This window comes from Lactuca serriola, chromosome 1, assembly GCF_051521515.1.
Source record: "Lactuca serriola cultivar US96UC23 chromosome 1, Lser_US96UC23_V15, whole genome shotgun sequence".
Classification (NCBI taxonomy): domain Eukaryota; kingdom Viridiplantae; phylum Streptophyta; class Magnoliopsida; order Asterales; family Asteraceae; genus Lactuca; species Lactuca serriola.
Window position 1 is genome coordinate 158,568,564 of NC_136408.1, and position 72,089 is coordinate 158,640,652.

General features: G+C 35.4%; 3 protein-coding genes across 3 annotated transcripts; 1 reads left to right on the forward strand and 2 right to left on the reverse strand.

Annotated features, from left to right (window-relative positions):
* Positions 1-24,796: 24,796 nt before the first annotated feature.
* On the reverse strand, positions 24,797-25,494 carry LOC145063487 (uncharacterized). Its single transcript, XM_079011082.1, has 2 exons — positions 25,384-25,494; positions 24,797-25,315 (listed from the first exon to the last, which is right to left on the reverse strand). The coding sequence occupies exons 1-2, from the start codon at positions 25,492-25,494 to the stop codon at positions 24,797-24,799; spliced, it is 630 nt and encodes a 209-aa protein (XP_078867208.1).
* A 14-nt stretch (positions 25,495-25,508) lies between these two features.
* Positions 25,509-27,011, reverse strand: LOC145063498 (uncharacterized). Its single transcript, XM_079011094.1, has one exon. It carries the CDS (start codon positions 27,009-27,011, stop codon positions 25,509-25,511), a length of 1,503 nt encoding a protein of 500 aa, XP_078867220.1.
* A 4,572-nt stretch (positions 27,012-31,583) lies between these two features.
* LOC145100819 (S-adenosyl-L-methionine-dependent methyltransferases superfamily protein) lies at positions 31,584-36,948 on the forward strand. The gene is made up of 8 exons (XM_079037952.1): positions 31,584-31,988; positions 32,920-33,033; positions 33,122-33,190; positions 34,389-34,408; positions 34,495-34,547; positions 34,628-34,658; positions 35,170-35,251; positions 36,570-36,948. The coding sequence occupies exons 1-8, from the start codon at positions 31,799-31,801 to the stop codon at positions 36,758-36,760; spliced, it is 750 nt and encodes a 249-aa protein (XP_078894078.1). The 5' UTR covers positions 31,584-31,798; the 3' UTR covers positions 36,761-36,948.
* The last annotated feature ends 35,141 nt before the right edge of the window (positions 36,949-72,089 follow it).

Below are 72,089 nucleotides of genomic sequence, written 5' to 3' on the forward strand. Positions count from 1 at the left end.
CTAAATATGCGTCAGAGGAGGTGGTTAGATGTGGTCAAGGATTATGATTGTGAGATCCTGTACCACCCGGGCAAGGCCAACGTGGTGGCCGATGCGTTGAGCCGCAGGGCGGAGAGCACTCCATTGCGAGATGTATGTTTGAGATTGACCATGATAGCTCCGGTATTGGATGCCATTCGTGGGGCACAGGCCGAGGCTGTGCAGCCGGAGATGCAGAAGAGGGAACGGGTCGTTGGTTTGGTTTCAGAATTCGTTACGGATGGGCGAGGGCTTATGACTTTTCAGGGTCGGATTTGGGTACCGTTTGTGGGTGGTACGCGCACTTCTTTGATGGAGGAGGCTCATCGGTCGAAATTTTCGATCCATCCGGGGGCCACGAAGATTTATTTGGATTTGAGGAAAGAGTATTGGTGGCCCTGTATGAAGAGAGACGTCGCATGGTTCGTTGAGAGGTGCTTGACCTGCCGTAGGGTTAAGGCCGAGCACCAGAGGCTGCATGGCAAGTTGCAGCCATTGGAGGTTCCCGAATGGAAGTGGGAACAGATCACTATGGATTTCATCACCAAATTGCCGAGGACGGCCAGAGGAGTTGATGCGATTTGGGTGATTGTGGATAGGTTGACGAAGAGCGCTCACTTTCTTGCCATCAGTGAGAGTTCTTCAGCGGAGAAGTTGGCGGAGCTATATGTGAGGGAAGTGGTATCTCGGCATGGGGTGCCGATCTCGATTGTTTCAGACCGTGATGTGCGCTTCACTTCCAGATTCTGGAAGAAATTTCATGAGGAGTTGGGTACTAGATTGCATTTTAGTACCGCATATCATCCCCAGACAGACGGTCAGAGTGAGCGGACGATTCAGACGCTTGAGGACATGCTTCGGGCATGTGTGTTGGATTTCGGGGGTAGCTGGGATGCGTATTTACCCTTGGCAGAGTTTTCCTACAACAACAGCCATCATTCGAGCATTGGTATGCCACCCTTTGAGCTGTTGTATGGTAGGAGGTGTCGGACCCCCATTTGCTGGGGAGAGGTTGGGCAGAGAGTGATGGGCAGTACAGAGATCGTGCTTCAGACGACAGAGCAGATTCAGCAGGTCAGACAGAGGTTATTGACCGCCCAGAGCCGACATAAGAGTTACGCAGACAGACGTCGATCCGAGCTTGAGTTTCAAGTCGGCGACTTCGTTCTCCTGAAGGTCTCTCCTTGGAAAGGAGTGATTCGATTCAGGAAGAGGGGCAAATTGGGGCCCCGGTATATTGGGCCATTTCGTGTGATTGCGAGGGTAGGCCGGGTAGCCTATCGTTTGGAATTGCCAGCAGAGTTGGGGCAAATCCACGACACTTTTCATGTGTCGCAATTGAGGAAATGCATTGCCGATGAGTCGGCAGTAGTTCCATTAGAGGATATTCAGGTGGATGCAAGCCTGAATTATGCTGAGAGACCAGTAGCCATCAGAGATCGGAAGATCAAAGTACTGAGGAACAAGGAGGTACCTCTGGTGTTGGTTCAGTGGCAACACCGGAAGGGATCAGAGATGACCTGGGAGCCGGAGCGCGAGATGCGGGAGCAGCATCCGGAGTTATTTTCAGAGCGAGACTTCGAGGGCGAAGTCTAGTTCTAGTGGGGCAGAGTTGTAACAGCCCGGATTTCCAGGTATCTTATTGTTTTGTTTTTTTGGTGTTTTGAGAGGGGACTCGGCGAGTTGGAGCTCAGACTCGCCGAGTAGGGTCGCGATTCTGGACGCGGGATTCGTCTGGACTCGGCGAGTCCAGGATATGGACTCGGCGAGTCCACGCTGTTTAATGAAACCCTAATTTCTCGGGTTTGGGACCTATTTAAGGGGCCTTATGGCCGTCATTTGCACCCAACAGTCCATAGAGAGAAACCCTAGAGTGCATTAGCGATTTGAGAGAGAAAGGAAGCAATTCTTGACATTTGTGTGTTGTTTAGCAAAGAAGAGGGAGGCTCTAGCCAAGAGGAGGCAAAGGGGACTGCTATTCGGTGGATTTGAAGCTTAGCCCTTCAATCTAAAGGTATGATTTCGGCTCATCTCCTGTTTTGTGAAGTATAATTGATTTTAGGGTTTCTTGTGACCTTGTTGAGTTGATTGGACGGCCAAATAGTCCTTTGCTAGTGATGAGACTTCGGATCTGGACCCATAGAGGTCCAGAGAGCGTCGTTCATCAAGCTTTATATAGAGCAATGGAGGTTATGACCTTGAGTAGTGAGATTTGTTGATGATTCTTCATATATGGTCACATAGAGGTTGTTTATGCACAAAGTCTGGAGCTTTACGTGGTGAATCATTCTAGGAAGGCCTGATCTATGAATTGTTGGAATAGATCTGACCTTAGAAGCAAGTTTGAGTGATTGCATGGCATGGACTCGCCGAGTCCGATGAGCAGACTCGGCGAGTAGCTTGAAGATTGCCTTGGAACAACCAGTGAGTGGTCCAGTCGAGTCATGGATTGACCCAGTGAGTCAGGGCGAGTTAGAGAGGGTTGTCAAGTGGTCTGAGTCGAGCTGGGACTCGCCGAGTCGTTCTTGAGACTCGGCGAGTTTGAGTCGGGGTGGCCCCACGATTCTTCCAGGTGGAACTCGTCGAGTCAGGGGGGAGTACTCGACGTGTAAGAAGGGAATCCTAGAGAGTGGTGAAAACGTCTAGACTCGCCGAGTTGCCCTCGTGTACTCGCCGAGTCCGGTCAAAGTTGACCGTTGACCGTTGACCAGAGTTGACCTGTGTTGACTTCTTAAGGGATAGTCAACCTTAGAGATAAAGAGTGTTAATTAGAGGCATATAATGTTATAGGAGGAGTATAGCTCGGAGGATCGGGCACGAGGGATTCAGGATTTGTGAGACATCGAGATCCGCGAGGTGAGTCTTCTCACTATACTTTACCTTGAGTAGGTAATCAGAGTTATGTGTTAGTGTATGTATGTTATGTATGCTATGTGTTGTACTGCATTATTTCTATGTGATTTATGCTATGCATGATATCAGAGTTGGAACCGGAGGGTTCCTAGAGTTAGAACCTGAGGGTTCACAAAGTTGGGTGCACGGACCCATAGAGTTATAGCCTCGAGTGGCTAATATGTGTTTATGTGGTATTTTGGGGAACTCACTAAGCTTTGTGCTTACAGTGTTAGTGTTGTTGTTTCAGGTACTAGCGATGACCGTGGGAAGGCGCCGGCTTGATCCGTACACACGAAGGGGACTTTGATATATTTACATTGATCTTGGGATTTTGTGTAATGTGAATTGAGATTTAAATCTGATGTTTTTATGAAAATTTATGAGAAATGTTTTTATAAATGGTGGAAAAATTATTTTAAAATTTTCGGTGTTTCAATGAAGGCCCAAAATGAGGCCTATTTGTGAAAGTTTACACTTAAGGACCTTACAAAATCATAAATACCATAAAGATTCATGGTTATTCAAATAAATCTTTTCAAAACCATGAGTTATACATACTAACTTCACTTTTTATTATCTTGTCATTTTTGGTCGTCTTATGTAATTTTCTTAGTTTTAAACAACCTTGGGATGTTTTAAAACCTTTTCATTGCATAATATGTGGTATCAAGTGTTATGTGCACAAATATCATCATTTTTATGTATATTTTTGATTTCCTGAAGTTTATAACACCTAATCACACTTATATCATGAGGAACACACAAAATCATGCATATACACATAGATCTACACAAAACAACTTTTATTCTCCCCTAAAACATAATAAAACCGAAAAATAGGGAGTATGAACTCACATTGGGGTGTTAGATTTGGTTTTGGTGAAGAATAAGAGTGATTTCGGCTCTAACAAGCTTCCTTGAAGAGATTTTCGAGTTCTAAGAAGTTCTAAGAGCATGGATCATGAAATAGAGTGTTAAGGAGTGAAGATTGTCATAAAATGAAGTTAATAATCATACTTAGAGAGTAGCTTACCCAAGAGTGATGATCTTTGGTGAAGAGTTCTTGATCTTACACAAGGCGCACACGAATTTAAGAGTTAGGATATGATAGATTTCTTGAGAGTTATGAGTGAAGTTTAGATGTGAGAGTGAGGTTTGGATGGGATGAAGGTGGCTGAGAATACGAAGGGAGAAGGAGAGAATAGAGAAGAGAGATGAGACAAGATGTTGCATTGAAACATGAGATTAACCTAGATACATGTTATGTTTAGTGCATAGATACACATCATGTAATTTTGAGGTGTCACTAGGCCAAAAATCCATATTTCTTTTTTTTTAAGCGAGAATGAGAGAGGAAAGAAAAGAGAAATAAGAGTTTGGGCCATTTTTTATTATATTCGAAACTGTGTGGCCCAATATGAAAGTTTTCGGCCCATTGGGCCCATATGAGGGTTTACGACCCAATAATGATAAAGAAAGGGGGTTTACAGCCCATTAATGTTCAAGAGAGTTGTTCACGGCCAATAAAGGCCCATGAGAATGAAGTAGGTCATTTGAGGTCCAATAAGGCCCATAAAGTGAAATGAGATATTTTAGGCCCAACATGGTCCAAAAGGTTATAGTTTCATGAAAGTGGGTCCAATTAGAGCCCAAATAATCAATTTGTGAGTTTACTGGCCCATTAGGCCCAATAAATGATTTCTAGCCCAATTGAGATTTAAACTGTGAAATTAGGGCTTCAAATCCACAGTTGAGAATATGAGATGTATTGAATTAGGTTTTGAACTTCAAGAGTGAGTTTAGGTTCAAATAGTTGTTTTTGGAATGATCGTTTGCACAAAACTTCAACTTAGGTTACAAGTTACACTGGAGTTGATTACATGAATACATAATTTACTAGCCAAAAATGCTAGTCGTGACATCATCCCCCGTTAGAGGGAATTTTGTCCCAAACTTTTTTTGAAAGATAGAACTATGAACGAGAGAATAAGTGAGGGTACTTCTGCTTCTTCTGATCTTCGTGTTCCCATGTGAATTATGGTCCACGCTTAGCGTTCCATCGAACCTTCACAATCGGAATGCGACTCTATTTTGTACACTTCAGTTTCCTAACCATTATCTCAACAAGCTCTTCAACAAATAAAAGATTCTCATTTACTTCGATCTCATTCAGGGGAATGACTAGGGTTTCATCAGATAAACACTTTTTTAGATTCGAGACATGGAATACGGGGTGTATGTTGCTGAGCTCCATAGGTAGCTGCAACTTATATCCCATCGGACCAATTCGGGCAAGAATCTTAAATGACCCGATGTATCGCAGATTTAGTTTTCCCCGTTTCCCAAAACGGATCATCCCTTTCCTGGGAGAGACCTTTAATAGTATCCGATCTCCGACTTAGAATTACAGTGGCTTTCTTCGTTTATCAGCATAACTCTTTTGTCGGTATCGTAATTCTTGGAGTCGTGCCTTGATTTGGATTATCTTCTCTCTCGTTTCCCGAATGATCTCGGGTCCTATAAAAGTGCTACTTGGTGATTGTCCTTTTGCTAGCTGGGTATGACCTACCTCAGCCCAGCAGAGAGGCAATCTGCATTTGCGACCATACAAAGCCTCAAAAGGAGCAACCTGTATGCTCGTGTGATAATTGTTTTTATACGAGAACTCAATCAAGGGCAAGTGGGTATCCCATGATTTTACAAAATCGATCACACTGGCTCGGAGCATGTCTTCAAGTGTTTGGATAGTTCGTTCACTCTGGCCATCGATTTGAGCGTGGTAAGCAGTGCTCATGTCTAGTTGTGTTCCCATTGCCTTCTAGAGAGACTGCCAAAATCGTGAAGTAAATCTACTATCCCGATCCAAGATAATAGATACTGGCACCCCATGAAGTCTCACTATCTCTTTTATATAGATTCATGTTAATCTTTTCATCTTGGACGATTCCTTTATTGGCAGGAAGTGGGCGGATTTGGTTAATCTATTGACAATCACCCAGATAGCATCCAATCTGTCTGTTGTCTTAGGTAATTTGGTTATGAAGTCCATGGTAATCCTTTCCCATTTCCACTCGGGTATCAGCGGCTATTGTAATAAACCCGAGGGCTTCTGATACCCCACTTTCACTTTAGCACAAATGAGACACATGCCCAAGTAAGTGGCGATCTCCTCCTTCATATTTGGCCACTAATAATGTTGTTTGATGTCCAGGTACATTTTATCCGAACCTGGATGAACGGAATATCGCATTTTATGAGCCTCGTTCATGACTATCTCTCTAAATCCCCCAAATTTTGGGACCCCGATTCTATTCATGATGTAGTAAGCTCCATCATCTTTGGCTTTAAGGTTTTTATCCATCCCACGCAACGTTTTATTTGTGGCATTCTCTGGCTTTAATGCCTCTGATTGGGCTTCCTTGATCTATGAGGTTAGGTGGGAGTGGATGGTTATCGATAATGTTTTCACCCGGCGACCTGAGTATTCTTTCTTGCTCAAGGCATCGACTACCATGTTAGCCTTGTCTGGGTGGTACTTGATCTCGCATTCATAATCATTTAACAGCTCAACCCACCTTCGATGTGTCATGTTCAACTCCTTTTGGTTTAGAATGTGTTGAAGGCTTTTGTGATTCGTGAATATGGCGCACTTTGTACCGTAGAGGTAGTGCCTCAAAATCTTTAGGGCGAAGACCACGACTCTCAGTTCAAGATCATGGGTGGTGTAATTCACTTCATGCGTCTTTAATTTCCTAGACGCGTAGGATATCACCTTTCCACGTTGCATAAGGACACAGGCTAACCCTTGGTTCGAAGCATCACAATATACTATGAAGTCTTTGGTTCCCTCTGGTAAGGATAGCACTAGAGCACTACAGAGGGCCTGCTTCAAGGTTTGGAAGGCAGCTTCTTGCTTGTCCGTCCAGTTGAAGGGTATGCCTTTTGTGTCAGAGTGGTGAGGGGCTTGGCTATCTTAGATAAGTTCTGAATAAACCTTCGATAGTAGCCTACAAGACCCAAGAATTGTCGGATTTATGTTGGCGTCTTCGGTATCGCCCAACTTTCAATGGCATTGATCTTGGAAGGATCCATATGAATTCCTTCCTCACTGACTACATGGCCCAAGAAGTTTACACTGCGAATCTAGAACTCGTATTTGGAGAGTTTCACATATAGCCTTTCAGCTCTTAGATTTTCCAAGATTTGACGAAGATGTTGACCGTGCTCCTCCTTGCTTTGGGAGTATACGAGAATATCATCAATGAAGACGATAACAAAATTATCGAGGAATGTGCGGCAAACTCAATTCATGAGGTCCATAAATGTTGTCGGGGTATTTGTTAGACCGAAGGGCATCACAACGAATTCGTAATGGTCATATCGAGTTTGGAAAGAAGTTTTTGGAATGTCATCTTCTCGGACTCGGAGCTGATGATAACCGGATCTTAGATCTATTTTGGAGAAGTAGCTAGCCCCTTGAAGCTTGTCAAATAGATCGTCAATCCGAGGGAGTAGGTTTCGATTTTTGACAGTGAGCTTATTTAATTCCCTATAATCAATTCACATTTTGAAGGATCCATCTTTCTTCTTGACGAACAAGACCGGAGCTCCCCAGGGTGAGAAGGTTGATCTAATGAATCCTTTGTCAACAGCTCGCTTAATTGACTGGATAACTCCTATATTTCAGCAAGAGCTAACCTATAGGGTGATTTGGCAATTGATGTGGCTCCCGGTATGAGGTCGATTCAAAATTCAACCTGTCTTTATGGGGTTATTCCTGGAAGGTCTTCAGTAAATACATTTGGGAAGTCGCATGCCACTGGGATGCCTTTAATGTTTACTTCTTCTTTGGCTTTATCCACAACATGAGCGAGGAAGGCATGGTTTTTCTTGTGCAGTCACTTCTGTGCCTTGATGCATGAGATAAGACGAAGATTGGCACCAGGTTTATCACCATAGATTATTAGGGTTTCGTGATTGGGGAGGTGAAGGCAAACGGCCTTCTCGTAGCACATAATATCAGCACGGTGGGAGCTTAACCAATCCATGCCGATTATTACATCAAAACTCCTAATATTCACTGGTATCAAATCTATTTGAAATGAATGGTTGTTTAGTGTTAATGTGCACCCTACGTAAACATATTTGGTTGTTTCGGTTTTCCCATTAGCCATCTCCACCGTGAAGGCTTTGTTTAGCTTTCGAGGTTGTTGTTTTAGTGAGTGTTTGAATTTGTTACTAAAGAAACTCCGCTTAGCTCCACTATCGAATAAGATCATGCATAAGTGTTGTTAAGTGGAAACGTACCAGTAATAACCGTCGGGTCTTGAATTGCCTCACCTTGACCCAAAGTCAGGACCCTTCCTAATCCTCCTACCCCTTGGTTGTTGGCTTTGGGGAAATTGTGTCTGAAATGACCGGTTCCTCCACATCCATAACATGTTTGACTAGCCTCAGCATTGTTGTTGTTGTTGTTATTGTTGTGGTTGTTGTTGTTGTTGTTGTTTGGTTGTGGGTTCTATTGGGGTTGAGATCTACAGTATCGAGCGGTATGGACCTTATGGTTAAAATTAATGCACTGTATATCTCTGCACTCTCCATGGTGGTGAAAGCCACATTTTTTACACTTGGGTAAGGTTCCTGAGTATTGCCTGGTAGTGGTTTGCATAGTTGAGGCTGTAGCATGTGGTGTTGAAGCAACCTAAGTAGTAGCAGCTTGGACTGCTACAGTTTGTTGCTTTTTCGATGACTCTTGGTTTTTTCGCCCTTTCCGTTTGTTGCCCTTGTTTTTCTTGTTATCTTTTCCCTCCTTCTTGACTTCAGATTCCCCAGCTTTGTCACCCTTCTTCTTGCCATGGTCGTATAACTTCTTGGCTAGCCTTTTAGCACTGTAATACGTTTCAGGGTTTGATGCTTTTACATTTCCTTGAATTGCAGAGGTTAGTCCCCAAATGAATCTTGCAATCTTCTTTACTTCATAAGTGATCATGCCTGGACATAGGAGTTACAATTCACTAAACCTCGAGATGTAAGCATCGATGTTTGAGTTATGAACTATGAGATTCCAAAGTTCTTGCTCCATTTACTGGATCTCCTTTCTTGGATAGTACTCCGTCATTAGCATCTCCTTAAGCTCCTCCCATGGCATATCATTCTCCACTGGGAGTGTCATGGCCTCCACATGACCATTCCACCAGGAAAGCGCTTGATCGACAAATGTGCAAGCTGCAAAGTTCACCTTGCACTCTTCGGGGCATCCGCAGGTCTCGAATACTGATTCAACTTTTTCTATCCACCGCTTTAGGGTTATCATGCCTCCCGTTCCGTTGAAGGTTTGAGGATTGGCATTCGTGAAATATTTGTAGGTACAAACCATTGTAGGCCCTTGGTTCATCCCCTGTTTTGAGCTTCCAGCTCCTTGGCCGTTACATCCACAGTTATTCCCATTGTGAATCTGTGCTAGCGTTGCGGTGACCGCAGTTGACACTGCTATTTGGAACGCAACCGAATTTACCTCCGGTGGATGCGGTGGTGTTGGTGCCGTGTTGTTTCCACGATTCGGTCTTTGAGGCATCTTCTGTCATAGAACAGAAAGTTGATGAGTATTTAGTGTATTCTGGTTTCGAGATTCCTCGCATATAGAGCAGTCTTGGTGATTCGGTTGTGCGTGTAAATGAATGCATACGGTCACGTGAAATAAAAATAATAGAACACATAGAAGATAAAAACATCACAATAATATATATATATATATATATATATATATATATATATATAATTGCTTTCATTAGTAATAATCTTTTTGATACATGAAAATTTGCCTTTATAAGGCATACAATACATGAAAGGAATAAAATCCGATAGCGTAACGACTCCATTAGTAGTGTAATCACTTAATCATGAAGTCAGTAGTACAAAGAGTAGTACATAAAAGGAAATCATAACAGTAGTGGTAGTAGATTAAACCGATCCTAGTAGCAGTGAGGAGGGTCTGGTGGGGTAATCAAATGCCAAAATGTCGCGCCACAAGATCAGTCATCTCACTCATTTCCCTAGTGACCTCATATCTCTCATGCTCTGCTCCACTGCTTGGGCTTCTGCTGCTAAAAGTTGTTCCGGGGCATAGGACGTCATGTTCAGTATCATAACAATGCACAATAGTAAAACAAACAACAACATCATTCATTGCAATAATAGTGTAATTTAAACATGTGTGTTTTAAATGTATTTGTAAGACACCAAAAATATATATCAAAATAAAAGACAAGTCTGATAGGGCTCCATCTTCTCAAAATCTGGCCATCTGTACATATATACTAGTGACCTGAGAATACAAGTTATTTTGAAAGAGAGGATCAATATTTAAGCTGGTGAGTTCATAAGTATTTTAGTGTCCAAAAGTTTGCATTAGTTTCATGAAAATGTTTGCATGTAAATTTTTGTAAGTGTTTGATGTAAATGTTTGTATACTTCCTAGAAAATCCTATATTTTCTACTAAAATGGAATGTAGTCTTCTACCAAGACCCTACTGTTTTGTATGTTTGCTTTTTTTTGTAAAAGTGAGTGTTTTTCCGAAGTATATGACTATCATTACCAGAAAATAGTTTACATTACCTTTTATGTGAAACGATCACTATATGAATGTAATGGGAAAATAAAGATGTGCAACAGTATTGTATATAGTAACTACTGAAGTACTAACTACCTTAAACCAATTGTTTAATTAAGGTAAAATGTGATAAGATTATAACCATGCTTGATTGACTAGTATAAAACACGACGTTCCAAAGACATCGAAATGGTATGACATTTGTCACCCGTAGACCTGCAGGTCCCACTATAGCTAGCAACAAGGTGTAGGATGGTCAATCCTGTATAGATCTATACACAAACTCACACTCCCCCTCCAAGAGACTCTGGTTACAAAACGTGACAAAGCAATATAATGACATGCCATGAAGTAGTGACTCACATTAATGTTATCTTTGTTATTGTATTTGTATAGTATGTTCCTTTTGTTCTAATGTATAGTATGTTCCTTCCTGTTCTAGTATATAGTATGTTTGAACTGACTCATGTATGAACCGACTCTTGTAAGTTTCATTTTTCCATAAATAGTAAGTAGTAATCCTCTAAACTATATCTATTATAGTTTACTAGTATTGTTGTTTGAATGCCTGATCATGTTTATTCACCTTTGCTACCCAAAGGCATTGAACTGGTTGGAAGAACTTTTATATCGACATACATATACATAATATATAACTATGATTTAAATGACACTCAGACAAACAACCGATACCCTAAGTCCACAACCAAACAAGGAACAGGAAATAAAGTGAGTTATCAGTCCTAAGCCCTTTTAACCTTATTTATATAATTATATCTATATAGACATGATATTGACAATTATAACTTTAAAAGAGCTTTGTAAAACGATAAAGATTTTATCATATAAAAAGAGTTTTAACCATTTGAATGGTTATTGATGACTTGATGTCAATTTATAAAATGATTTGAAATAGTTTGTTTGATAACACAGTTTTGAAGTATAAGAAATCTTCTTGTTTGATAGTTATAAATCGCATGCAATTGATTATACAGCTATATGGTTTTCTAGTTGTATTCCCCCCTCCCCCCCCATAAAAGCATTTAAAATCATTTAAAAGATAAGTTAGGGGTATGAACTCACCTGTAGTGAGTGATTCTAATGTAAGATCAATTAGGATGCTAAGTATGCCAAAGAAAGTCTCAAGCACAAACGGATCCTATTAAGCATATAATGAAACATATATGTATATCATTAGTGTATATAACAACTAATCTAGTAAGGGAACAACCTTAGGGACTAGGAAACACTTAGAATGAAGTGTTACAATCACATATGATTGTATAAAGGGTGTTCATGGCCACACAAGGGTGTGTTTACGGCCAAAGGGTGTTTACGGCCCAAGACTGCTCACGGCCAAGGAGTTTATGGCCAACACAAGAACTTGAAGGGTTTTCGGCCATGGCTTGAAGGGTTCACGACCATTTCATGAACTAAGAAGGGTTTACGGCCATATGAAGGGTTTGCAGCCGTAAACTCTTGATGTTCATGTATAAAATGGTTGATTCTTGGTTGTAATTCAAGAGCTTCAAATGGATAACTATTATATGGAAAGAATACTTACGTTTTGGAAGCTTAAAGGGGTGATTAAAGCCCAAAGAACTAGTTTGTGTTCTTGGTGTTCTTGATGCTTTGAAGATCTAACCCAAAAGAGATGAATTCACTGATGAAATCATAGAGTTTTACTAGATCAAGAAGGATATCAACTAATAGTGAAAGAATCACTTATAACTTTGAAGAGAAATGGAAGTGTTCTTGATGATACTTGAGAGAGAATGAGTTTCTTGACTTGAAGATGTGAGCAACAAGGGAATAATGAAGGAAATTCATACTTAAGGAGAGGGGTTCACGGCTGCCAAGAGTTTACGGCCGTAAACTCTAGTTTGTGGCCGTAAACTCCTTGTGATGGAGTTTCCGGCTCGATTGCAACTCGATGAACTTTAGTTAACACATCCTAACACACAATCCTTGAATGTACTAGGCTTAGAACACTCAAACAGACCCTTAACAATGCTAATAGATAGCAGAAACAAGTCTGACTTTTGATTGAATTGAATGGCTTTACAAGATAGAAATTTCGGGTTGTCACAGTAACCTCCTCCTCTGAGGAGTGCGTCCTATCGGTGGAATCCTCTGGTGCTGCGGGGTGACCCTGTATCATCTCTGAAGAGTGAGGCTCGCTGGGGATTTCTTCAATGTCCCCTACTTCCTCCATCCCTTCATCGGATTTATCGTACTCATAGTCTGTCTCCACATATTCCTCAGGTCCTAATCCTAGATCTGCCCCTTGAACCATATCAGGTTCTCCTTCGATCAACCCATTGGTCACCAGGGCCTAATAGTAAAGAACACCCTGTTGGAACTCTTCCATGATGACTGCATGAGAAACGGAAGGGTGAGAAGTATGTAAGGAGAGTGTATGTAAATAGCATTCCTAATACTCCTATAGTATTTTTAATTGTTTATGTTTGAATTCCTTAAAATATTTTTGTATACAAGGTTGGTAAGTTTCTATATTCATTGCCCACCATTATCACTCCCAAACACATATTGGCCGTATTTTGAATAAATACAGTTGATAAGGCTTTATTTATCCCCAATACGACTACATAACTGTCCAGGTTTAACCATAGTGTTTGGTTTCCTCCAGAGCCTTTTAGGCCGTGTTTGATATTGGTCTGATTGAGTCTAGTCAGACCTTTTTGGCTGACTCGGTCAGCTAATGTTGTTTGATAAACACATATTACATGTCGGACTCGAAAATAAACATTTGATTGGGAAATATCTTGGAAGCTAACTGACTGAGAAAGGGAAAAATAATTCCAATCGTACCCATTGCCCTAACGTATCTTCGAGTGTCTCCTTTATTCTTCTCTTTCAGCGGCTGTTTTATTTCTCCCGTAACCAACAACCATCGTCGACCCATCCTTTATCTTCCAGCAACCGATTGAAGCTCCTCCATCTAATCAGGTACGTTCTGCAGTTAAGTTCCAATTTTATGTCTAAAGTTCCAATTTTATCTTTAAAATTTCCGATTTTGCCATTCTTTCTCTAAAAGTTTTGATTTTTTGCTCTTGAATGTTTGATGTTCAATTAATTTTGCTCTTAAATTCATACATACCTAAATTTTATACCTTTGTGAAATGTGATCATTCCATTCGACAATTGATTTTGCACTTAAATCAATGTTTAATGTTCAATTGATTTTGCTCTTAAGATGATATGAAAATTCTTCTATTCCAAAGTAGCAGAATTTTTGTTAATTGTTGATACTTTTGAAATTCGAATGCTTATAATGATGTCAATTGTTTCTTTTTTATTGTGTAATTAAAAATTGATCTTGTGTTAAGTCTTCTTCTTAAGCCATAACATGCATGTAACGTTGAATGATGAAATACAGAAGCGTATCACTTCTGTTTAGATATTTGATCGACTAGAATGATCACATTTCAGGACTAGGTAATCTTTTAATTGATGTCCCATGGGAGGTTTTGTTGTGTTTTGTCACACCCCCGAACCAAGGATGGCGGAAACGTCCGGGGGTGGAGAACTTCATGTATAGTATCACAACAATGAGTATAATAGTGCTCAAAGTAAAAACAACCAACATAAGTATAATTGAAAAAGTTACACCATAGTATGAGTTTACATGTTTCTAAATCAATTACATTATGTTGACAAAAATGAAATCTTTGATGCCTTAGCGTCCCATCCTCAAAAGCCACTGATTTCCTGTTTTACTGATTTCCTGAGAATACAAGTAGTTTTGAAAGAGTGTCAACAATTAAGTTGGTGAGTTCATAAGAGTTTTAATTGATAAAGACGTCATTTTCCTTGTAAAAGCGATAGTGTATGACTCCAGAAAATCCAATATTTTCTTTACAAAATGTGTAATGAAAGCTCCTATGTTATGCAATAATGTACCCTAGAACGACCCATAGATTCCCTCTATAACCATCCAGTGTATATAAGTTATATAAAATTTAAGTTAAATAAATCATCGAATATAATGGGTCTACCCTAGGTCTACAACCAAACAAAGAACAGGAAGTAAGGCGGGCCCACCAGTTTTAAGTTGATCGCAACTAAATTTTTATATAACTCTAACATATACACTTAGCAATTATAGCCGAAAACTAACAAATTCTAGATGAATTTTAGTTTTAATATCATAAAAACAATCTTGTGTAAACCCGGTACTTTGTATTCGTACCTCGTTTATATGAAAACCCGGTACTTTGTAATGTACCCCTTTTTTATAAACCCGGTACTTTGTATTTGTACCCTATTTATATGAAATGAAAACCCGGTACTTTGTAATGTACCCCTTTTGTATAACCCGGTACTTTGTAATGTACCCCTTTTGTATAAACCCGGTAATTTGTATCTGTACCACATAAATGAAAATCCCGGTACTTTGTAATGTACCTCTTTTGTATAAACCTGGTACTTTGTATTTGTACCCCGTTAATGAAAATCCTAGTACTTTGTAATGTACCCCTTGTTGTATAAACACGGTACTTAGTATTCATACCACGTTTATATGAAATGAAAATCTTTTGTAACGAGTTTGAAATGTAAATGTAACATAAAGTATACCTATTATAGTTTATCAAAATGTCCGTATTGTATATGCAACCTAATATACCTATTATAGTTTAGCTTAATTGTTTGTGGTGTATAATAGACTCAGCCATACTTATTATAATTTATTATAATTATTTGTAATGGTAGTACTCCTTTATATATGATTCATACTTTTAAACTAAGGTAAATAATAAGTACAATCAGCAACATGTATTCAAATAATAATACACACCTTGCTCAACAAGTTACAAGGTGTAAATATGATTGTTCTTTGAGGATGAACTTGACTCTCCTGTCTTCTTTCCTGACTTCCTGGAAAATGCTGACTTTAATTCTTGTAGTGGCATCTTCTTATCAGTCTTTTTGTGAAGTGCAGCTTCTGGATCTTCAATCGGTGGCACCAAAGGTGTGGTAGAGCCTCTGGTCATGAACTCCTGTAACTCGATAAAATAAAAACGTAAAACTGAACTAAAATAAGAAAATACTAAAAAGTAAAATTTACAGCTCTCACGTCGTGAGTTTATAAAGCTCACGTCGTGAATTCTGTGACAGAAACAAAAATCAAAATTTTTGCTAAAATAATATGCTAATAAACTAAGCTAATTAACAAAAATAAATAACTAATTAACTTTTTGCAGATTTTATCCCACAAAAAGGGTTGATTAATCAAATGCAACTAAATAAACTAATAAACTGGCCGTTCCCTGGCAACGGCGCCAAAAACTTGATGTGCATGGAAGTACCCACTAATTTTAATATTTATAACCTAACAAACTTAAACTAACTATGCACTTATAGGCAGTGTACCTAGTCAGATTACAATATAGCTTAGGTAAGTCGGGTGTCGATCACAGGGAACGGTGCTATTAATTTATATATTCGCTATCAAATTAACCTAATTATTAACAAGTTTAGAAAGGGTTTTATCTGATTTTACAAGATCAGACGAACTTAACTCAATTTCAATCAATAAGTAAAAACACTCTTGTCTAGTTCGAATCCACTTTGTCCTTATGGATAGCTAATAATTATGGATTATCAAGTTGGTTTTAATTATATTAGTAATTTAAGTCTAACTTTACTAATAATTAATTAATTCATGTAAAACTATGTATGGTCACACACAATTAAACACAGAACCAATTATGAATATGAATATGCTATGTAAGATTTATTATGTAAACGCAATTATAGTCATAATCTACGTTCTCTAGAACATCTAAGTTTATTTACTTTAATTACTAACTAATATTGGTCAATCCTAGCTCTAACAATTTAATGTTCACTAAATCATTAGGTAAACAAGTTCATGCAGTTAATGGTCACTAAGCTACACAGAACATGAAATTAAGCAACTAAAGAAACAAACACAAGCATGCTAGGTAACTATAAATCAAACACAAGCAATTTACCAACTAAATAAATCCATATAAAATTAAGCTATTCATAAGTTGGAAGCTTCATCTAGCTAAACAATAGTAGCTAGATTCAGCTGCTCATAATAGCAACTAACACACTAACACAAATCAAAGTATAATGAAACATGTTCCTAGGTAACAAATAAGTAAACTAAATTATGGACCTTCACTCTTTTGGTGCTGAAACCCTTTTTCCAGGTCCTTTCTCTGCTAAAAATCGCCTTCTAGAACCTCTTTCTCTAGCCAAAAGTCTCCTCAATTCGTAATGGTATTGGATATATATAGTTTTCTAAATTTAATAATTCACGTTGTGAACAATAAAATATTCACGTCGTGAATACAAGATAACCGTGCCCGGCAAGGATTCCTTCACCCGCGTAAATATCTTCTAGAACTTATGCTCAAGTCGTGAATCGTCCAGTTCTCACGACGTGAAGACGCTTTTTCCTGATTTTCTTGTCATTTAATCTTTTGACTCCCAAAGTTTCTTCCTTTAACGTTTTTAGTCCCTTTTCTTCAAAATGTCTTCTTTTTGGCTGCAAATAACATTTAAACTTATAAGTACCATTATTCTAAACAAATTACCAAAATATATATAAAAATGTACTTAAATATTGCCTAAAAATAGGTATAAATATGGCAATATCAATGTTCAAAACAGTCCGTGAATGGAACTCAACTTTTCTGTGGAAAGCTTATGTTTGAGTTTTGTTATGTTTTTGGTAATTTAACTTGTATTCTCCCCTCTAAAACTTGAAGAAAACATGAAAATGTGGGTTATGAACTCACCTTGACTGATTTCAGTAGATGGATGATGAAGAAGAAGGATTTTTCAAGTCAAGAACACTTGGGAGATGCTTGAAGATTCGAAGTTTCTATGAACAAATATGATGATATTTCTATAAGGAATCCATTATATGAGTGAAAGGATGCAAGATAATCAAGTGTAGGTTGAAGTTAATTACCAAAATTGGAGGGTAATGCTCAAGAATAGCCTTCAAATTCGAGTTTAGAGAGAGAAAGTGAGAAAGAGAATGGGTTTGCTTCTTGGTGAAAGTGTGAGGAAATGTGGGAGGGGAGGTAAAGATTTCTAGACCTTGATCACCCTCATATGCTGGAGAAAGAGAGTGAAAGGACAAATAGTTGACTAGGTAGTGATGAATAGTGACTGAGTATGGTCTTGGAGTGGGTGTGGAGGATTGCTTGTGTCATAACTTAAAGGTAAAGTCAACACTCCACCTCAATATCTTATCCACTAGATTTTATTCTTAGATAAAGATTTCCATTAAAATGTGTTTAAATTATGAATATATATAGGGTCTTATATGTCAAAATATGAGTTTGGGTGAAAATCCCACATCAAAATCTTGAAAAACGGGCTTAAAACGCAAAAGTGGTCGAAAACCGGGAAAAGGAAGCGAACCTACGAAAATCCGAGGTCAGGAAGCGAGGTTTGGTCCTTGGGAAGCTTAGAACCGAAGGTGGGTTCGGTTGTGGATGAGAACCGAGAGGTGGTTCGGCTGAGAAATCTCGCAGGCGAACTTGCTGACAGGAACGGGAAGCGAAGGCGAAAGCAGGAAGAGAAGCGAAGGCGAGGGCAGGTTCGGTCTGAACTTCTGTTTCGGTTCTGCAGTTTTAGTTTAATGCGAGTTTCAGTTCTTCAGGATTCAGTTCTTCAGTACTTCGGCTTCGGCTCTCATAGGTAGTTCGGTCCAAGAAGGTTCGGTCCAGGAGGCTTCTTAGGGTTTCGCTTCTAAGAGGTTTCGGTCCTATAGAGCTGTTTCTCCAATAAACTTCCCGTTTTGTGCGGTTTTTGGCTAAGTTAAGGGTCGGGATGCCCCCAAATGATTTTGAAAAGTTAAGGAAGGTTATGAGAGAGATTTGGGAGAGATTTTAGAGAGATTTTAGATAAAGAGAGATAGAGTGAGAGAGATTGAGAGAGACTTTGTTTGTGGCCTTTGCGAGTGTTTAGCTTCGAAATGCAAGGTTTGTAAACCTCATTAAGCCTCGTTATGAGTGCTATATGCCCCCGAGGGGTATGGAATAAAGTTTTATCGAGTAGTTGCATTATTTACCCCGATTAGGGTTTAGAATTTCTTAATGTACGGATTTTCCAAGTGATAACTCCTTATTAAAATAGCGAGTTGTATAGTAGTAACATAATGTAAACGCTAATATACAAGGGTTAGTTGAGTTGATCAGTCTGACTTGTTAACTTTATTTGACTTTGTCTTGACCAAAAATTGACGGTTGTCACATGTTTGTTCCTTTGCAATAATCATAAGCAATAAGAGGCGGAATGTAAGCAATATTTCAAATAAATAAAGATCATTCTGCCATAAAAGTTGGTATAAATCTGACAATTAATACCAAAACTTATTGATGCTATGATTAGATTTTGATCAGGTATGATAGGTTTCAAGTTATGTTGTCATTGATTATATAGAACTATGGGAACCGGTGAATTGTTTGTAATCACATTTGGTATCTTGAAGGGTGGTTGTAGAGGTGGTGGGAATAGAGAAGGGTGGCTGTAAAGGTGGTTGTCAAGGTGTATGAAGAAGATGAGGGGTGAAAGATGGTGATGTGATGATCAATCATGGCTGCTCTTGTTCAAGTCTTATTTTATTTACAAAATATCATCAATTATGTGGTGTAATCAACAACTATTTTGTTTGTATTTTTGAATTCTCATGCAAAATTTCTAGTTTAGATATTAGATCATCTCTTGAATTTGTTACCCCATTTTGCATAATTCCAATTAATGTGTGGAATGTTGGAAACAAATTGGTGTTTGTTGGAAATGATATTTTTGAACAATTTGTTTTTTATATTATGCAAATTGAAGAATCTCATTTGTTTTTTGGGTTAAATATTCATATGTAGTATGTGATCAATTGTGGCAGGGTAAAATGGTCATCCTTAATAGTCAGCACATTCAGTCAGATGTACAATCAAACAACATGGTTTTTACTCACAAAGGATTTCTTACCCAGACAGAACTTTCCCAGTCATAACTTTATCAGTCAGAAACTATTAAACGGGGCCTTAGTGTTATATTATTAATGCACACCTAGGTAAGTATGTTAATTATTTTATTCAGAGTAATTTAGTCTCATTGTATTTATAATTGCATATCTTGTATGATTAGATATGCCAGTTCACTATAAACAATGCTCTGATACCAATCTATCACATCCCCCTATGGCACGTATCACAATATTGTCCGCTTTGGGCCACTCGGCACAAGGACTTCCATGGGGGTCACCCATCCCGGTACTACGCCCGCCCAAGCACGCTTAACTGTAGATTTCTTATGGGATATGCTGCCCTCACGGCTTTAAAACGCGTTGTGACAAGGAAGGTATCCACGCCCCTTATAAGGAAATGTTTCCTTCTCCTTCCAAGCCAATGTGGGATTAGGTGCAACCCACCTTCACCCCCCCCCCATCATAGGGTTCGACGTCCCTATCGAACACATCGACCCGTGCCCTAGCTCTGATACCAATCTATCACACCCTCGAACTAGAAGGCGGAAACGTCCGGGGGCTTGAGTGAGTTCATTCTTTTAGTATCATCACAATGTATATAATTGAAACAAAACATCATCATCACCACACATGTAATATTACAACTGTCATTGTTTACATCAAGTATTGTATTTCAATATTACATGTCAAAATATCCAAAGTATGATGAAAACAAAACACAACAAAATATCCAGGTATTCTTGTTGACCAACCTGCTCAACGATTTCCTAAGAATACAAGTTAATTTAAAAAGGTCAACATATATAATGTTGGTGAGTTCATAAGCATGTTTGAGTAAAATGTTTTGTATTACTTTGCAACTGCCAGAAAATCCAATATTTCCAAAAAAACGGTTTGAAATGTTTGTGTCTGATCTTGTATTAATGCATGTGTGTTAATGTTTGTAAGAATATAAAGAGAATGACCCCAAACAACCCGATGTTGCCTGTTTATGAAAACGTTGTGATCTCAACACCCGAGGTTAAGTACCAGTGCGTGTGTGTTACCATGTTATCCACAAAAGATTGGTTCCCGTAAATTTTATAATGATGTTAATTCCTCTAAGTGAGTCATTATAACCATATTTTATAATGACAATTTCGCCTGTCATGACGTCTTTCAGACGCCGACTTGTTTAAGGTAATGTTTGTCACCCTAGACTTGCCTAGTCTAACTGTAGTGAACAGCTCAGGTGTGGGGTGTCACCGCCGTATAGATCTATACACAAACTCTCGCTCTCTCTCTCTAGGAGACTCTGATTATAACTACATGTCACGTTTGTACACTCAATAAGTGCCAAACGAAGTGTCTCACAAGATCCTTAACTGAATTTATGCGGATAAAAATGTAAGGTACATTCCAGGCCCAATAAACATGAAAGAGGAAAACTAAGACCCACTAAACATGCAAATTATATTCCAGACCCAATAAGCATATAAGGTATATTCTAGGCCCAAAAAACATGAAAGAGGACAACAAAGGCCCAATAAACATGTAAATTATATTACAGGCCCAATAAACATATAAGGTAGATTACAGGCCCCATAAACATGTAAGAGGACAACTAAGGCCCACTAAATATGTAAATTATATTCCAGACCCAATAAGCATAAATGTCACAACTAGCATTTTTTGCTAGGAAATTTTGTATTCATGTAATCAACTCCAGTGTAACTTGTAACCTAAGTTGAAGTTTTGTGCAAATGATCATTCCAAAAACAACTATTTGAACCCAAACTCACTCGTGAAGTTCAAAACCAAATTCAATACATCTCATATTCTCAACTGTGGATTTGAAACCCTAATATCCCAGTTCAAATCCCAATTGGGCTAGAACTTATTTATTAGGCCTAATGGGCCAATAAAATCACAACTTGGTTATTTGGACTCTAATTGGACCCACTTTCATGAAACTATAACCTTTTGTACCATGTTGGGCCTAAAATATCTCATTTCACTTTGTGGGCCTTATTGGACCTCAAATGACCTACTTCATTCTCATGGGCCTTTATGGGCCGTGAACAACTCTCTTGAACATTAATGGGCCGTAAACCCCCTTTCTTTATCATTATTGGGTCGCAAACCCTCATATAGGCCCAATGGGCCGGAAACTTTCATATTGGGCCGCATAGTTTCGAATATAATAAAAAATGGCCCAAACTCTTCTTTTTCTTTTATTTCCTCTCTCATTCTCGGTTAAAAAAAAAGAGAAACATGGATTATTGGCTTAGTGACACCTCAACATTACATGATGTGTATCTATGCACTAAACACAACATGTATCTAGGCTAATCTCATGTTTCAATGCAACATCTTGTCTCATCTCTCTTCTCTCCTTCTCCCTTCGTATTCTCAGCCACCTTCATCCCATCCAAACCTCACTCTCACATCAAAACTTCACTCATAACTCTCAAGAAAGCTATCATATCCTAACTCTTAAATTTTTCTGTGCCTTGTGTAAGATCAAGAACTCTTCACCAAAGATCATCACTCTTGGGTAAGTTACTCTCTAAGTATGATGATTAACTTCATTTTATGATAATCTTCACTCCTTAACACTCTATTTCATGATCCATGCTCTTAGAACACAAAAATCTCTTCAAGGAAGCTTGTTAGAGCCGAAATCATTCTCATATTCACCAAAACCAAATCCAACACCCCAATGTGAGTTTATACCCCCTATTATTCGGTTTTACTGTGTTTTGGGGGAGAATACAAGTTGTTTTGTGTAGATCTATGTGTATATACATGATTTTGTGTGTTTTTCATGATATAAGTGTGATTAGGTGTTATAAACTTCATGAACTCGAAAATATACATAAAAATGATGATATTTGTGGACATAACACTTGATACCACATATTATGAAAAGAAAAGGTTTTAAAACATCCCAAGGTTGTTTAAAACTAAGAAATTTACATAAGAGTGCCAAAAATGACAAGATAATAAAAAAGTGAAGTTAGTATGCATAACTCACGGTTTTGAAAAGATTTATTTGAATAACTATGGATCTTTATGGTATTTATGATTTTGTAAGGGCCTTAAGTGTAAACTTTCACAAATGGGCCTTATTTTGGGCCTTCATGATTTTTGGGCTAAATTTGTAAAATTTTGGGCTTTTGTGGACTTAAATGTCATTTTAAACAAAGTTGAGCCAAGAATGTAAACTTTCGGTTAAAAAGGGCTGAAAATGTAATTTTATTAAATCTTGGGTCAAAAAGATAAATTATTGATAAATGGGCCGAAAATTTCAATTTTCATAAAATGGAGGCTAAAAGTGCTATTTTGACAAAAATGGGGTTAAAAATGTTATTTCACGTGAATCAAGCCCTTAAATGTAAACTTATGGTTTTAAAGGACCAAAAGTGTCACTTTTACTAAAAATGTTCCTTAATTGTAAATTTCTGGTTTAAGGACCAAAAATGTCTTTTTACAAAAAGCAGGCCTTTTATGTCATTTTGGTAAACAACTGAACTTAACAACCAACTTAACGGATCAATTACGTCATTTACACTTTTTATTATGCCTGAAATATAATTTACATGTTTAGTGGGCCTTAGTTGTCATCTTTCATGTTTATTAGGCCTGGAATATACCTTATATGCTTATTGGGCCTGGAATAAAAATTGCTTGTTTAGTGGGTCTTAGTTTTCATCTTTCATGTTTATTGGGCCTGGAATATACCTTACATTTTTATCCGCATAAATTCAATTAAGGATCTTATGAGACACTTCGTTTGGCACTTATTGAGTGTATAAACATGGCATGTAGTTATAATCAGAGTCTCCTAGAGAGAGAGTGAGAGTTTGTGTATACATCTATACGGGGGTGACACCCCACACCTGAGTTGTTCGCTACAGTTAGATTAGGTCAGTCTATGGTGACAAACCTTACCTTAAACAAGTCGGCGTCTAAAAGACGTCATGACAGGTGAAATTGTCATTATCAAGTATGGTTATAATGACTCACTTAGAGGAATTAACACCATTATAAAATTTACGGGAACCAGTCTTTTGGGGATAACATGGTAACACACACGCACTGGTACTCAACCTCGGGTGTTGAGATCACAACGTTTTCATAAACAGACAACATCGGGTTGTTTGGGTCATTCTCTTTATATTCTTACAAACATTAACACACATGCATTAATACAATATCGGACACAAACATTTCAAACCGTTTTTTGGAAATATCAGATTTTCTGGCAGTTGCAAAGTAATACAAAACATTTTTCTCAAACATGCTTATGAACTCACCAACATTATATATGTTGACCTTTTTAAATTAACTTGTATTCTCAGGATATCGTTGAGCAGGTTGGTTAGCAAGAATACCTTGATATTTTGTTGTGTTTTGTTTTCATCACACTTTGGATATTTTGACATGTAATATTGAAATACAATACTTTATGTAAACAATGACAGTTGTAATATTACATGTGTGGTGATGATGATGTTTTGTTTCAATTATATACATTGTGATGATACTACAAGAATGAACTCACTCAAGCCCCGGGACGTTTCCACCGTCTAGTTCGGGGGTGTGACAGATTGGTATCAGAGCTAGGGCACGGTTCGATGTGTTCGACAGGGACGTCGAACCCTATGATGGGGGGTGAAGGTGGATTGCACCTGATCCCACATCGTCTTGGAAGGAGAACAAAACATTTCCTTATAAGGAGTGTGGATACCTTCCTTGTCACAACGCGTTTTAAAGTCGTGAGGGCAACATATCTCATAAGAACTCTACAGTTAAACGTGCTTGGGCGGGAGTAGTACCGGGATGGGTGACCCCCAGGGAAGTCCTCATGCCGAGTGGCCCAAAGCAGGCAATATTGTGATACGTGCCAGAGGGAATGTTACACCTTTGAGTATGCAAAAAATAGGATATGTTCAATTGCAACAAAACAACCCCAATGCAATTTATATGAAAAAAATATAATCAACCCAAAATAGTAAGAAATCAACCAATATGAGACACCAGAATTTTAGCTTGGAAACCTCTCAAGAACGGAGAGTAAAACCACGAGACTACTAGAGCCGCTTCAAATCCACTATCACCAATATTAGAGAAATACAAAGTCTTATCTAGATGTACTAGAGGCATATAATAATCAGTGGCGTAGCTAAGATGTTTTTTTAGGGTATGCCAAATAATTTACAAAATATAAACTACTAGCAAAATACTTCAAACAATAATAAAATGTAACCATGTATGGATTTTTAAAGTAAATTGTTCATTTCAGTTGCACACGACGCTCTTTTACATCATTAAAATCATCTAAAATCGAGTCTAAACTAAAAATCTTAGCGATATCTTTCTCGATGTAAAGAACTAGACTATTAGCAATAAAACCATCGTCCATCTTGTTACGTAGTCTATTCTTCACAATTTTCATGGCGGAAAATGCACGCTCAATAGTCGCAGTAGACATCGGAAGGGTCAACACAAGTCGAATCAATCTGTTAACAAGATAGTAATGACTTGCTTTTCCTGTCTCTACCAAGCCTTGAGATACTTCAACAATAGATGACAACTTTCCCAAAAATGGGTGGTCCTTCACATAAGCTTCAAAGCGCTTCAACTGAAATTTTAGAACATCTATTTCCTGTTCTGTGAAATCAAGATAATAATATTTTTTTGCAAGTTTACAAATAGAATCAGTTTTGAAGCGTTTATATCCCTCCTTTGGATTCAAAGCAAGACTAAGTTCTAAAACCTCTACAACTCTTTCATTGAACCTTGTATTAATTTCCTATAGCTAAAAATTAATAGTTTCATTAAATATATCAAAATGATAGTGATGCTCAATAGTAATATGACCTCCCTTCCTATTGCTTCTCCCTTCAAAATAAGGATCTTTGAATTCAGGAATGTCAATATCATGCTTCTTACAAAACTCAACGACATCATCAAGAAAATTTGCCTATTCATTATCTCTAAGGGTTTCAATCAGTTTCTTTGTATGGGATCATTGTGATTGCACTTATGATGTCTTGAGATTTTTGTTGTAAAGCTTGACAAAGAGTATCAGTAATTCCCAAAATTTGTTTCATCATATGTAAAATGAAAACAAATTCAAAAGATGTGATTCTTTTCAACGTGATACTAGCATCACCTTTTGTTTTATAATTAGAGCCCACTTTTTTTATGTTTTCTAAAACCGTACAAGTTGGATTATACATTTGTATAAGACTACTAATAGAAGTAAAATGTGAGCTCCAACGAGTGTCTTCGGCACATTTTAAAGTACCAATTTGATTAGCCCCTTTACCAGTATTAATTTCACCAGATTCTAACAATTCTGCAATTTCAGCAGCTTGAGCAGCTTGTAGCTCATCTTGGCGTTTACAAGAAGCACCTACGACATTCACAATGAAAGATAAATTTTGGAAAAATTCATGTATAAAACTTACTTCTCTAGCTGCTTCAACCAACGCAAGTTGTAACCGATGAGCCGTACAATGTATATAATAAGCACATGGATAATCCTTAAGGAATAATGCTTGTAATCCCTTCCATTCACCACACATGTTGCTAGCTCCATCATACCGCTGTCCACGAAGATTCTCAACAACAAGCTCGTAAGAAGTAAGAGTTTCACATATAGAAGAATACAAAGTGGAAGACGATGTATCTTTGACATGGACAAGATCAAAAAACCGTTCTTGTATGTAACCTTTCTTGTCAACATATCTAAGAACAATGGCCATTTGTTCTTTCTTACTTTCATCACTTGCCTCATCCACGATTATGCAGTATTTAGAATCACAAATATCCTCAAGTATCTTTTTTCTCACTTTCTCAGCAAAAACATGTAAAATTTCTTTCTGAACCTCAGGTGAAGTGTATTTCGCGTTGCCGGGTGCATTTTCTAAAACGGCACCTGCAACCTCTTCATTGTAAGAAGCTGTGTGCTTGATTACCTCAAAGAAGTTACCATGATTTTTTGAATCAATTTTCTCATCATGCCCCCTAAATGAAATCCCCTGAAATGAAAGAAAACGAACAACATCTATTGATGTTTTCACCCTTAGCCTATTCTTTTTAATTTGATCAGCGGACTGTTTTTGCAGCACTTTATCAATATGTACTGATTGATTCATCAAAGTATCACAAAATCGCACAACATTATAATGCTGAGAGTTTGGTATATCTCCAATGTGTTTCAAAAATGAACAATGTTTCCCTTTAACTTTGTTCCAGTTTTTAAAACCATTGGTTGTAAATGCATCATGGCCATTATGGGTATTTGATTCTTCAAGAAAAATATAGCAATAAAAACAATATGCTCTATCTTTAGTTTTAGAATACTCAAGCCAAGGAAATTCGGAATACCATTTAGATTGAAAATGTTGTGGGTGACTTTTTGAACCGAATGGAGGATATTTAGGCAACACAGGTTGATGTGGCCCCGATCTTAAGTATGCTCGTCTGATTTGATCCTTCATATTGGCTGCATATTTCCATATAGGTAGACGTAGGCCAGGATCATGTTCAATAGAACAAAATATAGGATTCTCAACCGTTGAAAATGGTGCAGGGCTCTTAGCCTTTGAAGATGGTAGAGGGTTGGAGGTGCTTGAGGGTTCCCAACCGGTAATGATGATGATGTCGTGTTTTTCTCTTCGTCTCTTGGTAAGACATTACACGTGAAAAATGAATCCAATCTTTTTTGCTTTGTTCCCATTGTTCAACAAAATTCACTAATCACAAAAAAATTCAATTACAAACATAATCTTATATTTGTATACAAATCAAACTTATATGTAATACAATAACACATAATACAATTATTCATATAACTATTTCATAGCAACAATTAACAACCTAATTTATACAATACATACGAATATACAATCAAAAAATAAAATCAATGCATACCTTAATGTTAAATTGGACAGAAGTTGTTCAATTAAAAATTATATAAGATATAAATAAAACAAATTGATTAATTAAGATTAAATAGAAAAAAAAAACAAACCTGGTGACGCTATGGAGATTAAACTTTGAAGTGTTTTAATTGCAATAAGAAATTGAAACGACTATGCAATACGTTTCAAAACCTTATTTGATTGAGATGCCGGCAGCATCCCTAATGTAATGCGCAAAGAGAAAAAGGAAAAATAAAATAAAATAAACAAACTTAAAAGTTGTAGATGGTGGGCCATTTTAGCCCAAAATTTGTTTTAACTAAGGAAATTATATTATATATATATATATATATATAGGTTCAGGTTCATTTGAGACCATTCTAATTTTGTGAGGCCGTGAGACCAAATCTAAAAATAATTTTAAAATGCAAAATAAATGGAAAAATCCAAAAATTCTTTTTTTAAATATTATTTTCGGAACTTGAATTAACTAAAAAAAAATAAAAAAATATAAAAAAAATAAAAAAAAATAAAAAAAATTCCGTTTTTTTTTTAAAAATACGTGAAATATTCTAAATAGAATATTACACTGACATATTCTAAAAAATAATTTTAAAATGCAAAATAAATGGAAAAATCTAAAAATTCTTTTTTTAAATATTATTTTCGGAACTTGAATTAACTAAAAAAAATAAAAATAAAATAAAATAAAATTCTATTTTTTTTGAAAAATACGTGAAATATTCTAAATAGAATATTACACTGTACATATTCTAAAAATAATTTTAAAATGCAAAATAAATGGAAAAATCAAAAAATTCTTTTTTTAAATATTATTTTCGGAACATGAATTAACTAAAAAAAATAAAAAAAAAATAAAAAAAATACGTCTCACGGTCTCACAAAATATAGGTGGTCTCAAATGAACCTAACCATATATATATATATATATATATATATATATATATATATATATATATATATATATATATATGCTCAAGTTATCTAGGGTGGGCCATGGCCCACTCTTGCAATTAATCAGCTCCGTCCCTGATAATAATCATCATACACTTTGAACAAGATTACTTCGAGTATATGGAATTAAACAACAAAGAGAAAGGAAGGAATTCACCCAAAAACGTTACTGAGTTCCAGCAACAAACAAAAACGATGATTCTCGACATCCTGGAGCTAATCATAACAATTCAACCATTGCATATTAAGGTCTTGATGTTAGGAAGTCGCTGTCCAAAATCAAAGAAAACGAACAGTTGGATCTCCGGGAAAAGAAGGAACACTATAGGTGTATCTTTAAAAACAGGAATTGATAAAAGACCTCTTTTGCTTCTTACTCTCTCTGGTGGCTATAATTTTTTTTTTGTGCTTTTGAAATTAGTTCAGATAACATATATATATATATATATATATATATATATATATATATATATATATATATATATATACATGGGCTAAAGAAGTGGGCTTTCCTCATAGGCTAAAAAACCCTAAGAGAAAACCCAACAAAATTGGGTATTTAAGTAAAGACTAGTTTTTGTTTGGCATTAGATAGCTTGGGTTAGTGGTTCTGTTGTTGCTGTCGAGCTTTTGCTGTTTAGTTTAGGTTAGTTTTTCACTATATTATGTAGGATGCTAGACTGTCTCTGTGACTTTTATATGAAAAACTATGGGATGACCATAACAGTTGTATAAAAGACTATGGGATGACCATAACAATTATATGAATGACTATGGGAGGACCATAACAATTGCATGAAATACTATGGGAGGAACATAGTAGTTGTATGAAAGACTAACGGAGGACCATAACAAGAAAGACTATAGGAGGATTGCAACAACGGAAGTGATTGTAAAATTATGGGAGGACCATAACATTCACATGGGTTGAAACATACCCGATAGCTGAAATAAACTGTAATGTTATGTATATGGTATCTTAGGGAACTCACTAAGCTTCGTGTTTACAATTAGAATTTTAGATTGTTTCAGGTTTTCTTGTATTGATGAAAGGGCGCGACTTGATCGTATCACATCCATTAGAGAATTCAACAGTTAATAATTATTATATTTATACTCTAATTGTTGTTTTGGAAACGAATGGCTTTATTTGTATCTTTGAAGTTGTAATTGGAACAAATTCTTTTAATATTAAATGAAAAAAATTCTTTGAAATTTGGTACGTTAAAATTTTAGAGCCAAAACTGCAAATTGGTTGAAGTTAAGGAACAAAGTGTGTATGATCCAATAAAGAATTAATGTAATTTGGAAGAAAAAGAATGGAAAATAGAGATTAAGGTTGTGGATTTTATAAATAAAAAATATGATTACATCTATATTATTCTTATAAAATTATGCTTGCACACATAAAAAAATTAATAATCAAACAAATATCGGGAAACTTTGATAATTGTACCACTATTTTATCATTGATCTATGTATAACTTCCAGTAAATTTGACATTTGGGTACCATCTTTTTAGATTTCCCATATTTTCTATATAATTTCTCATCCTTATAAGGAACTACTTGATCTTAACTTATATAAACATGAGCATATAACTCAACCCGAGAAAGCCCTAACTCTAATAGTTCCTCAAGCAAGCAAAGAGTCGCCAACTCGTTCCAAAAAATAAGTATCGATTTGTAAAGGCAAAGATACACTTAATTCAAATATCATATAAATTGAAGTGTAAATTTCTAAGGTTGCAAGCTTATTAATGGAAAAAAAACGTACTATTATTAACGATGTGAGTGATAATATGGAAAAGATTAGAGAATTTTTTAATAGGTATCGACTTTAGGAAAGTTTGATTACGTTATGTTATGGATATTTAGTTATGGGGTTTTATGTTATGAAATTTTATATTATCCATGTTTTATGTTTTGGAATTATATATTGTGCAATTTTATTATATGAGATTTTAGGTAGAACTCTTGTACATATGGTAGTTGTGCTCATTGATCAACATCTTTTTATAAGGGAAGAGGATAAGGAGAATCCTATCAAAATATATTAAGAATTTGTAATTTGATATGATATTCACGTGTGTATGGACCAGATGACAAGGCATAACACATGCTTCATGATTTTTGAAAGAAATTACATTAAACTAGACTTCTTATTTTTCATTTTCCTCCACAATGTATGTCATCTTTCTTTAAGTTTAATTATTTAATTAATTATGTATTCTTATGTAATAATATTATCACTCACATTTACATATAAATATTACTTGTCGGACATTACATACACCAATATTCGAAAATTTATCACTTTGTAATACAAGGTACCATCAAGACGATCTTGAACAACAATGTGCATTAATTACACAAGAAATACCTAATTATGTTCATACACAACTCATAAATGTTATTGAAAGTTCTCATGATGTTTTGAATGTAAGATAACCAATCATAAATCAAATAACTTCTTATCCCTTTTCAATAAAAATAAACATAACACACTCCTTAAATTTATAAAAAAAAATGCAATATTCACGATCAATTATTCATCAATTTTGAAAAGAAACATCATGTATACTTCTAAATACAAAAGTGCAAATAAAAAAACTAAGAAAATCTACACAAAAATAGAATCATGTTCTAAAAGGAATGAATATAAGCTAAGTAGTGGTAATTCTAAAGATTTTCGGGAGGAAAAATAGAAATGTCTCCTACGTTATCCATAATATGTGGAAGTATCAACGAGAGACCATATTGATAATTAAATGTTTTTAAATTTTTTGAAATTTTATACAAAATATTATGTTTAATTTGGATTCTAGTATGTTTTTATGGATTTTCAAGCATTATATTTAACTTTATATTTTATATAATGTCTTACATTTTTTATAATTATTCAATAAAATGTTTAAAAAACACAAATATTTCATTCAAACATAAAATTGTTCAAAAAGTTAAAATAATGGTATAATTTTATGAAAGTTAAACTTTTTTCTATTTTTTTTTTCCAACTCAAAAGCAAATAAAATAATGGTATAATTAGTTGTATTGCTTTTTTCTTTAACAAAGTGTTAGGGTTACTTAACACGTTTGTTCTTCCAAAATAGGACTAACTACTACGTATTAGTGTACAACTCTCAATGCATACTGTACAAGTCATAAATGCATAATCATTTTGGATCTTGAGAAATTATGCTCTGGCGAAGGATTTTCCCAAAAAGACAAACAAAATCCAAACCACCACCGCCCCAACCACCACAACCACAGCTTACGACGACCACCACCCATCCACTACGCATACAATCAAACCCCTCGCGATCGTCACTTCCAACCACCGCCTCCACTTCCACCTTCACCGGCGCCGGTCACTGGTAAGAACAAAAGATGTTCAGGGATGAGTCGGCATGCAATACTTACAACTATGGCGACTCCGTTTACTGGGATGCTCGATACATTCATGAGGCATCCGCTGGTTCATTCGATTGGTATCAGCGTTACCATGCCCTTCGTCCTTTTGTTCGAAAATACATTCCTACCTCTTCTCGCGTCCTTATGGTTGGTTGCGGCAATGCAGGTATACTGTTTCATTCTCGATCAGCTCTCTCACTTTAATCTCTATTAGATGCATACAATTTCTGTACTTTTTTTAGAAATTCGATACTATTTCATCGAGGTGAAATACTATTACTCTCTTTTACATGTCGTATAGGACAATTATTTAAATATGATGTGCTGGATCACTGTTTCAAGCTATTTTTTCCGTCTCATAGCGATATTAAAGATCAAAATTCTTAGTAAACTTGATTTTTTTTGTACTTGGAGTTTGAATTTTGTTTAGAAGGGGATTAGGGAAACATTGGTGCTTTACATGATTGAGATAATCATGTTGAATTGGCTTCTTTCCTCCCCCAAAATGATAAAGAACAGGGTATGGATGATGAATACTTGTAGTTATGTTGAAATTGTTTACAAAAGAATGTAATTTCTGATGCATAATTGAGGCAGACACTCGATATACCACTGACTTCCATATCTTCATTAATTACACTCAACTTAGTATGAAAGTAGTTAACTTTTTTTAACTCCTGAAAATGAATGTAACAATATTGCATTTGCTTTGAGCCTTTGATCCAAGTTTAATTTGAGAACTCAGAGAGTTATTCTGTTTATTGCATAAGAGCAAAAGTGATTGTGCAGCCATTGTTGTTCAAATAGTATGAGGGCATCTTTGTAATTTCTGTTGGATTCAATATTTAGCTTTATATGGTTGATTTGGATGCTGTTTTGAGTTATTTGATATAACTCTTAATAAGCAAAATAGGCTTCACCATAACTGTTCAATATAATGTTTTAACTCCCAATGTTTCTTCCTTGTTAAAATTACTCAAATACCCTTTTAACCCCCATAACGCCTCATGAATTCCATTCCATTTCCTACTAACAAAATGCACGAAAGATTCTTCAAATTCTAATTCCATAAATACATTCTTCAATTTTGTTTGTAGTTATGTCAGAGGACATGGTGAAGGATGGATATGAAAACATCATGAATGTTGACATTTCATGTGTAGCTATTGAAATGATGCGAAGGAAATACGAGCATATTCCTCAGTTAAAATGTATCCTCTCTCTTATATATGTCTTATTTGGGTTTTCAAGATTTTTTTTGTTATAAATATAGTAATTCCTTATAAATTATATGTAAAGATTTGCAGATGGATGTTCGGGATATGGGCTTTTTTCTTGATGATTCATTTGATAGTGTAATTGATAAAGGTATACACTGATTTCTTTAGATTCATATGGTTTTAATATTAAGGTTAAATGCAAGAAACTATTAAAGGTCCTATTTCCGATTTTTTCTTATTACAACATTTTAATTTAATTGGGTTTTATGCAGAAAAGTCTTATTATTTTAGGAAAACTTTTGATAAAGTCCTAATTTTTTTTTGAACAGAAAAGTCTCGATTATTTAATATTTTGTCCAAATTAACGAAAAAGTCCTTATTTTTATTTGAGTAAATTACTGAAATCGCCCCTATGGTTTGGTGAAAATTACACGTTTGGTCCCTAACTTTTTTTTGTACTCAGATTGTCCCTATGGTTTGATTTTGTTGCGTTTTTCATCCCTACGGTCTGATCAAATTTGCACGTTTGGTCCCTAACTTATGTATCTAAGGGATGAAAAATGCAACAAAATCAAACTACAAAGTGTAAAAAAGCAAAGTTAGGGACAAAACATGCAATTTTGACCAAACCATAGGGACGATTTTAGTAATTTACTATTTTTATTTTAACAGGAAATGACAGATTATCGTGTAAAATTAAACAATCAGGACTTTTCTGTTCAAAAAATATAATTTAGGACTTTATCAAAAAATTTCCTAAAATAATAAGGCTTTTCTGCATAAAACCTTGTTTTAATTTGACAAAAATCTACTCAGTTATAGCAATGCCATCAAATATAAAGCATCTTCACTATATAGTGTCCTGATAATAAAGAAATCGAAAGTTTAATGTTATAATTAGGTTGATTTTTCAAACTACAATTCCATTATAACGAAAAAAAAAGTTTATATATTAATAGAATGAAATGAAAAGTAGGATGCTTTAATACACAAATATATAGAATTCCTTTTAGTCTTGAATATCTTGACTTTATTTATCATGTTGACTTTTATCAACTTTCCATCAACTACTCAATTTTTTACACATTTAACTTTGAACTTGGATCTTTCCACTGTTCCTTAAAAACAAATTTGAAAAATTCTGCATATAAAAAAATTGAAACTAGTTACACCTATGTCCCATTTGCAATTCTTTGTCCTACCCAAAAAAGTGAAACTCGTCTGTGCAAAAGACATAAATGCCCTCCTCAAATTGGTGGAAATTACAAATTTTAAACATGTGTTTTATATATTAACAATCATTTTTTTTGCGTTCTTTTACATGGTTTCTGATCTGCGGGTTTTAGGAACTCTTGACTCACTCATGGTAAGCTCAATTTTTTTATTTTTTTATTTTTTATCTTTTTTTACTTATATTCTAACTTTCTTCATTTTTTTTTAAAAATTTTGAAGTGTGGAACTGATGCTCCACTTAGTGCTTCTCAAATGCTTGGGGAAGTCAGCAGGTTTTATTTTCAATAAACCCAAATATAATTTCCTTTATTTTATAATAAGTTAATAATAACATGTTTTATTTTATTTGTAGGATTCTTAAACCTGGAGGGATTTATATGTTGGTAAAACATTGAACCTTTTTTTTTTGAGTAAATTACACGAATAGTCCTTATGGTTTATAGTAATTTGCGCGTTTGGTCCCTAACTTATTTTTTTAACTTGGAAGGTCCCTAGTATTTGTTTTTGTTACACGCTTGGTCCCTATCTTACCTAAAAAAGACTATTTTCCCTTGATTTTTTGATTTATTTAAATAAACACACCTCCAATTTCACCCCCCACCTTACCTTACCTTACATACCTCACTATTTTTTACTATTTAAATAATAGTCTTTTTAGGTAAGATAGGGATCAAACGTGTAACAAAAACAAACAGTAGGGACCAAACGCGCAACAAAAACAAACAGTAGGGACCTTCCGAGTTAAAAAAATAAGTTAGGGACCAAGCGTGCATATTACCCCAAACCATAGGGACCATTCATGTAATTTACTCTTTTTTTTTTTTAACTTGTAATTTATATTCCCTTTATAAAAACTAAATAGTAGACACTATTAATTACTTCTTATTTCTACAGATTACATATGGTGATCCAACGGTCAGGATGACTCATATAAACAAACCAGCTTACAATTGGAAAATAGACTTGTACATAATACGTAAGTTCTTTCAATAATTCATTTTATGTTCCTAATAGTCTAAATAATTTAATTATTTGATGAATCTACCAATTTATAGCATTTTACTTTTGTTTTGTTTTTATAATTGGATAGATTTCAACCCAATAAGTGTCTTAAGGCTATGTTTGGCGCACTAGCTGAAAAGCTAGCTGATAAAAAAATGGTGTTTTGTAAAACTAGCTGAAAGATATAAAATGGCATAAAAAGGGCATTTACAAGATTGTGTTTCTATAATTAATTAAGAGGTATATTTGGAAAAATTTTAAAAAGCTCCTTAAAAACTAGTAAGTATTCGATAAATATACATGTAGTAAAACATAACATAGAATACTTGTCACAATCCATGAGATACTTGTGTAAACTTCTAACACAAATTGAGAATTTTATCATGTACTACAATTTAACAAAAATTTGCATTTAGACCGCGACAAAAATGTGTGGGACTCGCTCATAATCACTTGTTTGTGTAAAAGACGTAAATGCCCCCATCCTCAAAAATATCCCAAGGAAGCTTTCTAGGGCTATTTCCGATCATGAGGATGAAGATATTAACGTCTTTTACATCTATGAGATCGAGAGTGAGTCTCTATGTGACAAAAAAAAATTGCAGTTTTTGGCCTGTTGACATCAGTCTTAGTTTCAGTCCAATGCACGTCCAAAACAGTATAATTTTTTAAAAAAATGATAAACCGCACCATCTGAACGGACCACGTGGGAAGTCAATCGCAGACAAAAAAAGTTGCAGTTTTTGTCTTGTTGACATCATTCTTAGTCTCAAACTCTCAGTCCAATGCACGTCAAAAACAGTACAATTTTTAAAAAATAATTGTAAACCGCACCATCTAAACAAACCACGTGGGAAGTCAATCGCGAACAAAAAAAAATTGCAGTTTTTGTCTTGTTGACATCAGTCTTAGTCTCAGACTCTCAGTCCAATGCACGTCAAAAACAATACAATTTAAAAAAAAAATTGTAAAACGCACCATCTGAACGGACCAAGTGGGAAGTCAATGGCAGACAAAAAAATTGCAGCTTTTGTCTTGTTGACATCAGTCTTAGTCTTAGTCCAATGCACATCAAAAAACAGTACAATTTTTAAAAAAAATGATAAACCGCACCATCTGAGCGGACCACGTGGTAGTGCAATTGCGGAACACTAGCAATATTTTGGGTGTGTCAGGGTTTGGGTTCTAACCCTGGACCTCCTGTGTCACTCCTCAACCACTAGGCTCCCATCTGGGAAAAAAAAGAGCAGAAGAATTTAACAAGAAGTCTAAATGGATATTTTTTAATGCAGCTCGGCCGGGGTTTCAAAGGCCACCAGGTTCAACTTCATCCCCTAAATCATACCTGTCACCTGTTCCCACAAACGACAAAGGATTGCTTCCTGCTGATTATGTTTTAGAAGATCCAGATTCTCATTTCATTTACATCTGCACCAAAACGGGTCAAGACCCGGATCTCAGTGACTCACCTGCCTTCCTTTGACTCTTGACATTTAATTACAAATATTTATTAATAAACTGTTTGTAAAAGTTAAACTAGCGGGGTTAGATGTTTTTAAAATACCTAATGCTTTGTTCTTTTTTTTTTTTTTTTTTTTTTAATATATAGATTTTCATTGGATTGTTGATTTTGATGAAGGTAATTTTAATAAACAGTGACTGAAATTCATACGTATTTACATGATTAGTTCACGAGTTTTGCTAAAATAAGGAGGGGGGTATAATAAGAAAGGTAGGCAAGCAAGCAGTGTGGCATTTCCTTCATCAGGATGTGTCATGCATATTTACATCCATTTATGAGTTTGAAAAATGTTTTGAAGAATTAATCAACCACGGTTTCTGTGTAGAACCCTAACAATGAAAAACAACTCTTCGCGTTAACTAACTACTTCACAAATTGGAGATAAATTCAATCCTCTTTTGATACCAAATTTTAACTTATGAGAATAAGTTATTTACATGCTAAGAATTCACCCCATTTGATTAATTTCGTATTTTAGAACCAGGATATTAAATACAAATGAGAATAAGTTTATCTAATGCCCATACAAATGGCTTCATGATCCCAATTGATCTTCTACTAAGGCTTAAGGCAATAGCATCTACTATGTACGGTCTAGTCAAATTGACCACACCCAAGGGATCAGGCATAGTCGTATGTAGCCCTCTAGATATATAACTGGTAGAAAGGCTCCATTTTTCTTTGACCCTTTCCTAATTTTTATCTGTCTTGCTTTCATATTCTGGTTATCTTTTGTACTTTGTTTTACTATCAAAGGGAACACTCGTCATTTTTTTTCACATAAACTTATTAATCAAGTGATCTTTAAACACTCATCAGTTTGGTCGTCAAGAAATGTGTTAGGATTAAACGAGAACAAATCACACATAAAGACACAATATTTAGCGTGGTTCGGTTAAATATGATATATGCCAACACAATAGGAGAAAGTAATATTATTCACGAGCTTGAAAACGATAGTACAGTAAACCCTATTTGATCATACGTTAAGTGTTTGATCCCAGTGCATTATAATTCCTTTGTTTTTTTTAATTCATTTCTAAAGTTACAGTTTGGCCCCTTATATTTGGAAGTTAAATTCTTTTAATATAAGTAAGTTTTCAAAATTTACATATTTCACGCCTCAATATTTATAAATTTGTATAATTCCATTTTTAGCTAATTTAATTTAGTTATATATATATATATATATATATATATATATATATATATATATATATATAATTGCATTTAAGAGGCCATTTTTTGTAATTCTCTCTCTCTCTCTCTCTCTCTCTCTCTATATATATATATATATATATATATATATATATATATATATATTTCAATTATTTTATAAAGAACACCCTAAAATTTTTTTTGGCTCCGCCCTTGATCAGGTGTTAGGTTTATTTACTTTGATCCTGTGGGTCAATATCCATTTGGGTCATCAATTCTCAAGTCACATTTAAAAATCTTCACCTTGACTTAAGTATCACATAAAACTCTAGAAACCATGAATTCCTCTCTCTTGCCATTTTGCCTCGAATGGACTTCTTCTCGTGAACATCTACCAAGTCCAAGCAATGCTTGAACTTCTATATGGGCAACGACTTTGTCAATATATCATTTGAATTCTCCTCGGTATCTATCTTTTGATTAGAGAACCTTTCTTGTTCCAACTAAGAAATTCAACCTTACATCAATATGTTTTGTCTTCTCATGACATACCATGTTCTTTACAAAACACAAAGGATTCTGATTGTCACAAAAACAATAAATTTTTATCCACCTTCAACCCAAGACTTTAAACTAGAACATGTAGCCATATGCACTCTTTTATTCCTTTAGTCATCGACATGTACCAAGCTTCAATTGTAAACAAGGCAACATTAGGTTGTAATGTTGACTTCCAACTTACAACACGTCTGAATAAAGTAAAAATATAACATGTATGTGATATTCTTTCACCGGATCATCGGTATGGTCCGAGTCTGCATAACCAACCAATATATTATTTTATGTGTTGGCACTATAAACCAGATGTTATTTTTCCCTTCATGTATCAGGCTATCCACTTGACCGCTTCTCAATGAGCTTTTCCCGGATTACTCATAAACTTGCTCACAATAGTAATTGCATGAGCCACATCAGATCTAGTACATACCATAACATACATGAGACTTTCAACAACACTCGAATATGGAATCATGATCAAGTAATCTCTTTCCATGAGACTTTCCACAACATGAGCCTAATTAGGTCTAGTACATACCATAACATACATAAGACTTCCAAAAACACTTATATATGGATAATTACACAAATTTTCATCAATAATCCAAATTAAATAACCATTTAGATTACTTATAACTTAATTAACTCAATCGATCTGTTAACTATTATTCTATGTGATGTATGAAAATCATTAGTACCATATAGTCACCAAACCACATATATGATTTACTCTTTGAAAAAAAGGAATATTAAATTACATAACTTGTGTAAATTAAAATGTCTCGTGTAAATTGCACAACTCACACAATTTATGCAAAAACCTCAAAATGACCATTAAACACTTCCATTCTAATCCTATAAGCTCTATATATAAAAAAATCTAACAACTTAGGATGGATCTAGTATGTTGAAAGAACAATTCAAACACTTAGATTACCTGACTATGATATATTATCTTAGATTTATCAACGACTATAATATATTATCTTATATTATCCGAGTCTGCATAACCAACCAATATATTATTTTGTGTGTTGGCACTGTAAACCACAAAGATGTTATTTGTTCCCTTCATGTCCACTTGACTGCTTCTCAATGAGCTTTTCTCGGATTACTCATAAACCTGCTTACAGTAGTAATTGCATGAGCCACATCAGATCTAGTATATACCATACCATACATGAGACTTTCAACAACACTCGAATATGGAATCATGATCAAGTAATTTTTTTCCATGAGACTTTCCACAACACTATTTACATGAGCCTAATTAGGTCTAGTACATACCATAACATACATAAGACTTTCAACAACACTTATATATAGATAATTACACAAAGTTTCATCAATAATCTAAATTAAATAACTATTTAGATTACTTATAACTCAATTAAATCAATCGATCCGTTAACTATTATTCTATGTGATGTAGGAAAATCATTAGTAACAACCATATAGTCACCAAACCACATATATGATTTACTCTTTGAAAAAAAAGGACTATTAAAATTACACAACTCGTGTAAATTGCATAACTCACACAATTCATGCAAAAATCTCAAAATTGGCCATTAAACACTTCCATTCTAATCCTATCAGCTCTATATAAAAATCTAACAACTTAGGATAGATCTAGTATGTTGAAAGAACAATTCAAACATGTGGATTACCCGACTATGATATATTATCTTAGATTTATCAACGAATTAAATTACTAAAATTCCATTAATAACAATCAAGATCCAAAATGAATAATCTATATGGATTTCTTCATTTGAATAGATTTTCAAAGTAAAATGCTATAATAGAAAGAAATGAAACAATGGAAGTACATTGCTATTCCTTGTAATTTCCTTTATTTATAATAACATGTCTTATTTTATTTGTAGGATTCTTAAACCCGAAGGGATTTATATGTTGGTAGTACATTGAACCATTCTTCAAAGTTCTAAGTTATATTCCCTTTATAAAAACTAAATAGTATATACTAATCACTCTTAACTATCTCTTTTTTTTGTAGATTACATATGGCAATCCAACGCTGAGGATAACTCATACAGACAAACCAACTTACAATTGGAAAATAGAGTTGTACATCATACATGAGTGCTTTCTATAATTCTTTTTATGTACCTAATAGTGTACGTAATTAATTATTTGATATGATCAACCTATATGGGAAATGTATATTTATTATATATTTTTTTCACCCATTGTAGCAACATACTTACATTTTTTTTACATATAATAGAAATGATACTCTTTTTTACTAATAATAGTAACGTGCTTACATTTTTCTACTGATATGGGTAATGTAGTATATTTTGTTGTACATTGCTATTATTAGTAAAGAAATATAAATATGTTGTTATTTATGTATACAAGTGAAAGGGGTGATGTACGTGACTATTTCCTGCAATTTGCTTATTAAATAACCATATTAATTTAACTGAAGTTATAATTTATTGCTTGTGTCTTAATGTTTTAATTATTAGAATAAATACATAGTTGTGATATACTATTATTATTACAAGACAAAAGGCAATACTTTTATTTAATTTATCATTAATCATAAAATCCAAGCTTTTAGGTCCTGTTGGGCAAAAATAAGCTAGCTTAACTTATTGTTTGGTAAAACCACAAAAGTAGCTTATTTTAGCTTATAAGGTAGTTGTAGCACCTGGTTCCTGGTACGTATTTCTTGTAATTAATATTCTTTAAATAATGCATTTTTGCCTTGGACTCGGCGAGTTGGAGGACGAAATCGCCGAGTAGAAGCGGGATAAGGCACAGGGTCTAAGCTTTGGACTCGGCGAGTCGGTTCCCGGACTCGGCGAGTAGACCCTGTCTTGGCAAAAACCCTAACCTGGGTGTTTGCACCCTATTTAAACACTCTAACTCGGCCTCCCTTGCCCCTAACATTTTCAGAGAAGCTGAAGGACGAACCCTAGCCCCCCTTATTATTCTTGTGAGTGATTTTGGCCTTGTGAAGGTAGTTGAAGCTTAAGAGAAGAAGAAGAAGGTGGAAGAGTGCAAGGAAGGGAAGTAGATCCGACATCTACCCTGCAAAAGGCTTCCATTCAGGTAGAAAAGCTCCTAACTTGATCATTAGTTCGATAGATCTCCTTTTTGTCCCTAATTGGTGATTTTCAAGCCCTAAAACCCCCAAACTCCATGTGTTTGTGCTCTATGATCCGAAAGGACTTCAGATCTGGACCTTATGGGCATCTTTGAAGTATAAAGTCTCTGTGTTTGGAGTTATTGAGACCCCTATTGAGGTATGACCTCTTAAAGAGCTTGGATTTTCCTTTTTGAACTTATACGGCCATGCATGCACGTAAAGTTTGCAACTTTACGTGATAAGCATGCCCTAGGAACATAGATCTATGGTTTAGAAGCGTTGCATGTCTCAGATTTGGCCTGTATGGGAAATGGGTCGAAGGGACTCGGCGAGTCCCAAAGTGGAACTCGGCGAGTTCTATGAAGATGGTCTTAAACTCGGCGAGTTGGATGAACAACTCGGCGAGTCCTATGAAGATTGCCTGGAACTCGATGAGTTGTTCTTCAAACTCGACGAGTCATATGAACTGTTGCTGAATAAGAGGGGTTTAAGTGTTGAAGGTCCAACCCTTCGTATCTGCACGCGAAATTAGCAATTTAACGTATAACAATAGTCCTAGGAACCCAAATCCTCATGAAGGATGCTCTGGTGAGGATTTGGAAGCGAGTAGGAGATCTGCTCGTGGGGACTTGGCGAGTCGTTCTCGGACTCGGCGAGTCGGATCGCGAGCCAGTCCAATCGTCCCAAGTAGTGAGTTAAGGGTGACTCAGTGAGTGGGAAGTGAGACTTAACAAGTAGGATCGGGTTAGTAGGGAAGGGACTCGGCGAGTCTGTGCCATGACTCGGCGAGTCCAGTCAACTGGAAGTTGACTTTGACCAAGGAGTTGACCTTGGACCAGGGGTGGGTCAGTCTTTTGACCTAAGGGTATTTCTGAGTGACTAATCTATGTTTATGATTTATAGTCGGAGGTACCGGTTCAGCAGTCAGACGTCTAGCAAGCAGACTTTCAGTAGCTAATCTTCGAGGTGAGTTACCTTCTAGTAGCGGTGGGTCTACAGCCACAATGCCGACCCACCAGTAGGAGTTGTATGTTAGATGATTGTCTTTGTGATATCATCCAGGTTTGCTACTACCTGATATGTTATATGCTGTCATGATATGTTATATGTGATAGAAGTAGAGTTCGGTTGTTAGGACCAAAGGGTAGGTCAAACACCCCAACTATGTCTGACTGTATGTGATGATATGGCAGTATGATCTGTTATATGTGTTAGTGGTAGTAGGAGGGGAACAGTCCTCGAGGTTCGGTCGTTAGGACTGAAGGGTAGTCAGCACCCTGGAACGACTTGACATGGGTAGTCAGCACCCAATAATGGCTTGACACGAGCAGGACGGCACCCCAGAATGGCCGCATGGGTAGGTCGGCACCCCTGGCAGTAGGTATGTTATGTGGTACAGTGGGGGAACTCATTAAGCTTTGTGCTTACGGTTTTCAGTTGTTGTGTCAGGTACCTCTTCTGTCAAGGGGAAGGAGCTTCCACGGTAGTGGCGCATCACACACACGCTCTTTGTTTTCCACACTATGAGACATTTTGGGATTTGTACTCTGACACTATTATGTTTTACGTTTTGACTTACAGACACGAGTCATGTTTTATCATATGATATGGTTGAATGATATTTTGTTACAAAATTTTTGCAAATCACTTAATTAAAAATGAAATTTTTAGCCTGTATTTTTCAGATGTTACAGTAACTTTTGATAAGCTACTTTGAGATGGATTTTAAAAAGCTTATGGATATTTTGGAAAATATTCCAAATATGCCATTAATTGTATATATTCTTTTGTCTTTTAGTCATAAATATAAATGTACATTTATGTTATTTTACATTGCCATATAGCTTATAACCTACTTTTTACCAAACACTAGTAATTCATAAACTAGCTTATTATCTACCAACTAGTTTGCCAAACAGGGTCTTAGGGCTTGTTTGATATGCCTCTAGATTTGATAAGAGGGTGGGTCTGACTCTTTCAGATTCACATTGTTTGATATCACACTTAAAAGCTTCTAACTCAGTCATGGCTCCTCTGATACACCTCTTACCCAGTCAGATTTAGGATACAAGTTGTCTCTGAATCAACAATTATCAAACAGTCCCTTCGTGTATCTTATTACTTTTCATATAAGTATATCACTTAATCCCAAAAAAATATTCTTTGGTGTACAACATATTGAAATAAAATTAAAATTATAAAAGTCTTACAGATGGTGAAATCTAAACAATGATAATCATGATTTAATTTCTAGATATGAAAGGAATGTTCTCTCTCACTATAAGGAGGGGTACTAAATGCAAGAAGTAGCAATGCACTTCCATGTATTTGTGTAAAATATTATCGTACTTTTATTTCTTTGTATTACAACATTGCGCTTACATTTTATTTTACTAAGGTATTGTATTTTGAAAAATCTATCTAAATATAGCATTGTACTTCCATTTTTTATTATGGCATCAAACGTTGAAAAATCATACCCAATTATAATAGTTTTGTATCTGAATGACATTGTTATAATTAAGTAGATTTTTCAAAACACATTATTGTAACTACAAGAAATGAAATTAGGATGCTATAAACAAATGAATGAAAGTATCGTGCTATTTCTTGTATTTAATCCCACAAGTGTATCCTAATTCCTATAACTAATGTATTCATCAAATATACATCTAGTAAAACATAAGACACTTGTCATGATCCAACAAACACTCAATAGTGCATAGAAAATGAAATTCTTTATGTAGAACATGACATAACAAATTGTATTGCATTTTGTGGGAAAAGGACAAAAATTATAGTTTTTTATTCCAACCAAAAAGTGGGACAATGTGACAACCCGAAACTTTTATCCTGTGCAATTGATCCATATATCAATATTAATCTCGAATTTATCATCTTTTTAGCGAAATTGTGGGTCCATATGAATGCTTTAGACTTATTATAACCTAGATATGAGTCTTAAGAAGGGTTAGATAGTGTGTAGCATCTCAAAATCAAGCCAATCACACCAAAGTAGGTGTGTGCGGCTGCATAGCCTAGTGTGCGGCCAACCAGCCGTACACCCAGCCGCACACACTCCCCTAGCCACACACTCGACCCTATATATAGTAGGGAACCCCCTTTCAGTCACTTTTTCTTCTTTGGCTGCACACTACTCTCTCTAAAAATCTCATCCAAGGACACACTAAGGACCTAAAAAACATGATTAACACCATCATCTAGTTTGTATATCAGGTAAAACACCAAAATCTATGCCTAAAAATCTACCGCCTTGTTCCCGTGTTTTTATGTAAATTTATTAGAGGAAAGGAAATGAAAATTTTGACAGAAAGAAAGGGAGGTGAAGGAAAATATTCATTATTCTGTGTTCCCGAGTTCGAAGGAAATGAAAGGAAAGGAAAGGAAAATTTTTAGTTTTTGTGTTCCCGAGTTAGGAGGAAAAAAAAAATAAAACTTCAAATTTTCCTTCCCCTCACTTTCTTCCCAAATCCGCCCAATTTGGGAGGAAAATTTGGAAGGAAAATATGACTCTAAAATCCTTCCCTTCCCCTCACTTTCCTTCCATTAATGAAACTCGGGAACACGATTTTCCTTTGAAACCCCTCACTTTCCCTCCGTATCCTCCCATTTCTCTCCTTAAGTGGAACTCGGGAACAAGGCATACATGTTCTTCATGTTCTTCATCCATTGAAGGAGTGCGGCCGCACACCTTCATAAGGTGGTCGCACACACCCTAAAACTCTCCAAAGTGAAGAGTTTAGCCTTCATTTACTAGTAGGAATTGGTATTAGCAAAAGAATGCCTCAAAAACACTTCAAAATCGACAATTCGGGCACTAATGAGGAGTGTACGGCCGCACACTCCTATGTACGGCCGCACACACCCTCTGTACGGCCGCACACTCCTGTGTGCAGCCGCACACACAAGTCTGGCTGCACTCTCTGGCCGCACACTCACCTTTATGGCCATACACCCACTCTAATGCTCATATTTAGCCTTAAACTTGCAAGGATCACTACGTGTGGAACCTAGAACACTTAGTTCGAGCATTTCCAAGACCTTATGGTGGTTTCCCATCATGATTAGTCATGAAATACCCCAATCTAATACATATATGTGCAATATATGTTAATAGGGTGCACACGCGTACAAAACATCAGTTGACACTCAGCGCTCATAACCAATCGATCATTCGATCCTATGATAAAATTGTGAGTTCATACCCCTACACTTTTCTGAGCTTTTCATGTTTTCAGGGGGGGGGGATACAAGCTAAACATAAAAGGTTTTCATAACTTACAAACCGATGCAATTACAACGATTTTCTATCAAACGTTTAGATACAATTATCCCTTTTGTATTATGCGGAGCATAAGGTATGTTTTAAATTTATAATTGCATGGTTTCAAAACCTTACACGAACGTAACAACCATTCAAACTATAATAGGTATAGTTTTGGATTTCATTACCAGTCTTACATATTCAAACTTCATACAAGTCAAACATATAAACTATGTCAGATTTAGTTTATCCATTACTAAAAATACAAAACTAGAGTATCATACTAAATAATTATTTTATGTATAATTATTTATACTCTACACCGATACAAACGATTTCGAACTCGAGAACAACTAAACAAACAAGTAAACTAGTTAATACAGGATTGTGAGACTATCTTCGTTTTGCCCCTCGGGGTACTCATAAATCCTCACCGGTAGTATAACCAGAGTCTCCTGGAGGGAGAGCGTGAAATTTGTGAATAGATCTATTCGGGACCGACAATCCCACACCTAAACTGTTAGCTACAGTTAGGCGGGCACGCCTGGGGTGACAAATTTTGTAATCGTACGACGCCTGAAGAACGTCAAGGAGGTCACAGGTCAAATTAGTATGATTATACGACTCACAATAAGTATAAACTAATCATTGTTTACGGGATCTCTTTCTTCCATAGTTTTATTTTAAGTAATAAAACTACTTATCTACTTACTGGAGGGTATTCCAGGGACAAAATCTATAGTTTTATTTTAAGTAATAAAACTACTTATCTACTTACTGGAGGGTATTCCAGGGACAAAATCTATAGTTTTATTTTTAGTAATAAAACTACTATACATACTGGTGGTAACCAGGGTTTCCGAACGATCATACATTACATACTGGGGGTAGCCAGGGTTTTCAAACAGAACGTACTTTTCATACAGAAACCAACAAACATGTTAGAAAATATTGGATTTTCTTGGTAAGCATGCATACATATTTCAGAACTTGTTGACAACAGATTTCGATACGAACGATATTTACTTATAATGGAAAGAAAACATTTATACAAATTCAGTGACTAGTTTTCAATACAAAAACATATTTATGAACTCACCAGCTTTATGCTGATACGTTTTCAAAACCGCTTGTATTCTCAAGGCAATGATAAACACGTACTTCGCCGGCTTTTTGGAGAAGACGGAGCATTTTTGGAGTCTCGTCTTTATCTTTGTTATATAATGTTATGTACAAACTATGTTTTCAAACAGATGTAAATATTCATATTGTAATGTAATGGTTGTGTTTACTTTGATTGCTATGATACTATTGTTGTGATATTACGTATGACGTCGCCGCCCCCGGACGTTTCCGCCGTTGTCTTTCTGACGGTTCGGGGGTGTGACAGACAACCATTCGCTCGCAATCTTTCGTTTGTGTAAACGATGTAAATACTCTTTATCATCGAAAATAACCCTAGAAGGATTTCTAGCACTATATTTGATGATGACGATGAGGACATTCATGTCTTTTACAGAAAAAAGATCAAGAGCGAGTTTTTGTTTTGTCCCATTGACATTAGTATGAGTCTCATGCATGCCAAAAACAGTACAATCTGACAAGAAGTCTAATTGAAATATTTTTATTGCAGCTCGACATGGTTTCCAAAGGTCACCAGGTCACCATCGAGAAAGGATTGTTTCCTGCTGATTATGTTTTAGAAGATCTAAATTCTCATTTCATTTGTTACATTTTTTATTGTTTCTATGTCTGAGAACTTGGTAATAAATAGTTTGTAAAAGTTAACCAGTGGGGTTAGATGTCTTTAGAATACCAATTACCAAATGCTTTGGTATAATTTTTATTGGATTGTTGACTTGATGATGGTAATTTAATAAAAAGTGATTGAAATTCATACTTATCTACTTGATTAGTGCATGGGTTTTATTAATATAAGTGGAGACTATAATAAGAAAGGATGAAAGATAGGTATGGAGTGTGAGGTAGGAGTGCATGTGTCCATCGATTAACTCGTAACTAATTCACAAATTGGTGATAAATTACTACTCAATCCTCTGCTGATCACAAACTTTGACTTATTAGAATAAGTTATTTACTTGCTAAGATCATCTCCATTTTCCTCCAAAAATGGAATATAAAATTGGGCAAATACTGTTTCATCTCAAACCCTACTCCATTTTTACCCCATTTTTACTCTCAAAAAGTATATTCCTAATATATTTCATTATTCCAACTTATATAGATTGTCAAACATACCCCTCTACTAATTTAGTTTTAAATATATATATATATATATATATATATATATATATATATTCTATATTTTTTTCATTACATTAGTATTAAATACAAAAGATTATATTTATAATAAACTTATAAATAAATATTATACATGCATTTATAAAAAATATTACGCATACATACTTTTAAATAAATATTATGCATACATTTATATAAATATTAGACATACACACTTTTAATTATAAGTTTTTGTAAAATACGTTATCTTTTTTTAAAATTTTAATATGTATTTAAAATTTTATATGAATTTGATAAACAAAAAACAAACTTTATATTTATAATTAATTAATATAATTTAATATATAACAAACTATTATAAGTATTAAATATTATATTTAAATATAATTAGTAGGTAAAAATAAACTAAAATGTATAAATATATAAACAAAGGTACTAAAATCGACAATGCAAAGTTCATCCCCATTTTAGGAGAAATGAATAGTATAACATCATATTTGGTGTAATACTATTCATTCCCCCCAAAATGGGGGAATAAATGAGGGAGGGTTGGAGAAGTATGGGGAAAGAAATAGGAGAAAAAATGAAGAATGAGAGTGGGTTGGAGATGCTATAATAATTCACCTCATTTGATTAATTTCGTATTCTAGAACAAGAATATTAGAATACATACATCTAATGATCATATAAATGACTTCATGATCCCAAATCAAAATGTTTTAATCTTCTACTTAAGGCAATATCGTCTACTTTTGAACTGGCTAGTCAACTTCACCACACCCAAGGCTGTTAAGCCCTTCCCGAGTTCAATATAACGAATGAAATATATATATATATATATATATATATATATATATATATATATATATATATATATATATATATATATATATGGATGGAAATTAGAAGAAAGTAAAAGAAATTTGTATTCACAGATTTCATTAAATAAAGAAAGTAGAAAGAAATGAAAGAAAAACTTTCTATCTTGACGTTCGTTTAAGTTTGGAAGGATTTAAAAAAAGATGAACAAAATGTTTAATTTTCCTTTCAATTCGCTTCAAGTGGGAAACACAAAATGCAATTTTCTTTTCCTTTCTTTTGTTTTCTTTTCTTTCACTACTTTTTTCCCCCTCCTTTTCTTTCTTTGCTAAAACTCGGAAGAGTGTGGAGGTTGTGTGGCTGAATAGGTCCAGAATTCCGCTAATTTACCTATTATCTTCAAATATATGGAAGGTGTGTTTTGTTTAGTCAATACAAGTAGGGTATCTTGATTGGCTTGAGCGCTTATGTTTAATTTAATCCATTCATGTTTGATTCTTGGTCCCTCGTATAACTTTTTTAAGTTTTTCTCCTCCACTAAAAAATTCTATTTCGAAGTTCATTTTTACTCGGTCATGCTTTCATATTTCTATCTATCTTTTGCAATTTGTTTCATAGTCAAAGGGAATACTAGTCACTTTTTCACATAAACTTCTTAATCATGTGATCTTTAAAGTTTAAACACCCATCGACTTTATCACCAAAGGAATGTTTAAAGTGACATTGGGCTATCTTGCAATACGCAACCACAAAATGAATTACAAGTTATATTATGCAATACCCAGTTTGTATGGTGGACAAACTTGGGCTATTCTCTCAATACTCATGAAATCGGACTGATAATGAACTGCAATAAGCCTAAAAGTGCTCTCGACATACATGGAAGAACACCCATTAGAAGTATGGAAGAACAAACCTATAGGTATATTTGCTTAAGCATTAAATTTAGGTTCAAAGTATGGTTACAAACAAATTATTTCGGACTGAGGTGCTAATGACATACCCAGAAAAGAGAAGATTGAACCAAGAGGAAAGTTTAGATAGCAGAATAATGTTACCAACCCAGCAGTAGCCCAAGACATAATTGAACCCAACAACAGCCCAAACTAAGCCCACTATGCATGGGAGAACGCCAGAACCCAGATAAGAGAAGCTTTTGTGGGACTCTTTTTGATAAAGAAAGACTAAAGCAAGTTTGAGGTATGAATATTTCAAGGCCCATGAAGGAGGTACGTTATAAAATATAAATCACAAAAAGCATCTGGAATGAAACCATTACCATTGGTACACAACCTGAAATGATCATTGAGACTCTATCATGCAAAATTAGAAAATATGTGTTAAAATGCTTTCATAATCAACCATAACTATGATGTACCATAATTTCTAGTTATCTTTGATGATCTTAGTATCATGTCATTTATTTAGCATTAATATTCTTTCATTAGGGGAACAGAGCCGTGGCAAAAAGGGGGAGGTACCGTTAGTACCTCCAAGACATCATTCCTTCATCAACAGGTTGAGAGTGGTGGATTGATATGCGGCTTCCCTAACCTACCTCCATCATTTTCAGCCATTCAATGACCATTTGTACATTATGCTTCTATTTGTATTAAAAAATCATATATTTTTAGTTAGTTTGTGAATTGGTTTTGTATGTTTTTTAATATTTTGTAAATTATTTTTGTATGATTTTTATTAGTTTGTGGTTATTTTAAATTTAAAAATTGAGAGGGTTGAATGGGTTAAGAAAGATCAGGTTTCATGTTTTGGGTTAGGAAAGATAGCAGAGAGATGAGTGAGAAAAACTGATATTGAGTTGGTATGACAGTGAATTGAATGAGTTAATGAGTTGAGAGGAAATGACTCCCTTCGTTAGTATAATAATAGGAATGTTTGCATGTTGTGAATAACATAAATATGTAATTAAAATATGATCTTAAAAATAATTACTTTATAATTATTAATTATGAAATAATTTTTTTTTATAAAATTTAGATATGAAATATTTAAAATGTATTTAATTATATGGTAGTATAAAATCAGTCAAAACAACATGGTCCCTAACAGTGCTTACAAATATGTTCTATGAAAAACCAACTAGCATGTTACCAACCAAACCAAAAATATTGATAGCAAATATGTTTGGTAAACGGTTAGTAGTACCATACCAATTGAGTAATCATGGTACAGATACCAAATTTTCAGTTCAACGATAGTACCGTACCACCCAATTCAACTTTATATATATATATATATATATATATATATATATATATATATATATATATATATATATATATATATATATATCAGTGTTGCAAAACTCGGCCTACTCGGCCGAGTACTCGGAATCGGCCCTCCACCGAGGCGAGTTATGTGAACTCGACAAAAAATTCGAATTAAGTCAAAATCGGTCAACCTCGGTCAAAACTAGGTCAACATCTCTCGAACTCGGACCTGCTATATATATATATATATATATATATATATATATATATATATATATATATATATATATATATCAGTGTTGCAAAACTCGGCCTACTCGGCCGAGTATTCGGAATCGGCCCTCCACCAAGGTGAGTTATGTGAACTCGACAAAAAAAATTCGTATTAAGTCAATATCGGTCAACCTCAGTCAAAACTCGGTCAACATCTCTCGAACTCGGACCTACTCGGCATTACTCGGTCTTACTCGGCCTACTCGATCAACAAAGTCAAACTCGACCAACTCGGTCAAATGGTCAAAATTGTCATAAAAAATCAATTATTTCGAGATTAATATGTATAATACACTTAATGATTTATTAACACATACATGCGATTATTATATATATATATATATATATATATATATATATATATATATTCAGTAATTATTCACGAATAGAGACAATTGTGTGTATTTCAGTTCTTATGTATTCATATATATATATATATATATATATATATATATATATATATATATATATATATATATATATATATCTCATTTTGTTATATATTTCAATCAAATTATGTATTTAACTTATGATTTTGACATATTTAATTTTCCTAAAAATATTTCTACATGAATTACCGAATCCGAGTACACCCCGAATACTCCCGAGTACTCGCTATTCGGCAGTTGGCCGAGCAAATACCGAGTAACGAGTTCTACAACCTTGATATATATATATATATATATATATATATATATATATATATATATATATATATATATATATATATATATATATATATATATATATTCATGTGTTCCCCACATCTATTGTGTGCAATAATGGACCAATAAAAATTAGTAAAAATTAAATTATTATTTAATCAAATATAGATAGATATTAAATAATATCCATAATTTTATGTTTATTAAATAATATCCATAATTATAATTATTTTTTATGGAAACTAATTAAATTCGTCATTAATGATAGCAAAAATATTCTTTCAGTGTGAATTACATTTAGGTTTTTATGTATGTGTTCATGTTTTGTTTTAGGACCCACTCATTCAAAACAGAATAAAGTTTCCTAGAACAAAGAGAAAGAGAATATATATACTAGTGACTTTGTACAAAGAGTTTTTCAAAAATAAGATTTCAATGTGTTTATTTTTTACTTTTAAGAATATTAGTTTTTATAAAATATAACAAAATTTTTTTTATCAAATTCAAAAGGCAAATGATAGAGTTTCTCGTAAAACGATGTTAGTGAGTTTGTAAAATGATTTTTTTTATTTTTAAGGATATGAAGGTATTTTTTAAATGATATAAACTTTTATAAAAATTAAGATGTTAAAAATTTCATTTTACAAATTAAAAATCCTTTTAAATGTTTACCATATATCATATATTATGAACTTTTTGAAAACAAATTTAAAAAAATATGGTTGTTTAGATACCAAATTTTATTTTAAAAGATTATAACTTTTTTTTTTCAAATGTTGAACATAATATGGTTCAAACCGAGATGATTTTAAATATTTATGATTCAACATATTTATGATCATAAAAGTGTTATGATCAAAAATATTTTGATTCAAATATTTTATTATCCTTAATTATATTTTTTATGATTCAAAATATATAATAATCCAAAATTTACTTTTTGACAAAAAATATTTAATTGAATATACTATTTATCTAAAATGATATGATTAAAAAATAATATGATCTAAATTACTATGTTTCAAAAAAATTTAACTCAAAAGTTAATGATAAAAAATAATATGAATAGAAAATATAATGATGCCTAATATTTTTATTATTTCAAACTTTTATAATTTCTAAAAATTAAAAAATTGAACCAATATTTAATCTAAAACCGTTACAAAAATCAAAAAAGTTTTTAAAAAAAAGATAAAGAAAACACTAGTAATATTTAGTAAAGATATTAAAAAGTTTAAAGAAAAACACACAAAAAAAACATACTTTTTTAATTATAAAAACGAAAATAGAAAACAAATAAAAAAAACAAAAAATAAAATTAAAAACCATAAAACCGAGAATATTTATGTTTATTTTTATTTTTTTGATTTTGTTTTAATTTAAAAAAAAAACTAAAAACAAATAATAATATGAAAATAAACGAAAATAAATCATAAAACTCACTTAAATGACATTGCATAGACATTTGTAGTGTGTGCTTAATTTCTCGAGTCCATATTAAAATTACTACGGATGTGCGTTGCATACGAACGTGACACATATAAGTATTGAGTTTGGTGTTTATGCCTTTACAAAATAGGTGGTAGAGAATTGTTCTTAGAGTCCTCGCCATTTTCAAGTTTTCACCGGATTCACACTATATATATATATATATATATATATATATATATATATATATATATATATATATATATATATATATATATATATATATATAGCGGTTCAAATGAAAACCCAAAATGTTAAGAACCATTTTTTAAATATTTTCATTAATGGTATCTTAGATAAATCCAACATTTATATTATATTAATCAAACTTTTTTCCTTCGCTATTTACAAGTAGTTGGCACTTGTTGTCGTACCACCATTGGATCAATGCTAGACCACCGACGGACCCACCAGACTAACACCAAATCCATTGACATTTTTCTGGTCGTATTCACAACTTAACGGAACAAAGATTGTAGCTCTCTTTTATTTGGTAATACTTTTAACACAAAGTATATTATTTTCCCAGCCCAATATAGAAAATTTAGTAAAAAAATATGTCTTGACCAATTCAATTTTCACTCTTTTAAATTCACTATTTAACTTACCATATGCACAGTTTAATAGACATTAATTTATTGATACGTAGTTTAATATATTCGGACATACATTCATTCGTATATTAACACAAAATTTATATAATATAACAACTTAATACTGTCCATTTTTAGTTTAATACATATAATTCACAAACATAAATAATCTATTATACACTAATTCACAAATTCAAATAAGTCAAACTGAAACTCTACCATCACCACCAACTACCACACACCGCCACTTTTGTAACCATCATTCATTCCAAATCAGATTTGTATATAAAATCATGGATCAATAGCTTAAATATTATATTCATAGTTTAATAAACCAATTAATTTACTAATTAAGAGTTTAATGCATAATTATTATAAAACTAATATATTCTTACATATTTATTCAACATAAAAAATAAATATATTCACAAAAAAAATAATACAAACATTCATACATAAATCATTCATATTTGAACACAAAATTAATAGAAAATTCACATCTTAATATATTTAATTCATAGTTTAATACAATTTATTTACAGTTTAAAATACAAAATTCACAACTTAATATAATAACTCCATTGTTTAATAGATATAAATTATATATTTATAGCCTTATTTCAACTTAAAACTTACATTTATACTTCAGATCTATACCTTAGTGTTTTTTTAATGTTTATTTACACAAATATTCACAATTTACATTTTACATACTTTATCCAAAATTAGATCAAATCAAATATATGTATAATGCTTATTTAATCTGATAATTCATAAGCAAACCAAAAATTAATAAAAAATGCATAGATTAATACAGTCAGTTTACAACTTAATACAATCAATTCATAACTTAATACGATCAATTCACCGCTTAATACAATCAATTCACAGTTTAACATAGTCAATTCACATTTTAAAACAAAAAATTCACATTTTAATACATAAAACTCAAAACTTAATATAATAAATTCATAGTTTATTACAAAAACTCTATACATTCACAGGGTAAAAAATTTCATTAATATAATCAAAACACCCATTTATTCTTTATTCAAACATTTATAAGTTTTTCAACTAACACAATTATAAGAGTACACTCCCAAAATCACGAGTTGCGGAAAACACAGGTATAAGTGTTGCGATCAAACCGGCCCATTCCCTTTGGAATCGGAGGTATCTGAAACCATAAACCACAAACGACAAGCATAAAGCTTAGTGAGTTCCCAAAAATACCACATACCATACATAACATATGAATCATACATATCATACATATGAACATGCGATAAGAGATGATATGTGCCAACCATAGTCTTGCCATTATGCTACGAGCCGTATCATGGTCTTCCTTGCCAGGCTGGGGGCCAAAATCCTGGATCTAACAGACAAGTGCCAAGAGCCACCTTCTGGTCTTCCATGCAAGCATCACAAAGACAACTAACATACAATCTATAACTACTTATCTACTTAACTGCCAGAGTCTACACTCTGGTCTATAATAAAGATTTGCTAGGAGCCACCTTCGGGTCTTTCATACAAATGCCAAGGGCCACCCCCTGGTCTTCCTACAATACATAAACCAATAGGGCCGACATTGGTGCCTTCGACCCATAGAATAGTGAGGAGACTCACATTGCACTGCTGAATCACACTGATAATCCCTGCCAGTTGGTCCGAAAATCCACCGAACTACCAATAACAAATAATAGCCAATTTACAATTGGAATTGAATCTATATCCTCCATCCATACTTAGGGTAAAACACTATTTTACCCCTTATCTAGCTTGGCCCAAGACTGAGGCCTAAACATACAATCCAAAAGGCCCAAACATAGCCCAACATAACCCATGGTTAATTCTAATCAAAAATTTAGTCGAAGTCAAAGTCAACAACCAATGTTGACCAAACACGTCGTGTTCCCCTTGGACACATTGTGTTCTTCCATCATCCAGATAATCGAGAAAACCCCAGCCAACACGTCGTGTTGTCTTGCAAACACGCCTTGTTTGCCCGAGATTCAACACCTAAATACAATAAGTTTTTTTCTCCGGTTACAAAAGCTCCAACCAAATCCATAAAGCTTAATAGTGCAACAACTTAACTAATAAGCACTTAATCCATTACGAAATAGCCCTAAAACATAGATCTGACTTTCTTGAGCTAGAAAACCATGCAAAGTTGCCAACTTTATGTCCATGCATGTCAAAAAGAAGCTCTTAAGCTTAAAACAGACTTAATAATTCACTTAATGCATGCATGACACCTAAAATCTCATAAAGTTTGCACATTTATGCTCAAAGGGACCAAAACAAACTCAGATATGGAATAATAATCCCTTAAAACGTCTTCATTCTCTCCTCAACCCAAAAAGGGACCAAAAGCACAACAGAGCCCAAAAGAAGAGATTTAAACACTTACAAGATAAGATGCAAACTTTATACCTTAGAAACCTTCCCCACAAGATGATGATTTTGGATCCAAATCCTTTTCCTCAAGCAAAGCAACTTCAAGATCTCCTCTTCCTTCACAAAGACCAAATATGAGCACCAGGAACTTCTTACTAGCTCAAGAACACCACTAAGAGGCTTAAGGATCGATTTTTGGGTTTTAATGTCAATGGAGGCTGGTAAGGAGACCAACCCTTAGGGCTTAAATAGATTATATATGGTGCAACATCCTAAAAATTAGGGTTTCCTTCACAGCTTCCAACACATTGTGTTTAGCCACCAACATGCGTGTTGACCTTAATGAGAATCATGGTTTTCCTCAACTAGACACACTGTATTGGTTCCTCCAACACGCCGTGTCCAGTCCTCAAAATGGGATTCATTCCTTACAATTTCTCCTCAAGATTTTGAGTGTTACAACTCTCCTCCACTAGAATTAGTTTCGTCCTCGAAATCACTCCTTACCATCCCAGGTACCCAGACAACCTAAAGATTGCAACCACAGCCCCGAACACACACGACCTTCCCAAGGATACTTAACCCAGCCCTAGCAGAAATCTCTAACCCGATGAAGAACGAATCCTTAATCCCTTGTGGAAACCATTTCTACCTTACCTAAAACCCGAAATCTGAAGTCTCAAATTGGTCTGACTCCCTGACAGCCCAACCATACTGAATCACTATCTGTAGCATACCAATTCCTTAGGTATGAAATTTAAATCTTTATCCATGTTTTTCCATGGCAACTCGACAAGTTGGAATGCCCCAACTCTTTGTGTTAAAGTGAATTTGGTTGCGGATATTAATGGGCCAACTCGGCGAGTAGAGGAGCCTGAACTCGACGAGTTGGAGGCTGATTATGAAACCCTAATTTTTAGGGTGTTGCACCATATTTAAAGGACTTATACCCTTTGGATGGCCTCCTTACTAGTCCCCCTGTCCAGAAACCCTAGTTTCATGCATCCTCTCCCATATTTGAGTGTTAGTGAGCTTGAACAGTGATTTCTTGGCATTCTTTTGAAGGAGCTTGAAGTTTGAGGTGGCTTGATTGAAAGGAAGGCTTTAGATCCAAAACCGCCTTTTTTTGCAGTCATTTTGAGATATAAAATCAACACCTTGCTTCCTTACTTCTTAGATCTCTTCCTTGGATAAATTATTGGGATTTTAGATCATTTATGGATTGTTCATGGGGTTGATATTTTCATGGATTGTCACCTTAGATCTGGCCAGTTTGTGGCCTCTTTTGGCTTAAAGTTGCAAACTTTATTAGGTTCTTTGCCTCATTCATGCATTTAGTTCTCTATTAAGCCTTGAATGAGTTTTAGAGCTTCCTTTGGCATGCATGAACGTAAAGTTGGCAACTTTACATGGTATTCCAACACCATAGAACCAGATCTATATCTTGAAGCATTATATTCAATGAAAAAGGGTTGAATGTGTTAATACTGGAAAACTCGACGAGTTATTTTGCCAACTCGACGAGTTGGTTAGGGTTTTCCCAATCTTCTGTGTATTGTGGGAACTCGATGAGCCTGTGGGTGCACTCAACGAGTTGTTCAACATGGATTGTTGACCTTGACCGTTGACTTTGACTTTGACCACAATTGACTAATTTTGACTGTTGAGGGCATTTTGGGTAATTCGGAGTTTTGATAGAATTGTTCACATGGTGATTGTAGGCATTTGAGTTTGGAGCTGTGTCACACCCCGGAAACCGAAGGCGGAATCATTTCCGGGGTTGAGTCCACGTTGAGTATCAAATCCAATGCACATAGTAAGTAAAGTAAAACAACCATTACATTACATATAGAAAAGTTTACATTTGTTTCAAGAGTAAATTGTACAAGTGTGATACATAGTATATATGAACAAAATGAGACGAGTCTTCTACGCACTCCGTCTTCGCTAAAAGAGATCATCGGGTACCTGTCTAATGCGGACCTGAGAATACAAGCGGCTTGAAAATCAGCATAAAGCTGGTGAGTTCATAAGCGGTTAGTTTTTCTGAAAATGTACGAGTTCCTTTGGTTTCCTGAAAAAGTGGTTATCCAAGAAAATCCCATATTTTCTTAAAAGTTGGTTACCAAATCCAAAATGTAATGTATAAGATGTATACTGAAAACATGATTGTTCTTGTGAATTGTAAAGTTTGGTATCTAAATTGTTACACGTTTCTAGTTACGTATTACTGTTACCCCGGAAAATCCTATATTTTCCTACATGTGTGTGTGTGTGAACAGTTACCAATTCTGATTATGTTCACTGTTATCCCTAGGAAAATCCCATATTTTCCTGAATGTGTGTGTGTGTGTGCGAATTGTTACCGATTCCGATTATGTTCAGTGTTATCCCCAGGAAAATCCCATATTTTCCTGAATGTGTGTGTATGAATTCTCCTGAAAGTTTGATTATCCTTAAATTTACATTAGTTTTATTATGTACATCAAACTAATAATTAAGTGTGAAGTGTTCATAATCTTGATTGTGAGTCCTTAACCATACTTCAGACTAGATATGACTCGGGCCAGGGCCAGTATCCTTTTTATGACTTTCGTCACCCTTGAACCTTTCGGTTCGGCTGTAGCTAGCAGCCAGGTGCGGGATTGTCAGTCCCGTATAGATCTATACACTCAAGTCACGTTCTCCCTTCTGGAGATTCTGGTTACAGGGGTAGTCCTCCATTCTCTCGTGCCAAGGAAGTGTTACAGAGGACGTGTCTCCAATCTTTAAGATTATTCTTTACTTCTCGTGCCTAAGGGAAGTAGTATCTATGACTAACTAAGTTCTAATGGTGCCCGTCCTTTACACTCGAGTCTAGGTGTTTTATTAAGGACATTACACGTTGAGTATCAAATCCAATGCACATAGTAAGTAAAGTAAAACAACCATTACATTACATATAGAAAAGTTTACATTTGTTTCAAGATTAAATTGTACAAGTGTGATACATAGTATATATGAACAAAATGAGACGAGTCTTCTACGCACTCCGTCTTCGCCAAAAGAGATCGTCGGGTACCTGTCTAATGCGGACCTGAGAATACAAGCGGTTTGAAAATCAACATAAAGCTGGTGAGTTCATAAGCGGTTAGTTTTTCTGAAAATGTACGAGTTCCTTTGGTTTCCTGAAAAAGTGGTTATCCAAGAAAATCCCATATTTTCTTAAAAGTTGGTTACCAAATCCAAAATGTAATGTAAAAGATGTACACTGAAAAACATGATTGTTCTTGTGAATTGTAAAGTTTGGTATCTAAATTGTTACACGTTTCTGGTTACGTATTACTGTTACCCAGGAAAATCATATATTTTCCTACATGTGTGTGTGTGTGTGTGAACTGTTACCAATTCTGATTATGTTCAGTGTTATCCCTAGGAAAATCCCATATTTTCCTGAATGTGTGTGTGTGTGTGTGCGAATTGTTACCGATTCTGATTATGTTCAGTGTTATCCCCAGGAAAATCCCATATTTTCCTGAATGTGTGTGTATGAATTCTCCTGAAAGTTTGATTATCCTTAAATGTACATTAGTTTTATTACGTACATAAAACTAATAATTAAGTGTGAAGTGTTCATAATCTTGATTGCGAGTCCTTAGCAATAATTCAGACTAGATATGACTCGGGCTAGGGCCAGTATCCTTTTTATGACTTTCGTCACCCTTGAACCTTTCGGTTCGGCTGTAGCTAGCAGCCAGGTGCGGGATTGTCAGTCCCGTATAGATCTATACACTCAAGTCACATTCTCCCTCCTGGAGATTCTGGTTACAGGGGTAGTCCTCCACTCTCTCGTGCCAAGGAAGTGTTACAGAGGACGTGTCTCCAATCTTTAAGATTATTCTTTACTTCTCGTGCCTAAGGGAAGTAGTATCTATGACTAACTAAGTTCTAATGGTGCCTGTCCTTTACACTCGAGTCTAGGTGTTTTATTAAGGACATTACACGTTGAGTATCAAATCCAATGCACATAGTAAGTAAAGTAAAACAACCATTACATTACATATAGAAAAGTTTACATTTGTTTCAAGAGTAAATTGTACAAGTGTGATACATAGTATATATGAATAAAATGAGACAAGTCTTCTACGCACTCTGTCTTCGCCAAAAGAGATCGTCGGGTACCTGTCTAATGCGGACCTGAGAATACAAGCGGTTTGAAAATCAACATAAAGCTGGTGAGTTCATAAGCGGTTAGTTTTTCTGAAAATGTACGAGTTCCTTTGGTTTCCTGAAAAAGTGGTTATCCATGAAAATCCCATATTTTCTTAAAAGTTGGTTACCAAATCCAAAATGTAATGTAAAAGATGTACACTGAAAACATGATTGTTCTTGTGAATTGTAAAGTTTGGTATCTAAATTGTTACACGTTTCTGGTTACGTATTATTGTTACCCAGGAAAATCCTATATTTTCCTACATGTGTGTGTGTGTGTGAACTGTTACCAATTCTGATTATGTTCAGTGTTATCCCTAGGAAAATCGCATATTTTCCTGAATGTGTGTGTGTGCGTGTGCGAATTGTTACCGATTCCGATTATGTTCAGTGTTATCCCCAGGAAAATCCCATATTTTCCTGAATGTGTGTGTATGAATTCTCCTGAAAGTTTGATTATCCTTAAATGTACTTTAGCTTTATTACGTACATAAAACTAATAATTAAGTGTGAAGTGTTCATAATCTTGATTGCGAGTCCTTAACCATACTTCAGACTAGATATGACTCGGGCCAGGGCCAGTATCCCTTTTATGACTTTTGTCACCCTTGAACCTTTCGGTTCGGATGTAGCTAGCAGCCAGGTGCGGGATTGTCAGTCCCATATAGATCTATACACACAAGTCACGTTCTCCTTCCTGGAGATTCTGGTTACAAGGGTAGTCCTCCACTCTCTCGTGCCATGGAAGTGTTACAGAGGACGTGTCTCCAATCTTTAAGATTATTCTTTACTTCTCGTGCCTAAGGGAAGTAGTATCTATGACTAACTAAGTTCTAATGGTGCCTGTCCTTTACACTCGAGTCTAGGTGTTTTATTAAGGACATTACACGTTGAGTATCAAATCCAATGCACATAGTAAGTAATGTAAAATAACCATTACATTACATATAGAAAAGTTTACATTTGTTTCAAGAGTAAATTGTACATGTGTGATACATAGTATATATGAACAAAATGAGACGAGTCTTCTACGCACTCCGTCTTTGCCAAAAGAGATCGTCGGGTACCTGTCTAATGCGGACCTGAGAATACAAGCGGTTTGAAAATCAACATAAAGCTGGTGAGTTCATAAGCGGTTAGTTTTTCTGAAAATGTACGAGTTCCTTTGGTTTCCTGAAAAAGTGGTTATCCAAGAAAATCCCATATTTTCTTAAAAGTTGGTTACCAAATCCAAAATGTAATGTAAAAGATATACACTGAAAACATGATTGTTCTTGTGAATTGTAAAGTTTGGTATCTAAATTGTTACACGTTTATGGTTACGTATTACTGTTACCCAGGAAAATCCTATATTTTCCTACATGTGTGTGTGTGTGAACTGTTACCAATTCTGATTATGTTCAGTGTTATCCCCATGAAAATCCCATATTTTCCTAAATGTGTGTGTGCGAATTGTTACCGATTCCGATTATGTTCAGTGTTATCCCCAGGAAAATCCCATATTTTCCTGAATGTGTGTGTATGAATTCTCCTGAAAGTTTGATTATCCTTAAATGTACATTAGTTTTATTATGTACATAAAACTAATAATTAAGTGTGAAGTGTTCATAATCTTGATTGCGAGTCCTTAACCATACTTCAGACTAGATATGACTCGGGCCAGGGCCAGTATCCTTTTTATGACTTTCGTCACCCTTGAACCTTTCGGTTCGGCTATAGCTAGCAGCCAGGTGCGGGATTGTCAGTCCCGTATAGATCTATACACTCAAGTCACGTTCTCCCTCCTGGAGATTCTGGTTACAGGGGTAGTCCTCCACTCTCTCGCGCCAAGGAAGTGTTACAGATGACCTGTCTCCAATCTTTAAGATTATTCTTTACTTCTCGTGCCTAAGGGAAGTAGTATCCATGACTAACTAAGTTCTAATGGTGCCTGTCCTTTACACTCGAGTCTAGGTGTTTTATTAAGGACATTACAAATGTTTTATGTATTCTAATGGTTTCTGTCTTTTACACTCGAGCCTAGGGTGTTTTATTATAGATATTACAAATGTTTTATGATCTCTATCAATATAAGCATGAACAATCAATTGTGAAACATAATAGTATATAATAAGAATTGAAATCGTTTGAACAAACAACTCTGTAAGTTAAAACAGTTTGTTAGTAGGTTTTCAATTCTTAAAAGTGTGCGAATTATGAAACCATTTAAATGAAATAATGAATTTAAGTACAAGATATTCTTGTACTTTTGCTTGTATTCCCCCTGAAAACATTTAAAAACCATTGAAAAAGGGTAGGGGTATGAACTCACCAGACGAGAAAATGTGACGTTCCGGGTGCTAAGTGTCGATTCGATGCTTGATAACACGCGAGGTTCCTATATAATATGAAATGGTATACAAATATATCTAATTAGATTTATAAACTCTAATTAGATATGATATTACACTCCAATGAGTGAAAACACTTCAAAACGAGTGTTTGGAGTGACCCGGGTGACATTTACGGACGTGTGGGACTTGGGAATTGAGTTTACTCTTCAAGAGTAAACTCTTTAGGGAGTTTACTGCCCTATACACTATACACACATGAGTTCACGGCCGTGAACTCATGGTTGGAGGTTTTATGGTGCTAAATTGGTCAATAACACTTGGGAAGAGTTGGTATAATTTTATCTAAGGCATGGGAAGGAATTAAATCATCAATAATACCTTAAAAAGGGAGTTTACGGCCCTAAACATGGAGTTTACGGCCGTAAGCTCCTATACCCCCTTAGATTGATGATTTAATGGCCTTAGATTAATCATATGTGATTCCAATAATTTTTACAAGCCTTGGTATGAATTTAGGGCACCATTTAACATGATATTATGAGTTTACGGCCCTAGAACTATTTCTTGGGAAGCTATGGCCGTAAACTCCTAAATGGGATGATTTCATCATGTTTAAGGTCCCTAAACTAATTTTGGTTGGTTCTAGGATTTATTCCAAGGCTATTGGTGGGTTTACATGGCTTTTTAACACTAGAAACTGAGTTTACTCCCCATGGATGAGGAGTTTACGGCCCAAGCATGTTCTTGGGCAGCAAACTCAAGTTTGCTCCTCAAAATTCATGTTTAGGGTGCTCTAAGTCCGGATTTGTAAGCCATATAGTCGTATCTAAGTCCCAAATTTGATTTGGAGGGGTTTAATTGCTCAAAACCCAAGTTTTTAGGTGTTAACGGCCCAAGCATGCTCCTTGGCCGTAAACACATGTTCCAGGTCCAAAATGATAATTTAAACACGAATTTGAAGGCCTAAGAGGTTAAACAACAAGTTGGGGATGTTACCTCAAAGATTTGGAGCCTTAATTCAATGTTTTGGACCTTGAATCTTTGGTTGAGGATAGAGGTTAGAGAGAGAGTTTTGAGATGAAGCAAAAGCTTCAAATGGAAGCTTATAACACTTTGAATAGTGTTTGGGATTTGGACATGGTGGAATTCTACCCGATACCGACCTTAAACGGGGCTTTTGGTCGAACCCGATTAAGTTGTCGTAATCCGGTGGGAACGGTTCTAAAAGTTTTCAAATCAATAATTTGGGCCAATTTCATGAGTTCCTAAGAGGTTTGGACACTCATTAGATTATGATAATCATGTGAGTTTGAATAAATTAGCCCAAAAACGAAACCAGAGCGAATTTCTAAAAACGGGTCTTACGGACAACAAGGGTTTCGGCGATGGATAACTTTGGGTTGTTACATTATCCCCCCGTTAGAGGGAATTGTGTCTCGAATTCAAAGATTTGAATACATATCATGAAGTGAAAAGATAGATGAGAATGAATCTATTGCTTCGGGTCTTCACGCTCCTAAGTGGAATCGGGTCCCCGCTTGACATTCCAGCGAACCCTCACTGTTTGGATGCGGCTTTGTTTCGAACGGTCAACCTATCGATCCATGATCTCAATTGATTCATCCATGAAGGTTCAAAATTCCGTTGGTTTCGATCTCATCAAAGGAATTACTAGGGTTTCGTCAAGTCGGCACTCCTTACGAACAAAGATGTGGAATACCAGATAGTTGCTGCTGATATTGAAGATAGCTCGGAGAGGGCTACGGAATCAATTCCTAACGAGGATCTCGAAGGGTCTAATGTTCCACGAGTTAAGTTTTCCGCACTTCCCAAGGCGTACTATGTATTTCCAGAGTAAGACTTCCAAGAAGAGGGCACATCTTCATGTGGCAGGGTAACTAAGGGTCCGATGGTTCTAAAGGAAATTTCTAGACGGGTTTGCAATAATAGTCGGCGGGACCCAGGAGTTGACGGATTTCTATGGGTACCTCCGGTGCCGACTAATTCTTTATTGCCTTAGCTTTTGGAAAGGTCCATGAGTATGACTGCTTTGCTTATCTGCATAACCAGGAAAATGGTTTGACCGAAGGGCACCACTACTATCTCGTAGTGATCATATCAAGCCTTGGTTGCTGCCTTGGATACATCGTCCTCACTGAGGTTTTGGCTACGAGGTAATTGCAGGGATTAGGTCGATGCAAGACTTGACTACGCGTTCGGAAAGAATTCTCAAGAATTCTTCTGAAAAAGGCATCGGGGAAAGAGTTGCAGACTTCTCGTTTCTCGATGATCACACGGACGAGGAATACATGGGAAAGCTTTTTAAACATTGATGCACGAAGATCATGAGAGCCGGGTCGGATAAAAGTTAAGACGAATGGCTTTCTCGAAACCAAGAATAACAGCATGAATGAGGCTCGTTCATTACATGCCACAGATGGCATCCAAGCATTTCATGAAAAGTTTGCCATTAGATCAAATAGAAAAAGAATAATTGTTCGGATTGAGGATACAATCTACGGATATGACGTTAGTGTTCTCATTCTCACTTGGTAACTGATGTGCACAAAAGTACCCACTAATTTTAATATTTATAACCTAACAAAATTAGACTATCTATGCACTTATAGGCAGTGTACCTAGTCAGATTACAGTATAGTTTAGCTAAGTCGGGTGTCGATCACAGGGAACGGTGGATTAATTTAAAATATTTGATTATAGGTTACAGGTCACACGAAAATAATAAAGAAAATAATCTCAAACTAACAATTAATTCACTACTCTCGATAAACTAACAGGAAAGCAAATCTCTTCAGGTACTTTGGTTTAAACAAATTACACCTTAAAAACATAGACAATTGCATACACAAATTCATTTATTCATGTTCACCGATTCCTAAAATGATTAGATTCATGTTCACTATAACTAATCCTTTAGCAAACAAGTCAATTCAAACAGTGATCAGTTGATTAAACTAACATGCTTCCTAGTGTTCAGTTCGTATCAAGTAAGACTTGTAAATATAGTTAATCAATGTAGACATTTAATTAACCTCTTGTTAATGGTCATCAAACAAGGCTCACACATTAACTTACTTATTTCCAAATTAATCCTAGTTTCACATTCGTTATTTCTAGTCTTATAATCTCGATGGTCATCAAAAATCATAAGAGACAAGCAATCGAGCAGATGTTCAAGCAACTCAATTCACTTAACAATTAACAGAAAATAATCATCATTAACACATGAGGATCGTTAAACAAGCTTGGCAAGATAAATTAAACACAAATAAACTATTTAATATAGCAATTAGTCTAATAATCAAAGCTTCATTCAATCATAAACACTAAATAAAAGGTTTTTACACCTAAATCAGAAAATAAATACAGAAAAGTACCACAATGGAATGCTAAACATGGTCACGTTAACAAACCATATGATTACCGACATGTATCCACTCTCCAATCCTTCCGATCTCCGCTCCCGTTAGCTTAACGGCCTTCCGGCCGCCTTCTAGACCCTCAAAACGGCTTAACAGAAGTTAATTGTCGACTAAGTTAGGTTAGAAGTCGAATCCCCCTCCTGGTTAGCTGAAAATCGACATTTATAGTCTTTGTGGCCGACCTAAGTACGCTGGGCGTACTTAGGATTACGCAGCGCGTACTCAAGATAATCACGCGATCAAGTCTATCCGGTGCAAAGGCGTACGCGGCGCGTACCATTACCTTACGCGGGGCGTAATCGCTTCCTCAACATTCTTTTCTTTCTTTTAGCTTCTAAGCCCGGTTTCCGCTTCAGTCTTTTCTTTTGTGCTTTATTGACAACAAATAGCTGCAAAACATAATTCAAAGTATTATGAGTACTTTTTAGTTCTAAAATAGAATAAATAAGGCCAAAATATTAAGATGAAGTGCATAAAAATATATATAAAAATACACATATCAAAATACCCCACACTTAGCCTTTGCTTGCCCCCAAGCAAATTTGCTTTTTATTTTACCAATATCGCACTAAACAATCCATTTAAAACTCAGCCATTATGCCAAGACCTCAACGCGTACATTTGTGTCTAATATTTTCCTAAAGTACCCCCCCATATTTTAAATACTCACAATCTTCATAAACACTCGCCCGCTTTTTCCGAACAATGCTCATTTTATGCAACCCTCCGAATCCATCCGCAGAAAACCTCCTAACCTCAAGGTATTTTTAGTTGAGCAACCTAAGCATACATAATCTAGAATTACAATTATCGATACCACTATGGAGCTCTATTTGAATTCTTCATTTCTTTGACATTTGATCTTTGATCTCTTTGAATTCACCACCTTATTTGATTTGATTTCTGGTATCTTCAACTTTTGAATTTCTTGGAATTTTGATCTTTTGATCTTCACTTTAATTCTCCAAAATTCTTCATACTTTACTCGTAATTCTCTCTCTTTTTTTTTACACATGTAACTCACATTTTTTTTTCACTCAAAACCTACATGCTTAAGCAGAGGCGCTCAACCTCAACCTTTATTGGTTAATGATAATAATTTTCCTGGATACATTTCAGGTTTAGGCTGCTAAACATATTGCATCCCTCAAACCAAGCGGGGTTATGTTTTTGTTCCATGATTTCACTAAAATAAGGGAGGCCACAAATGCACTATAACGTATATTGGCTCAACTAAACATTTGAGTTCTCATCGGATCATTTCATACAATATTAGCAAAATTTAAATTATAACTAGATTTTTCTAAATTAAACTATTATTTCAAGTTTTTTTTTTTAAAATTATCCAAAATCTAGCAATTTCATTTTTTTCTTAATTTTAATTTACTTTTACCGACCCTCTACCCCACACTTATTTCATACAATGCCCTCATTGTATGCTAAAACAAATTAAGAACATAAAAAGGGAGAAAAAGGAACAGACTCCCCTGGGTAGTTGTGGCAAGATCGAATGGGGCTGCTACAAGTTGCTCTGAATATCGCCGAAAGACTGAAAACTGGAACTGCTGCTTCTGAATTTGCCGAAAATAAAATCAAGACCGCCATCTTCGAAAATGTGGTGCAAAATATTGCAAATAAATGCAATGTATAATAACCATGACGTGGGAAAGTGTCGACCACGTCATCTCGTCAAGAATGACATCCTCTTCTCGCGATGAAAATCCCCCACAACATAGGAAAGTGTCAACCATGTCGTGGCAGCCGGGACGATACTTCTTCCTCGCGTCGAAATAAAACTCTATGGTGTGGGAACTGCTCATCCATATCATAAGAGTCAAAACATTGTGAAAATGCCAATCCTCAAAACGATCGCTCACGAAATAAATATGCACCCCACACTTATGACAAATTGTGGGTCTTGACTATAATCTTCAACTCACACACGGCTCTCTCTAGCAACAGTCGGACCTAGCTGCTGAACTTACTGCCAGCTTCCTAAGGGCGAAAATTCTGCAGAAATCTAAACAACCAAAGAGCATTAACATGGAAAACAAAATTAAAACAAACTAAATCAAAATTTAATTACATACCAAATACTAAAAAAAAACTAACTAAACTAATAACACAAAATAAACAAAATAAAAAGGATCACTCGTCATCTCCATCATCATGTGGCTGTGTCCCAGAAGTACCGGCCCCATCAAATCGTGACTGGAATGGTGGTGGAAAGGGAACCGAATACTGAAACCCCTGGTGGGCAAAGAATGCGTTCAACGCATTCCCATACCACTGCTGTTGCATGTCCACATGTGCAACATACTCACTAAGACGGTCAATGCCCTGAGCCAGGTAGCGCATATCAATCTCCCGCTCAGGTCCCTGCTGCGCTCCCCGAGGAGCAGGTCGACGCCGCTGGACCCGTCTCGGCTGTGGCTCGGCAGCACCCTCCTCTTCTGCCTCATCATCTGCTCGGACCCTCAAAACACCATCTCCACCCCGCTCTAATACACGCATCGACTCCAATAGCTGAAGACTCATCGGCCTCATGTCGTGAAACACCATCGATCTCGTGATCTCACGTGTCATCAACTGGTATGATCGAGCTAACCGTGTGATAAAATGCCCTCCGCATATCGGGCTATCTCCCCGAAGTCCCCTGGCCCTCCGTCCCAAATATGCAGCTAACGCAACTGGAAGGTTCAGGTGCCTCCCTGGAGTAACTAGTGCCCATAGGAAATACAGGTCCGTCGAAGGCACTCTCTCACTATTCTTGTGATGCGTGAGAAACATAGAAATCAACCGGTGCAACATTCGGTATGTAGTAGACCGAATCATCCCCCCTCGAGCGGTAGATGGTGTATAAACTCCTCCCGTAATCTCGGCCCAAAAGGTGTTCTCGTTATAGTTCTCCGACCGGTCCGTGAGACAGTCAGCAAGGAACGTCGGGAAGTGGACACTCCTCGTCTCATCGGCTGTGTAAATACCCACCCGAGTTGCAAGCTCTATCACGCTGCATTCCCGGCTCACTCCTCCCAGTCTGAAAGCAAAGGCTGTCCTGTCATCGAGTGCCTTCCTAGGATCATAGGAAACTGTAGCGTAGAACTCCAGCAAAAACTCCCGATACACAGGCTCCTGGATCCTGAACAAACGCGCCCATCCCTGACACACAAACAATTCCACACCACTCGCGTCCGAGTGTGTGTATTGCAAAAATTCCTGGATCAATGCAGCAAGTCCAGTCCTGGTAGCCAACTCCCAGTCGAATGAGGGTGCAATATCAATCTCCTTTGTGAGAAGCAAGCTCAAATTGGTAACATAACGCGCCCGGGTAGCATCGTTCAGCGTTTGCGGAAATTGTAAAAAACGATGATCGGTCACATCCTCGGGAGGGTTGGTTCTTTGTGTCCTTTGAGCCATAATCTGCACACATTAACACAAAAACAAAACCAAACCAAATATCACAGCATTAATAAGTTTTAAACCAAAAATATGGGGCTGGATAGGGGCAGTACGCTGGGCGTACATCCAGCGTACGCTGGGCGTACGTCCAGATGCACGTATCTGTGTTGGTTCCTGTTACTTGTGCAAAAATCATAACCCACATTCAAACAAACACAGCAGGGCATGCAAACTATTAACATTTCGTGGTCCAAATGTAGTATGAACAAAAATCGGGACCTCCAAAAAAAAATATGAATCAATCCCTAGGAAACATTTAACAGGAAACATGTATAGCGGTCAAAAATCGAAGCCTAGTCAAGAACTCGAAGTCACAGGGGTACGCTAGGCGTACGACCCCAAGCTCAAATCGATGGTGTGGGACGGAATTAAGACGAAATTAGGTTCGAGGGTTTAGTGTATTAACCGAAATCGGTCCATTCAAGCCCTAATCAACACATACAATTGCGAAATCGGCCCTAATTCGAGAAATATTTAAACCCTAGATTTCAAGCAAAAGCTAAATGCAGCTTATTCCACCGATTGAAACACAAATATATGATATTGAGTAACCGAAAAGCTTACTTGTGTGTTGGATTTAACAAGAAACGAAAAAAAATCGAGGATCTTGGAGGCTTCTTCCGTCCACAGCGTATGCGATAAAGGAGATGGGTTTGAAAATAACAGCGAAGTCAAAGGGTCAAGAGATATTTACCTGGTCGCTTATGTACGCGGGGCGTAACACAAGGGTACGCGGGGCGTAACCTCATCCCCCTGAAATGTTCATTCGCGATTCGGGGCTCATTACGCAAGGCGTAATCCTACTTACGCAAGGCGTAAGTTTAAATGAAAATTTCCCTTTTTTTTCTTTTAATTGAATTTCCTTTTCTTTTTAATCATTTAATCTAGGGACTTAAAATCTAAAAAATTCTTTTTAATTTCTTTAGCTAATGATGACTTCACGATGAGTGATAATAAAAAAAACGGAGATGTCATAATCACTTATCTTTGTCAAGATCAAACAACAATGGTTGATCAAAAACCTTTGCATGCAAGAATTGGTTTACGAAAACACCCACTTTCGGGACCCGTTAGAATATTTCCTTTGTTTTCCTTGCACCTTTAACTAAAAGCGGAACAAGAAGTGACCTAACTAGTCAAGAACAGCAAGAGCTCGGTCTTCCACTTAACCACCACAATACGCCTTGCTATACTACGCCTCATGGATTGAGTTGGACAGATCAACAAAGTAGTAGGCTAAGCAGGTCAAGAATTCCCTAATCGCTTTCATTCCCGAAACCCATGCAAAAAGTAACGTCAAGCAATGTGTACAATCCCAAATTCCTGCAAAATAAAAACAAGAACCTTCCCGACAAGTGAAATGATATCATCGAAAATCAAACTAAAAATAAAAACTAACTAAAAACAAATAACGAATAATCAAATAAACTAAATTAATGACAAACCGTTCCCCGGCAACGGCGCCAAAAACTTGATGTGCACAAAAGTACCCACTAATTTTAATATTTATAACCTAACAAACATAGACTATCTATGCACTTATAGGCAGTGTACCTAGTCAGATTACAGTATAGTTTAGGTAAGTCGGGTGTCAATCACAGGGAACAGTGGATTAATTTAAAATATTTGATTATAGGTTACAGGTCACACGAAAATAATAAAGAAAATAATCTCAAACTTACAATTAATTCACTACTCTCGATAAACTAACAGGAAAGCAAATCTCTTCAGGTACTTTGGTTTAAACAAATTACACCTTAAAAACATAGACAATTGCATACACAAATTCATTTATTCATGTTCACCGATTCCTAAAATGATTAGATTCATGTTCACTATAACTAATCCTTTAGCAAACAAGTCAATTCAAACAGTGATCAGTTGATTAAACTAACATGCTTCCTAGTGTTCAGTTCGTATCAAGTAAGACTTGTAAATATAGTTAATCAATGTAGACATTTAATTAACCTCTTGTTAATGGTCATCAAACAAGGCTCACACATTA

Bases quoted from the DNA above. Each gene is read 5' to 3' on its own strand.
- LOC145063487 (XM_079011082.1), bottom strand. From the start codon at position 25,494: ATGAATAGGCAAATTTTCTTGATGATGTCGTTGAGTTTTGTAAGAAGC. The intron at 25,316-25,383 runs GTCATATTACTA...TTTTAGCTATAG, and splicing joins GAGAAGCAATAGGAAGGGAG to GAAATTAATACAAGGTTCAA.
- LOC145063498 (XM_079011094.1), bottom strand. From the start codon at position 27,011: ATGAAGGATCAAATCAGACGAGCATACTTAAGATCGGGGCCACATCAA.
- LOC145100819 (XM_079037952.1), top strand. From the start codon at position 31,799: ATGTTCAGGGATGAGTCGGCATGCAATACTTACAACTATGGCGACTCC. The intron at 33,034-33,121 runs GTATCCTCTCTC...TTATATGTAAAG, and splicing joins GCATATTCCTCAGTTAAAAT to ATTTGCAGATGGATGTTCGG. The intron at 35,252-36,569 runs GTAAGTTCTTTC...TTTTTAATGCAG, and splicing joins AATAGACTTGTACATAATAC to CTCGGCCGGGGTTTCAAAGG.